This window comes from Vicugna pacos, chromosome 1 (genome assembly GCF_048564905.1).
Source record: "Vicugna pacos chromosome 1, VicPac4, whole genome shotgun sequence".
NCBI classification, from domain to species: domain Eukaryota; kingdom Metazoa; phylum Chordata; class Mammalia; order Artiodactyla; family Camelidae; genus Vicugna; species Vicugna pacos.
The window spans coordinates 29,418,858-29,490,946 of record NC_132987.1 but is presented as its reverse complement, the minus strand read 5'-3'; the positions used below and the strand labels follow the sequence as shown (position 1 = coordinate 29,490,946).

The window sequence follows — 72,089 nt, the reverse complement described above, 5'->3', positions numbered from 1 at the left end:
ATTCTGTTGCCCTCACAACTTGAAAACAACAAACATACAACGGATTCAACAAAAATGATCTATGATCATACAGGATTTGTTTACTTGTTTTTAAAGCCATAAGCTCATGAAAGATTATTTTTATTATGTCATGGCCTATGAGTGATAGTTTCATGAAATTTTGATATAAGACTGAGAAAAAACTGACATGGGCATTGTCCTGGAAAACCTAACAAAAAATTTTCCAGTCCATCTCTTAAGTCAAAACTTTAAGTCAGATACTTCAATTTACTGGTTTAATCGTAGGAGGGACATTCAAAGCATATCATAAGGGAAAGAAAATTGCTGAAATTTGCCTATATACTAAGCAATCTCTGTTATAGTACCTTACAGATTATTTCAACAAATAGAATGGTCCTGAAACTGTCAGCATTACTGAAAAGTGTGGTCATATTTTCAGATAGTAGAATCATTGCCCATTCCTCTCTTATGTATTAATAATTACAGGAGCAGATTTCTAAGGAGATAAAGTTTACTGTTTCTGTACCAGCCTGCCATATAAAAATGTTTCCTTATAATCCTGTCTAGGTGGCTCTTGGTAGCATCCACTTGTTTGTAAGACTGATTTACTGCCGGAAACTCTTTCTCTGTGCCTCACTCCAGTCACTCTTTCTGTAATTTGTTCTTGTTATGTTTTCAGTGAAAGGAGAGGTTAGCAAGTTATTCTTCCTCATATAGAACTCAGCATGAATATGGCTGCTTTTATTTTGAAAGACAAGTAACACTCCCTACCTGCTGTTTTGTTTCTTCCATTGTATGTCCATGGAGAAAAATAGGTTTTTTTTTTAAAGTGTAAGTAAAGTCTTTTTATATTAACTGAAAATGCTATCCAATTTAGTTTGTTGAGAAGGACATAAACAAGACTTTGAAGTCTTTCTGATATGAAGAGATATAAATTTCTATTTTATGATGAGCTATTCAGTCCCTCTTGCTTATGTTTCCTAAGTCATAAAACAAAACAAAACAAAACAAAAAATCCTTGCAAATAGCAGCGTCTAACTTGAACATACATTTTTGCCACCCGTTACTCCAGTGAAGACATTTATCATAATTAAAGATTGAAATTCCAGTGGGGTTTCTTTATGAAAGTGAATTAACTTTACAAAAACATCCTTAAGGAATTGTTCGAGGCTCCCTAGTTGTGTTAATGAGGTCATTTTTTTCTGTTAACATTTGGTGCAAATATGCCTTTATCTTAGTCTTCTCCATTTCCACGTCAGGGACGGAGTTGCCCCAGCCCAAACAGAGCCACAATCCTTCCTGACTACTCTTCTCTCCTCGGGCCTCATATCGAAATCCAAACAACAGGTTCATACTGTATAGCACAGGGAACTCTATTCACTATCTTGTAGTAATTTATGGTGAAAGGAATATGAGAGTGAATGTATGTATTTTCCTATAGGACTGAAACATTGTGCTGTACACCAGAAATTGACACAATGTTGTAAACTGACCATATTTCAATTAAAAAAAAAATCCAGCAGCAAGGCCTGTCCCCAGTACCTCTGATCTCTTTTTACCACCTTCACTCTTCCTGTCTTGGTCCTGGAAGAACATCCCCTCTCTCTCAGCTTTCCTACAGTCTATTCTCCACTCAGCACTCAAAGGGGTCTTTAAAAAATGTCAATCAGATCATGCCCTTTCCTCTGCTTTAAAACAGACCAATGGCTTCCTATCAAGCTTAAAACAGGCTACATATTCTTGACCATGGCCATCACGACCTGGCTGCGCCTACCCCTCCACGCTCACCTCTAACCACAGCCCTCTGTGCTCACTTAAGCTGGGCCACAGTGGATTCTCACTCATCCTCTCCTTGCACACTGAGATCACGGACCCCTGGGCCTTTTTCTCACACTCTTCCTTCTGCCAAGAAGGCTCTTCCCGGACCACTGCTTATTGCCATACTTCACCATGCACAAGATACCACCTCCTCAGAGAGGTTGTTCCTGAACATTTTCTTTATCCTCCCTTGCTTACTGAACTGTTTGTGTAACATTTATTGCCATAGGAACTACGTATTTTTTTTTCCCTCACCTGCTTCTCTTACTAAAATGGAAGTTTCATAAGCGCATAGACTTAGAATATTTTACTTCTGTGTCCTACAACAGTCAAGCAGAATCTGTTACCTAGGAAGCATTCAGTGTTTGTTGACTGAATAAACTGATGAGAATAACTTACCCATTCAAAGATGGGTTCCACTTTTAAAATCCCATTCACTTGTTTACTGTGTCTTTCTTATTTACCTCATGTCTCTAAGAAACAAAAAAATTACTCTGATTTACCCTAAAATATTTCCGTTAGCACCATTAAGAGAAGAGAAATGAGCATTTAGAAAAAGCTACCTAATTTGTAGTGTAAAACTAAGTAATGTACAATCAGAAGTTTTATCTAAAAAACAAATCACGTTTTGAAGTAGGGTTCCTTCTGGAAACAGCCTAAATGTCCATCAACAGATGACTGGATAAAGATGATGTGGTATATTTATACAGTGGAATACTATTCAGCCATAAAAACTGACAACATAACGCCATTTGCAGCAACATGGATGCTCCTGGAGAATGTCATTCTAAGTGAAGTAAGCCAGAAAGAGAAAGAAAAATACCATATGAGATCGCTCATATGTGGAATCTAAAACAAACAAACAAACAAAGCATAAATACAAAACAGAAATAGACTCATAAACATAGAATACAAACCTGTGGTTGCCAAGGGGGCAAAGGGTGGGAAGGGATAGACCGGGATTTCAAAATTGTCAAATAGATAAACAAGATTATACTATATAACACAGGGAAATATATATAAGATCTTATGGTAGCTCACAGAGAAAAAAACATGACAATGAATATATATATGTTCATGTATAACTGAAAAATTATGCTCTACACTGGAATTTGACACAACATTGTAAAATGATTATAAATCAATAAAAAATGTTAAAAAAAAAAGAAAAAAGTCATAGTATTTCTTATGTATTAGGTTAATTTCCATTGTTCAAATAAATCTTAGTCTCAAAATTCCCACTTAAAGGTGTTTAAAAAAATCTCCCTTTGATATTGACTTTAAGGCCATTTCTCTTTGGTAGTTTAAATTCACTAATTATGTCATTTGTCATCACCAAGAATGTTTTAAATTAGATATCCTATTAGTAATATGACAATCTAAAAATTGATGAATGTCAGTCACAAATAATTCTGATGTCATTTTTCTTTAATATACTCATTAGGGACCATCTATAAATCCCACAAAAAGTCTCAGAGAGCCCTAGATAAATAGTGTATTCTCCCCTGATGGCAAAAAGCTGATCAAAATTCTAGGCAGGTTGAGGCTTTTTTCCTTTATCTGAATTGATCCGTCTGTTATTGTGAGCTTAAATCAAGGCACTTTGCCTGAGTTTTCCAGCACAATCATTATTGTAAATTTAATATGCAGAAAATGGCTTGAAGGGACCTAGTGACAAAACAATATAGGATCTTTTTGACCTAAAACTCTGGTTAGTAAGAATTTAAGTTGTGATAATAACAATGAAAATAATAAAAGTAATAATGTTTAGTTTTTGGGTACAATTAGGAAGAAAACATACTAAATTTAGTGGTTGCTCTAGTGCTCTGTCTCTGTGTTATAATTTTCACCCCCTAATAAATTAATGACTTAAAGTATTTTCTTTTCATCAGTGCATCCTGGCCTGATAACTATAAATCAGCCTTCTCCCAAGTGTGCTCTGCAGAATGTTAACCTTAGAATGTTAAAAGATATTTTGCAAATAATGACAACATTAATGATGATGATGATGATTAAGTTCCTTATTGGGAAAGACTGAGCTAATCAAAATTTAGTCTCTTTGCTGCAGGACTTCTCAGAGCCTTGAATATGCTAAAATAAATTGTACATTTCCAAGAGGAATTAGATATCAATCTCCCAAATTATCTGACCACTGAACCGTTATTTTAAGGAATATCTTTTGGATAAATGTTTCAGAAAACTGCTTCTGTAATTCATTATCTGCACACTTTTGCTATTTAGTTGTGACATTTCTTGGATGGCAGAGCTTTCCCATCGACTTTGTGGACAGTGATTTCAGGAGAAATGTGATCATAACTGGTCTCTTCTACCTTCTGCTTGACCTCTGAAATTCCAGTGCTTCATCATCTATTATTCATTGTTAAATATTTACTCATTATTAAACAATAACTCAGTTATGTGGTCCCATGACCTTCTTAGTGACAAATCCAAAGTACTCTTTCCTTCCTTTATCCCATTTAATGTGGGGGTGTTGGGGGTGTGACAAGTATCTGGTGCAATTGATCCCTCACTTATTGCTTAAAATTCTTTAATTCTTGGTTCTTCTACTTGTTTGAGACTTTTCTCTGTTTTCTGTACAATTCCATTTTCTCTGCTCCTTATACATGCATCCAATTGTTGCTAGCCTTTTCTTTGTCTACATTCTCTCCCTGTCTTATTCATATTTATCACTTCAAATGCTGTTATATACTGATGGCTCACAAAGCTAAATCTGAGGTCTCTGATTGCCCACAAAACCTCTCCACTTGAATGCGTAACTTCCAATTAACAGCGCTCTTCACTGTAGTGTCCAAAGAAACTTCAAATTCAGGTTGCAAAAAACTTGATTCATCATTACCCCACCCACCACTTAACAAACTTCCTAATCTTCACTGAGTGTTGAATTCACAAAAATTATCATGGTTGATAGTGCAATATGGGTTGGGGGGGGACATTTAGCTTGGAGACAGATTGCTGGAGTTCCAGTTATATGACTTCATTAATAACTGACATAACCCTGGGTAAATCAGTTCACAATTCTGGATCTCAGTTCTTTCGTGTATAGAACATTAGATAATCCTCTACTTCTTTGTTGTCATCTTTCACTGACTCTGTATTATCTACCTTCATCCTTGGAAGATTTTTAGCTCCTGGCTCAATGGCACTCTATCCAACACTATCCCTTGGTAATTTAATCCATTTGTATTAGCCTTCCAACATCCTTATCAATTAATTCTCAGAATTCCTTTACTCCAATGGTCACATCCTTAAATACCTCAGCCACTTGCTCCCAAGGTTGAATCTTAGACCTTGTCACTACAAATAAACAACCTCTCTAAAGATCTGAATTCCAAGCACTCATTCATGTATCTTACTCCCTCCTCAGTTCTTCAGCTGCACTGAGACCTACAATCCACTGATCCAAATACTTTTCCTCTGGCATTCCTCTCTCTGTCCTCCCCTCAAAAAAAAAAAAAATTACTTATCATCTGAGAAGACTCAATTCCATGGCCTAGTCCAATGGTATTCCCTTGAACCCACCCTGAACTCCCTTATCCTTCTCTTTTTTTGTATTCATTTGGCTACACCCCTACCCTGGATAAATTCAGTTCTTCCCTTGACTCATTAACTGCTTTGATGCAGATAATGTTGCTGGAGGAAAACATACAATTATCTAATATGTTAATTACCTATTTCCCCTTATTGGAATGTAAGCTCTATGTGGGGAGGAATTTTTTTTATCTGTTGTGTTAACTGATATATGCCCGACATCTAGAACAGTGCTTTGCATCCAGTAAGTATTTAATAAATATCTGATGAATGAATAAATAAAGCATATGTGCTCATAATTCACACATTCCATAGATTCAGCCTGTGAATATGTAAAAACCCATTTCTTCCACTGTAAAGAGCCCATATATTTTGGAAGAGGCATGTCTAGCTTTCAAAAGGATTGATTAGTGAATTCTTTGTATTTCTCTTCAAAGCAGCCCTAAGCATATTTGCAAATTATTTAATCTAAAGTTAATATTTTCACTTTGATTTTGGAGCTTTTATATCAAATATGTGATGATTTGCAGGAACCATGGCATTTTCCTGCCTTAAAGCTTTGAAATAATTGTATCTTTAACTAATTCATTATTGTAACAGGGGAAGTGTAGGCTAGAACATTACAATATTCATGTTTTAATGATGAGAGGCGGCCAGCAAGACTCCAGTATCCATAGCAACATGAAGTTCCTCTTTTCATCTCTTAAGTGGCCAAAGGTGATCATTACTTTTCTTTACATTATTATATCAGAGTTTATCACAGAGGTAAAGCACATGTTCTAGCATTCAAGTGAGGTGAAGATATTTAAGGCAGAAATAGACACAGTTACCACTGAACCCCCCCACCCCCAGGGACCTTCCTCCTCCCCCAAATGAAGGAATTTATAGTTCTGTTCAGAAGCAAAGGGATTATAAACAAAAATCGAAATATTACTTGCTAATTAAAACTTACAACTAGTTGGGAGGGAAAACAACTATGATATGCAATCTTAGTCATTAAAATGATGCCATAAAATCTTAGGGAAGTAATTGGAGTATCAGTGAGATCCAGACAAGTCCTAAGACGTTCAGCCTCACTGAAAGAAGACAGAAATTTTTTAGGCAACAGAATTTACAAAAGAGGGATAATGACAGAGATAGAGACCCAAAGACAACACAGCAAAATTTCATGTGAGAGTGCTAGATCTTTTTTAAAAAGGGAAGTTATATTATTTTCACTATTTTTACATAGATTTAAAATATTTCATAATTAGAATAACTAAGGTTAAAAAAGAGAAATCATGAGATGGATTTAAAGAGATGATAAACTGTAGGATTAAAGGGCTTGAAGTCTGTGTTCTGCTTAAAGCTGTTTTGTCGTATGTGACTTGTTAGTTGTGTTAATTAACAGATGACTAGGAAAGGGCTCACCAAACAATCTATCCCCCAAAACTATTTTTATCTACTTATAAAACCTTTTCTGCATGCTTAGCATGCACAAGGTCCTGAGTTCAATACCCAGTACCTCCATCAAAAGTAAATAAGTAAACCTAATTACCCGCCCCCCCCAAAAAAGATCAAAAAAAAAAAAAAAAGAAAAAGAAAGAAAAACCTTTTCACGTATCTGTGACCGAAAACTAATTCTTTGATGTTACTGGGTGCCATGTACTTATGGAAATCTGGCTCTTATTTTGTAGGAACCAGTAGTCCATTGATTTTTATGTTACATCTATGATAAGACTCACCAATCTTATAGTTTCCATTTCCCCTTCCATTCTGCCAAAACAATAACCACAGCAGCAACATAAATAATAATAACAGCAACAACACCTGTCATACCAAGAACTGTCCTAAATACAACATCTTTAATGTATTTAGTCCTCATATCAGTCTTATGAAGTGGATACTGTTAGTATCCTCTTCTTACAGATCAGAAAGCTGAGTTACAGGGAGATAAGAAATTTGCTCAGGATCATAGCTGGTCCCAGGTTTTGTGCTCTTAAATGTTATACTGCCTCTCGATCATGGTTCTAGAAAGTTAAGGAGTTTTTATTTACCATACACTATAATTTATTTATGCTCTAAATAGTTATTCTGTTTCACTCAGGTAGGTGTTAGGGATTTTAGTGAACCCAGGAAGAGAGAATTAAATAAGCAATAACATGAGATAAGAGTTACGGTGCTGGAAGTATCAGGACTTGTCAGGAACAGCAAGAAGAGCTAAGCCAGTGTAAGAAGAATATGATTTCTTGCCAAAGACAGAATTCATCCGAATGACAAAAAAGGCAGAGAGTCCACTATTCCATGCTGGTGACAGTGAGCTCTGAATGAGTGAAGCAAGAGAAAAGGTGGCCAGAGGGTGACTATGGATCAAACTCCAACCAAAGATAAAGAAATCACAAAGTATAAAAGCCAGCTAAGAGCATGCCATTTCCCCAGGGTCCTTGCAGGAAGTCAGGGCAAATTCAGATTTCTTATTGTGGTGGACACAGAGATGCACTGCCCAGAATCCCCTCCACAGAAGGACCTGCTGCCCAGCTGTGTGAGGTCAGCAAAGGTCCAGCCATCAACTCCTTCCAGTCTGCCCCAGCTGCAAAGGATGACCTTCCCTAAATCACCTCCTTCCCAGGGTAACCCACAAATTAACCTCAAGATGAATGAAGAAGTTCAGATAATTATTCCAAGATGAAAATAAGTGTAATTTTATAGTCAAGACATGGAACAACCTAAAAGTCAATTGACAGATGACTAGATAAAGAAGTTGTGGTATATTTATACAATGGAATACTACTTAGACATAAAAAAGAATAAAATAATGCCATTTGCAGCAACACGGATGGACCTAAAGATTGTCATTCTAAGTGAAGCAAGCCAGAAAGAAAGAAAAATATCATATATCACTCATATGCAGAATCTAAAAAAAAAAAAGACAAATGAAATTATTTACAAAACAGAAACAGATTCACAGACATTGAAAAACTTATGGTTACCAAGGGGAAAGGGGATGGGAAAGGGGATGGGAAAGGATAAATGGGGAGTTTGAGATTTGCAGATGCTAACTACTATATATAAAATAGATAAACAAAAACTTTCTATTGTATAGCACAGGGAACTATATTCAATATCTTGTAGTAATGTATAATGAAAAAATATGAAAATGAATATATGTATGACTGAAACATGCTGTGCATCAGAAATTGACACAACATTGTAAACTGACTATACTTCAATAAAAAAAGTGAAAAAGTGTAGTTTTTATTTTATATTAAAAGCAAGTAAACTCAGGTAATTTTCTTCAGTTTCCGGGTTTTGATTTAGACGATCTGTTTGGATCAGATTACATTATGTGTATCTAAATTGCAAATGTATGTGAAATACCTAACAGTCTCGTGTCCTTTAATGATTATTTTGACATTTTTGTAAAAGTAATTTCTTGATATTGAGATTTTCTGTTTCAATGCTTGCCAAAAGGGAGTTGATTTATGAACATCCATGAACACACAGTTTACCTGAGCACAAATCCCCAAGGCTCCCATTGAAAAAACACCCAGATTTGTTTGTCACAGCTATCTTGTCCTGTTTCTTGTTTGGAGGTGACAGAAGTCAAGGCCCCCTGCTTCCTTTTGCCTCATTTCCAGTAGCTTTCCCCATCCCAACTTATCCTCATTCTAAATTGTTCCCTCTGAACTCATCATCATGAAATCAGCACAGTGTCTAAACTTATACACTGAAAACAAAAGTGAGAGAAGACAGAAAATAAATGAATAGAAATCCAGGAAATTATTATCCAAGGAAGGAGTAGAAGGGACTAGTAAAAAGCAAAAGCAGATAGATGTTAAGTGTAGCCGGGTTTTTTGAAAGAGTTCAAGAACAAGTCAAAACTCCCCCAGATCTCCAGAATCTATAATGATTTACCGTAATTATTTTCTGAACGTAAACAAGAAGCGATCACTTATGTTTACAGCCAGACATCTAGTTTCAGTAAATTTGGATTTTCCCCATTTCTCTCTCAGAAATCACCCAAAAACAGCAAGTAGAGCAAGAAACAAAATGCAAACTCCATGTTTAAAAATAAATAAAACCCCAAATCAGTACACAAGTGGAAGGGCTACTAAAAACAGTGAAGATCAAATAGGCATGAAGGAAGATGTGAAAGGAAAATGTCTAATGTTCCATATTCTCAGAAAATAGGGCAGAACTCATTCACTCTTCCCAAAAAAAAAAACCAAAAACAAACAAACAAAAATCCTACATGATTTAGCTACATTTTTCTCTGACTTTCTATTTAGGCTAAATGAGACTTGAGATCTGGATGAAAAATCGAAGTTATTAAAATTTGTTTAGACTTAAAATTAACCATGTCTCTAGCTCAAAACAAAAAATAAGAAGTGGCTAAGTATAGAGAGCTATATTGCAAAATTACTCTGTTTTTTTCTAATCAACTAAATAATGTCCTGTAAAACTATAAGACATATGAAATCCTAGGAAAAATATGAAGAAGTTAGCTTGCTTTTTTATTTTTAATCTTTACCTCTTTCATACAGGAGATGAGAAAAAGGAGGCTTACTATTTTGTAAACATTCTGATAGGTGTCGCATTTTATGTATCCCATTGGTTGGAGAGTCACCTTGATAGGAACTGTTGAACTGAACATTGGCCTCCTCCAGCCACTGTTACCGTGCTGTCGTATTAATACAGTTCAAAGCTTGAGTTCAATGCCTCAGTGTGCCCAGAAACTTTACGGAGAGGAAAACTCTCCTGTTTTCAGACTAAGCTACCAAATCAGCCATTTTATAAACCAACAAATGAAACCGAGCGACCATCTCTGCTGCTGAAGAGTGAATCCATATAACAACAAATAATTAGGTAGATAACACTGATGTGGACAAAGCTTTGGTGTGGTTCCAACTTTGCTGTATGAATGAATCCCCTCAAGAAAGGCTAATAAGGTGACAAGCCAGCCTGCCAGTTCTACCATGACTCACGCCCATACCGCCTTTCTTGGATATATTTAAAATACGGCTAGCTTGTATGTTTATTTCCCCAAAATAGAGTTAGAAAATCAAGGATATTAAATCATTTTTCTAAGCCCTTGAGCAACAATGCTTTTAGGATTTATATTAAATCATATTTCCAACAACCACTTGATAATAACCAGCACTTTAGAAACAAGAGATCAATGTGCCTGTACTCCAAAAGAATCACATTGATAAATGCTTTTTAAATTAACAACCAGAAAAAAAAAAAAGCCCAGCTTGAATATGGTTTCTAATTATTTGGGAACCCAAAGATGATCATATTTTTTTAATAAGTTTTACTGCCTAAAATACCGTGGTTTATTAAACAAATATTTTTGAGCACTCACTTTGTGCCAGACCATTGGAATGCATCAGTGAATTTAACACAAATTCCTACCCCTGATCCTTATGAGGGAGCTACTCCGTACCTTGACTGTGATGATGGTCACACAAATCTCCACACGTGATACAATCCCCTGGAACTGAATACACACACAAAGCATTCGTGGAACGTTAGGGGAATCTGACTAAGGTAGACGAACTCATTCAATGGCAGCTTTCTGGTTATGCTATTGGCTCACTGTTTTGTATGATATCACTGGAGGAAGCTGGGTGACAGTATATAGGATCTCTGCTGATTTTAACATGTAATTGTAAGAAATAATACAATCATTTGAAAATAAAAGTTATTTTTTTAAATTCCTTATCTTCAGAGCTTAAATTCTAGTGTCTGGAGACACAAAAAATAACAAACACAGTAAATGAATAAATTATAAAGTAGTCTAGAAAGTAATTAAGTATTATAGAAGAAAACCAGGGTAAGGGTAACTAGGTCTATTATGAAGATGGTATTTGAGCAAAGACAGCGCGGGGTGGAAACGCTCTGGGGAAAGCACTTAGTGGAGGAAACAGCATGGCAAAGACTCCACAGCAGGCGATGAACTTGAGTGTTTAAAGAGTTACAAGGGGCCAGCTGGAGGAGAGGACAAGCCGCAGGTGATGGCGTCAGGGAATTGTGAAGCACCTAAGTGCAGAGGCTCTTGGAGGCCACTGTAAGGACTTGGGCTTCTTCTCTGAGTTGAAAAGTCTATGGAAGACCAAGGATCTCACTGGCTCCCGTGTTAAAAATAGAGTGTAGGGGAAGGAAGAGTGAAAGCCGAGAGACCTGTCGGGAGGCTAATGCAGGCATCCAGAAGAGAGAACTGATGATTTGGATAGGACACAATGAGAACTATGGCAAAATCTAGCAATTTACTACTTTTGTATGGTGACTTGCACAGCAGTGCTTAATATGACAATCGCAGTTTTCAAAGACTCACAATGTATTTCCAAGGAGAACTAGATCTAAGCAGATTATGCAATGTCTATTTGTATAAATTACAAATTTTGCTTTTTGCAATAAGAAATCATAAAGATCCTATTTGTAAACTGTATGTCTTTATGAAACACCAAAAGCTTAAACAGAAAGTCTTGCCATATGAGAGTCAGAAAACTTCTGCTACCCTCACTTCCCTATTTTTTTCTTTTTTTTCTTTTCCATTGTGCCTATTCTGATTGTTTGGATTACAAAGGATGCTTGCGGGCCACATCCCTTTTGCTCACCTGATTGAAGCAGGCTAGGTCAGGACCGCTGGCTGGGAACTCTGGCGCCCTCTACTGACTCAATCAGAGGGCCAACAAGAAACCAGATTCATCTGTCCCATATAATAAGAAAAATCAAAAGAAGAAAAATTTTCTGTATGTTATCCAAGTGTGGTGTTATCCAAGAAAAACATCTCTAAAGCTTTTGAAAAACACAGATGCCTGCACTGTCTATTGTTTAGAAACTGAACATTCTTATAGGTTGAATACGGTAGAGACTGAGACCATTCTGTTTCTCTACCACTGTGATTTCACTCTGAGTAGATTACAGGTGCTTTATTGACTGTTTATATGGCCCATAAACAATACCTCCTTAAAATCATTAAAATATATGCACTTGCTTGCTAAAATTACAAATGCAATTTTGAAACAATTCAGTCTCTTCAGTATTCAAAAGCAGATGTCCTTTTGAAAATATCATTTATCCTGAAGTTCTCCCAGCCAGGTGGAAAAGTTTTAACACAATTAAATGTGAATAAAATGGAAGCAGAATAAAAATGTATTATGTGATAGAATAAAAAGCAACATTCTCCTTAAAGAACTCTTGAAAGCAACAGAAAAAGCTGCATATTCATACAGTGAAGACTGCTTCTAGTTTCTTTGTAGCAATATGATATTGACAATGAAACTGTTTACTCATATGACCCTAGATATGAAAAGAAAATAATCTCAGCATTATTAATTCTGTGAAAACCTCCACACTTTAACATCTTTCAACCTCAGGCTTCTGTTTTCCTGTTCCCAGACATCACAGCAGGGGGAGTCACCTCCTACGTGAAGCTTTTCTTCAGCCAAGAGGTGTTTTCTATGATAGAATATTTCTTTATGCTTCTCTAGATGTCATAATCCCTAAGAAGTGAAACTAAATGAAGATTTTAAAATTCTCTGTAACTTCCTGTCCTGTTCACAAATCAATCTATAAAAGTAGACATGAATTTGACTTAAAAGAATATACCAAGTAGGAAAAAAACCCACATAACTCAGAGATGCAGATTCCACAAACTCAGTGTTTTTACACATTAACAAATAACTTGGTTATGCATTATTTATTTGCACATTAATTTTGTAAATGAATAATATACATACTGCATCACATTTAGGGTGATATAGGCTGAGGCTTTAAATTTGGAGCAATAAAATATTACACTCTCTGGACACAATCATTGTATTGTCAATATTGACAATAGGTCTTTCTAAACATTTTGGAAATAATGCTTCATTTAAAAACTTGTGAGGGAGGGTATAGCTCAGTGGTAGAGTGCTTAGCATGCACAAGGTCCTGGGTTCAGTCCCCAGTACCTCCATTAAAATAAATAGATAGGTAGATAAATAACCTAATTACCTCCCCACCAAGAAAAATAATTTTTTAACTAATTAATTAAAAAATTGTTATAGAAACTGCTTCCTTTGGTTTATTCAGTACCTGGTATTTATAGCAGAAACAAGCCTTTCTTTTCAATTTTTAAATAATCAAAAAGAGAAGAAAATAATCTCTTTTGCTACCTTCTATTAACTGTATGTCTCCTCAGAGTAGGAAGCAAGCCTTAAATTGTGTCTATATCTGAATAAATCTTTTACAACTAAGTACCTCAAACTATCACTTCACTACTTTGCAAAGAAAAAATGCTTTGATCTGTAGAGTTCAGAATTTATTTCCTCTCCCTCTTTGCTGATCTCCAAGCGAGTTAACACATTACAGTAATATGCTCCTCTTTTCCTGCCGCCAGCTCTATCCAAACAAAACAAATTACTGCACTTTTTGCTGCTGGTCAACCTTCTGTGTAATCATCATCACATGACATTTTTCTGTAGTCTCCCAAGAGACTCAGTTTGAGATTCAACTCCTACATGGTTATCACTCGTGCTCCATCTCCCTGTAATCTCATGACTACTCCCTCTCTGTGACCTTATTCCTATCTTTGCCGCTCTCTCAACTTGCAACCTATTAAATTCGGGTTCCCAATTTGGAAGTCTGTACCCACACACTCACTCTTCTCTCCACCTCTCCTATCATTCATTCTGCCGTCCCCTGCTGCCTACAATATGACTTTGCAAACATTATCTTCACACTCTGCAAATGCAACCTTGTTTTCCTTCAATTTCCTAGTAAATCAAATCCATATGCCTTACTTAACAGCCTGTATCTCCCGTTCACCAGTCGATCCTCTCAAGCTGCTTCTCAGATAGAAGTTTTACTAATTCACATCTCTCAAACACGGAGGCAGGAAGTCAGGAACCCCAAAGATTAGAGTCTGAGATTGACACAGGCAAGAGTGCAGAACTGATCAAGGGCTTGCAAGCTGTCTTATCAGCAAGACTTACTCTCCCCCCAGGTTCTCCACATATTCTCAGATTATAGTAGAAACCAAAGCAGAATATGAAGTACCAGTAGCTGATATGGTGAAATGATACTGACTGCCATAATCTGCCCCACTAACGGAGGAGAAACTAGATGTGGTGGCACTGCCTCTCTGCCATTTAGTCTTAAACTGCTTCTTATTGTCACTCTTTGGAAATACAATATTGACAATGAAAGGACCTACTCATTTGTTTTTCTACCTTTGTCCCTTTACTCTGAGAACACTGCAGGTACTTCAATACTGTATTAAGCACACTGGTCCTGTCATGCTGGAGGTCATGTTGTGTCTGTTGGTATCACGCCAGGAAAGAACTGCTGTTGGCTTTACATCTCCTGAGTCGCCCAACGCAGCATTCTGAACATAATAAACTTACATAGAAGGACAGTGTGGTGTGCACCTGCCAGTTCATGGGATTTTTGTTCTCCAACCCATCAACCCATGTTTTCATGTGATTATCATTAAATCATGATTTTGCATATAACCCTTCCAATCCAAAACACACACATGTGCATGAGTGTGCACACACTTTTTTTTTTTGTAGTTTTTAATCTTACATCCAGGACCTCCACAATCAGTTTCTTGTTGATTTCTCTGCTCTCATTTCCCTTTATATCTCCACAAATCAGCAATCGCAGCACGGAGAGTGGCTTTTCACCTTTGCCAATTTCTGGGTTTGGGGAATTCTAGGACTTCTTTATAAACGTCAAAGCCAGAGCAGACTAGAGAACGTGGATAAAACACTCCACATTTTTTAACCCCACAGTGACACCATCCAAGGTTAATAGCAGAAGCAACAGTGGCTGGAAATTCTCTTTCCTGTCCTCATCTTATTTACTTTATTTGCATTTAATACAATAGCCAGAAGGCAAGAGATGCTGTTGGTGGGGCAAAAAGGGAGAACGTGCAGAGTTTTGACAGGTTTTATCTAGACTTCCTGAAAAGTGCACTGTCTCTAAGCTACACTCACTCTTACAGTTAGAAGGATGCAAGCAGACCAGAGTTCTGCATGTTTGTTTTGTCTCTCCCTTCTCACAAAGTCTGGCTGACCCCTGGGCAGTTTTTTTCTAAATTTATTAGCTTAACTTCTATTTCTAAAAGAGAAGGGGGAAAATACCATATAAGATGATATATGCTAAATTCCAACTGAATATGCATATTAAATTAAATAATTACTATGTGCGTATTCTTCAGAGTAACATCACAGACCTCCATCACAAAAGGTCAGGCCAAAATACATACTTAATTCACAGCTCCCGCAAACTACACTTGTAAATCACTTCCCAGAATCAGATTTTCCTTGAGAGCTACAGACTTTCAATACCACCCAGCTAACTCAATGTCTCTATACTATGACTACGATTTTTTTTCCTTAGTGGAACATACGCCCTTGTATTGAGTGTTTTTTCCTGTGATAATGAAATCAGTTTCAAGCAAAACCTACTGGAATGTACCCTTCAGTCGCTGCTGTGTATACAGCATCTCAAAGGCTCAGAATAACAGGGAGCACTTACTGTGCTCCGAAGCCTGTGAGTCGGCCAGGGCAGCTCTGCTCCGCACGCTCCACATCCCCCTGGGACCAGCTGAGATCTGTTTCTTCCGCGGGCCGTGGCAGAGAGCAAGAGAGCAAAGCCTATCAGGTAAGTTCTATTGAGCCTCTGCTTTGGTTTAAGTCGGCTAACAACCCGCAGCCAAAATAAGTCATGTAGCCAAGTTCAAAGGCAACAGGGGTGGAAGGGACTGGAATATATCCACCTTTAGAGAGACAAATTGCAAAGCTACCGGCAAAGGAAGGGATTTAGACCCAGGGCCAAGAATTCAATCTACCCATTCTCTAACTCAGCGAGTAAACAAAGTGCCACGGATGGTAATAAGGGGAGTTATGCGTTCATATGACTTCGCTCAATTACGTGGAGTATAAAAAACAAACAATAAATACTTTAATAAAAACACGTAGATACAGAACAGAGCAGTGGTTAGCAGAGGGGAAGGGTTGGGTGAGATAAAATTAGATAAAAGGGATCAGCTGAGTGGAGATGGATGGAAACTACAGTTTTGGTGGTGAGCACACCATAGTGTATATGGAAGAAGAAATATAATGTTGTACACGTGAAACCTATATGATGTTATGAAGCAATGTTACCTCAATAAAAATAAATGTTAAAAACAGGTATAGTTTAGAGACTTTACAGAGTTAACATATTTTATATACAGCATCTTATTTAAGCCACATAACCATCCTGTAAGTAAATCATTACGAATAGAAACTATCCTTATGACACGTGACAAACTGAGGTTTAGAGAGTTTCAGTGACTGGCCGAAAGGTATGCAGCTAGCAATCAATAGAACAGGAATCTTGATCAGTATCTACCTCTGTGTTAGAAATAAAATGTGTATGGGACTGAAGACATAATTTTTTAAATCTGAAATTACAAAAATTTAAACCAGCTAAAGCACACACACTTCCTTCTGAGAAGGAGATCTGGCTTCCAGAAGCTCTCGATGTACACTTTACCTACTTGCGTCCAAAGAAGAAACAAAACACCCGTCCACAACCCCAGCTACAGACGCATCATGGGAGGATTTTTGCTGGCTGGACTGAGTCTATCCCTAGACTAATAGCTGTGTTTGGGGGTGCAGGGTGCTGTGACCAGACCAGCCTGAGACAGGGACCTGCCCCACCAATCGCTGTAGCCAAGGAGTTGATTACAATGAGGTTCTCATAACAATTACGTGGTGCTGAGGAGCAGTGAGAGGGAGGAATAATGCTGTTCCCCCAAAGAAGAGACAAACAAAACAGTTCATGATAATGATCACTAAATTGCAATAGCTATTTAGCATATTAATTTCAAAATGTTCTCAAGTGGTCAATTTGTTCCTTCTCCAATGGTCAAAAGTTATTTTTTCCTTCTTCATTAAACCACCGTATTCCAAGTGTTTACTTGATTAAGAGCAATTCTGTCTTTGAGAACTGTCTCAACGTGCATTGTTCCAGAGCGTTCTGACAATCACTGCTGGATTTGTAATGTGAATCAAATCTTCTTATATTCAATTGCAATAGCTATTTAGCATATTAATTTCAAAATGTTCTCAAGTGGTCAATTTGTTCCTTCTCCAATGGTCAAAAGTTATTTTTTCCTTCTTCATTAAACCACCGTATTCCAAGTGTTTACTTGATTAAGAGCAATTCTGTCTTTGAGAACTGTCTCAACGTGCATTGTTCCAGAGCGTTCTGACAATCACTGCTGGATTTGTAATGTGAATCAAATCTTCTTATATTCATCCACAGTACAGACCTGTCATTGAAAAGAGGAATGGTGAAAATAAATTCTTTCAGGAATGAGCTTTATCAGCATGTGGGAAGAGAAATATAAGAAGCAGCAGGAAAGATTACACATTTTTAGAAATCAAATTGTTCTATTTGTTTTAGCAAATCATATATCCTACAAGTCTTTAAGAGCATGACTTCAAAGTTGAAGGAAGAGAATTTTATCTTGAACAAGAAATCCCTTTCAGACAGGATAATTTTTCTGCCGAGAGGAAAGGGTGTTTATTTTGATCCCACCTTCTGACCCTGGTAATATCACCAGCCTAGCACCATGAGCTGTGCCATCAGGCACGTGTGTACATGTGGCTAAAACAATAAATGTGTTGAACGTAGCAGTCTCGTCAGATTAGACATGGGAGACACATTCTCATTTTTACCTTTCCCCTTTACCTAGGAGTCTGGAAGTTTGATCATGTAAAATATGGATATCTTCGCAGGAGAGCAATAATGGAAGGGTTCATAGAAAAATAGTCTGATCAGGTGAAACGGACCCACGGTTCTGGGAGACTGACTTGGACACCCAGGTCACTTCACCTCTCTGAGCTGTAGTTCCTCTTGTTCAAAATAAAGGTGAATTTGAATAATAACCAACTTAGAGGATTGTTGTAAAGAATAAAACACCTATTCTAAAAGTATTTTAAGTTGCAAAGAACCAAATACTTCAAAAGTTATGTAATAAATGTATATTGTCAGATGACACGGCTGGTATTAATCCTAGCCCCATCAGATTTAAGAAATACAGGGTGACATTTTTTCCCATTTATAAGTGATAAGGATGTCCTGAACAAATTAATAAGAACTTAGAAGGCTTGTTTAATCTATTTAAAGAAATGAAGTCATTTTTTTGAATGATGAAACAAATTACCAATTTGAAATGAATCATCCCTTTATGGAAACTGGTCAAAGCAAGATCTACCATTCTAAATGAAAAATTAACTTTGTTAGCAAATTCTAGTTACTGAATATAACTGCAAGTCACAAAAGTAAATTTCAAAAAAAGATAATGATATAATTATTGTCATCATTTTAAAAGTTTACATCCTATACGTAAAAAAAAATATAATGAATGATATGCAGTCTAGTTTTTCTATATTATGAAAATGAATACAAGTTTGTATATGTATGACTGAAGCATAATGCTGTACAACAGAAATTGACACATTGACACTTCAAATTAAAAAAAACATGAGGAAGGGTTGAATGAACGAGGGTATAAATGAAAGAAGATCAGCCATTAGTTGATAATCACTGAAAGACAGGGTTTCATTCTCTGCACTTTCATGTGTGTTTGCAAATTCCTACATTTGAAAAGTGTTGTTAACATTCAAGGTTCACACTTCCTCAAATTTGAAGTGGCTAAATTCATACATGTGTGTATGATTTTGTGCGTGTGAATGCTTTAAGTCAATTTTCACAGGCACTACTTTCCCAGGAAATTGACAGATACTTTAACATAGGCTGGAATATCTAGCAATAATCGTACCATGATAATACATTATACAAATACATATATATAAATTAAAGATATTTTTAAGAGAGAACGAGAAGAGAAATCATTAAACAAACAGCCTTGATGACACACCCCAGACCTTAGTTCCCTCGACAGTTTATAACTCCATGTAACACACTGACTTTGGCCTCTAGAGAGACTAGTACTAGTTAGAGCCCCACTGGGGTAGCTGACTCCTTTCTCCAAGCTGGCCTTCCAAACAGCACACACTGCACATGGGAGAAAAAGTAGGCAGGTGCTTCCAGATCTGTCCAGCAGAACTGCCACCTGTCCTCTCTGCCACCAGGGACATTTTTTCTTACTCTCCTTAGTTTTTTCCTCTCCTTCTACGTCTCCCGCAGCATACAACAAACATCCCTGACTACAGCCTTGCCACGTGAGATGTTCCTACTCTTGAGACAATTCCATACAGCAAAATGTGCGTCGCCCGCAGCAGGTCAGGGCTGAGCCGTAAGCATGGGAAACAATGAAACCCAAGATGGACAGATGCCATCCCTACCCTCAGACAGTGTGTTCTCTCAGGAAATGAGTCACTTTGAATGTACTGAGTTTTAAGCAGGTGAAGAGCAGGGAGCTATGGGAGTGTAGAGCAGAGTCACCGCCCTGCTGTGCGCTGGATTCCCAGGGTTCTGCTGAGCCCCAAGAGCCCCATGACAAATCTCCTGGGTTTTAGACACGTGGTAAACAATTCTGCCTATGATACATCAGACTTTAAGTTGCACAATTTCTGATGAAGAAAACGTTTCAAATTATTCACCAATCAAGGTTTAATTTCTTTAGATAATAATTAAAATAAATGAATGTACTTTTTGAATCTGTAGCAGCATGAACTGATATTTTGGGGGTGTTGGTTCTTCTGGATCTTGCATTCTCACAGCCTGAGATTCTACCAAAGCCTGCTACTTACTTACCCCTTTCAGGAAAACCTCGCTGACTCCATCTGGACTAGCCTTATCCTTCTAGGTTGGCCTCTGCACCTGTGAATGCCTGTTGCCCATGGGTGATCTCTCAGCGCACCTGCTGTATAGTTATGTCAGTCTGAACTCTTGGAGGTTCAAGGAAGCAACGGTAGGAACGGCTGTGAATCGGCAATCAAATGATGTCATGATGACCTGGTCTCTTTTCATCTGTTACTTACAGTTCTCTCTGTCTGCGGTTCTCATTCCCAGGCTAGCCCTTTCTGTGTGGGAGGCTGTAGGTTGTCCCAAATTTGAAATCCAAAAAGAGGAGAGATCTTGTCTCAGTATTCACACGTCAAATTTTATGAAAGGGCTCTGATTGGAATTGTTAGACTTGGGTTCTTATCCTTGAGCCAATTTGTGGGTTCCGTGAAGAAAACACGGAGTGATGGAAGCGTTCTCTCTCAAAGGCACACTTAATGCGCAGACAGAAGTGTAGTGCAAGGATTTTATGAACGTTTGGTTGTGTCCGTCTCCTCTAAGGGACTACATGCTAGCCAAAACACTGTGTCTTACTAATCTTTTTATACTCAGTAAAGGGCCCACCCTTATTAGGCATTCAGCAAATGCTGATTAAATAAATATGTAAAAGAATGTCAATAACCATCTAGGAAGAAAAGAGAGAGGAGGACAGACTGTGCTGAAATAAATCCTGAAGCACATCAGAGTGGATGAGTGCCGGGGTTGCCCATGCCAGACAATGCGCAGAGGATCAGAAGTGTTAAGTGAGAATAAGTAGCTCTTAACCTTTAAATCTCTTGGAAAATGTTTTTAAGAGGATATGCTGCCTTACTACTCAGCTGACATCAAACACAGAGAGGCTTCATTTAAATCTTTCTCTCTTTTTCATAACAGATAAGAATGCTCACGGGATGATTAAAATTGTACCATATCCCTTTAGTTTTGTGCTAACTCTGCCACTGAATCACTGAAAGTTCTACTCTGGGATGCGTTAGAGATCTGGGCCCAAAGTACCAGCTGCAGAACCGGAAGCCTCGCTGACTTCAGCTTAACTTTCAGAAACTTTGACGATGAAAGTATTCAAAGGCAGAAAATCCTATGCCATGTGTGTTATACCCTGATGTTAAGTGTTTACATAATGAGAGAATATATCATATTACATTGGGGGCAGTGGTGACAGTTCAAGGGGCCCAGCAATCATAAACAGGACCACATCATAACAGCCCAAAGCAAACAGAGTTTCAAGGAAGGGAGGGTGTGACTGAATCGTCAGGTGCCCAGAGAGGCTGAGGAGACTGGAGCAGTACATCAGAGAATTGTTTGTTACTGGGGACCTTTAAGACAAGAAGGGCAGTTGAAACAGGAGCAAGTCAGATGGTAAGAGAGACATTGTTGAAGCCAAGTAGCCCAGGGTAATTTTTTCAAGATATTTAGTAGCAAAGACTAAAGGAAGCTGCAGAGAAAGTGGTAGCGTTTTTTCAGTCTGTTTGTTTTCATTTGCTTCTATAAATAAGGAAAGGTTGATGGTGTTTGTAGGTAGAAGGGAAGGGCCAGTCAAGGGAGTGGATTATTTCAGGATAAAGGAACTATTTTGTGGAGGAAAACCCTGGAGAAGGTAAAAGGGGATGTGTTAAATAGCAGAGCTGAACAGATTACTGTAGGTAAGGAAGAAAAGCCAAAGGCCTGAGGAATGCATTTCTTTTATATTAGATCATTGTTATTTTAAAAAGATACATTAGCCAGATAATTTCCATGCCCAAGTAATTCAGACAACAGTAAACAACTATTTTTCACATTTGCATTCCTTTAAAAAAAAGAAACTAAGATTATATTGGAAAAGTTCAATAATAAAAATGGTTTCTTCTATGTAGGCCATTATGAAATAAAAAGGGTAATATAAACATACAATGCACAGTGGGCAGGGTATGGCTCAGTGGCAGAGCACATGCTTAGCATGCACAAAGTCCTGGGTTCAATTCCCCAGTACCTGCATTTAAGTAAACAAACAAACACATAAATAAATAAATCTAACTACTCCCCCCCAAAACAACCCCAAAAATCCAACCAAATAAAGGCATTAAAATCTGAAAAAAAAAAAAAAATATATATATATATATATATATATTCACACAAACACACACAAAGCACAAATATGGGAGAATTAAACATACTAAAACATTGGGAAAACAAAATAATCAGATTATTTAAAAATAGAATTCAGGAATCTCCATACTGTTTTCCATAACAGCTGCACCAAACTGCATTCCCACCAGCAGTGTAGGAGGGTTCCCCTTTCTCCACAGCCTCTCCAGCATTTGTCATTTGTGGACTTTTGAATGATGGCCATTCTGACCGGTGTGAGGTAATACCTCACTGCAGTTTTGATTTGCATTTCTCTGATAATTTGCAATACTGAACATTTTTTCATGTGTCTGTTGGCCATTTGTATATCTTCCTTGGAGAATTACTTGTTTAGGTCTTCTGTCCATTTCTGGGTTGGGTTGTTTTTTTTTTATTATTAAGATATATGAGTATGATCTAGCAATTCCAATCCTGGGCATATATGCAGAGATAACCTTGATTCAAAAAGATACATGCACCCCAATGTTCACAGCAGCACTATTTATAATAGCCAAGATATGGAAACAAACTAAATGTCCATTGACAGATGACTGGATAAAGAATATATATTTATACAATGGAATACTACTCAGACATAAAAAAGAACAAAATAAATACATGGATGGACCTGGAGCTCATCATTCTAAGTGAACTAAGCCAGAAAGAGAAAGAAAAATGCCCTATGATATCACTTATATGTGGAATCTGGAAAAAAAAAAGACAAATGAATTTATCTACAAAACAGAAACAGACTCATAGACATAGAAACACTTAGGTTATCAGAGGAGGAAGCAGGTGGTGTGAAGGGATAAATTGGGAGTTCAAGATTTGCAGATATTAATATATATGAAATAGACAAACAGCAAGTTCATACTGTATAGCAAGGGAACTATATTCAATATCTTGTAGTAACTTACGGTGGAAAAGAATACTAAAGTGAATATATGTATGTCCATGTATGACTGAAGTATTATGCTGTACATGAGAAATTGATACAACATTGTAAACTGACTATACTTCAATAAATATATATATATATATCACAGGAGAATTCATAATATTCAGAGTCAATGCCCCAAGAAACAAAAACACAATATAAAATTAAAGGACATTAATACAAAGGGCATTCACAGATGTCTGTAGCTGTTACTTACTGTGCTATGGGACTAAAACACTTACAAGAACTTAGCATCTTTCTTTAGGAGAGTGAATCCTATGCAGAAGAAACATGTAGAAAAGCAGGGAAAAAAAAAACCTCTTTATTAATGTGTTCTAGGAAACAGCCTATCCACACCAATAGAAAAGCAGCAGTGGCGGGGGAGGGGTGGATTGATTATTCACCCTGGGGAGGTACAGCAGTTCTTTGAGACCAGTTGAGGGGTTTTTGTTTTGTTTTTTTAATTAATGTATTCAGTGCACTAATGCAAATACATTTTTCAATCCAAAGGTTAAGTCACCAAAACACAAAAATGAGGGTAGTAATTTGACTTTAACCCCTATGATGATGAAGGACAAGTGAGTTTAAGGCAGCTCTATGAGAATCAACAAAATATGAAACCACCCCCAAAACAAATAATGCATAACTACTTATGGCAGTCCTCTCTTTTTATTCCTGTGTTGGGAAAGGTTCTGGTTATATCACATAATAAAAATAAATCAGACAAACATGATCGTATTAAAGTGAGGGCATGAGCTCATCAGTCAAAAATGCACTATCGTTGTTTTCCAACTGGCTCCACACCTGGAAGCGAACTTAGTCACCGTCCTCATCTAGTCATCACTGCCAGAAGTTTTGAGTGACTGCCTAAGACAGGAGCCACGGGACTTCAAAAGCCCAGATTCAGACTGATAAGTAGCTGAACTCTACTGTAATTTGCTAAAGGGTTCGGCATTATTTAGATCCTTTTAAGTTGGGGAAACTGCTTAAGATTCACTGTGATTGCATCTTACCCCTTCCAAAATGTTGCTGAGTGCATTAAGCAAACCAATTCGTAGGGATTTCCCGCATGTGATGACTGCCAGTGCCTCTATTAAGCTCCTCCTGCCTCACCAGCCTGGAGATCAAGTGAGGTCATGTAACAAAAATTCCCTCCTGACAAAAGATTCTCTTCAGGATTTCAGGTAGTCCTCAGGACACCCCTCCATGTGTCCCCAGACAGATCAGCTCGTGTGCTTCCAATGCAGCCTCTATGTGAGGCCTGGCACCCATGAAGCCATTCGGGGGGTGCTGGTCACCACAGCGCAGGCCCTACGTGAGATGCCAAAGACATGTGCCCTCCTTTGAGCCTCTGATCTCACCGGTGCATAGTTCCTTCCTTGCTCACCCAGGAGATCTCTTTTCTGCCTCACTCTATGTTGAAGGTGAATATGTTATTTTCTTTTTTTTTCCGCAACTTTTGTTTATTTATAGAAGTAAAATTGATTAAGTGTTTCAGGTGTGCAGCAAAATGGTTCAGTTATACATTTATATATATTCTTTTTCAGATTCTTTTCCATTATAAATTATTACAAGATATTGGAAGCAGTTCCTTGTGCTCCACAGTAAGCCCTTGTTGTTTATTTTATATATAGCAGTGTGCATCTCTTAATCCCAAATTCCTAATTTTTCCTCATCCCCTATAATTTACTTTCTTAGCTTGACCAGTTTCAAGAGTGAAAGGAGGCTGTAATTAATAGTTATTGAAAGACAGAATAAACTTCACCTATCCACAGGCAAACCAGGACTTATAGTCAGCAACGTGATTCCTTTCCCACCCAGGGCGCTCAAGCCATGGGCCTGGCTCCTGGTCCCTTACCAGTGCCTGAGCTAAAACAGCTCTTTCAGCTCCTTCCTTTTCTCCACAGGCCTTGGGCTTAGTCTCTAGGGGTGGGAGGTGGGGGGAGGGCCGGGGAGGAAATGCCCTGTCGTCCTTTCCATTGTCCACGAGTCTCACTCCAGCTGCCCACACGGCAGCCTCCACTTCCTCCCTCCCCCAAGACACACCCACACTAAGATGTCCAAAATAAATCCAAAAATAAGACACCACTGGGTGGCAAGCCCAGTCTAAGCTCAGTAAGCAACACATTGATCCAATGAGGAAAAAAAAAAGGCAGAGAGGATAACCTTTCCTTTGCCAAGGCCAATTAATAAGTTTGCCTATTGTGAATGTATAGAAAGAACTCTGAATTATGGCCCATCTCTTTGTCATTAAATATTCATCATCGCATCTGCCCTGTATCTGGAAAATTTTACAACAAAGTTGGTGAAATAATATCTATATGGCATTATTGAGCCCGGGGAAAAGGGAGTTACACTAATGGTAATAATAATGTTGTCTTCAAAAGAGAAGTTGAGATCAGAAATAACAATTTCCTACCAGGAAAGCATCTATGAAGCTTCTTTAATAATGATTATTTAAAATGAATATATCAACCCCATTTATTAACATTTACTGACTGTGGGTAACCCATAAAAAACTAATGATCACAGTCTAAGAGTTAAGTGTGTATATTCCACAAGAGACTCCCACATCTTTCAATAGAGTTTTTAATAATAGCCTATGTAACAGTTTTCTGAAGCAGAAAGCTTTAGGGACAGATTACGATCCAGTTGTAAGCACAGTGTATATAGAAAACAGTTGTAGTGGAGACCTTAACAAAGGTATTACTTTGCTTTCATTTTGCATTTAAAATAAGACCATGACATTTGGTTAAACATTAAAAATAAACAGACTACTCACTTTAGGTTTGTTTCATTAATCTAGATTGTCCCTAAGGAACAGAGAAAATGACATTAAGCAAACAAAAAGCACAGGATCTTTTCACATGTTGGTTGCTCAATGAATGTGGTTTGATTTGATAACTTTGAAGCGTCCCTCAACCAGACAGGCAATGTCACATCTCTTGAGATAGGATCCTGATTTTTAGGCTCAGAAACTAAGGGCATCATTTCTGAGAGTGGAGGAGGTGTGCAATTTCTCTGGCTGCTCAATGAGAAGTTTCACAGGGATGGAGTCAGCCCTGAAGTGGGGGAGAGAAGGGGCAAATGATAACATGAAGTCTGTGAATAATGGAACAGTTCGGTTTGAATCCAGATCCGGACAGCATGCTGCAAAACTGGAGTTCTTAATAGGAGCTCCCATGAGGTCATTGGAAGGGCAGTGTTATCAGGCAGGATACATCAGACCCGCGCCAAAGGAGTCTCTCCTCCTCTTCATAACTTCCCTGAATTTCTCAATGCCTGAAATTCCACCCTTAAAGCGTCACTGTTTTAGGTCATGAAATCTTTTTGGTCTTCTAGAATTTCCCATCAAAATGAAAATTGCCCCTGGGAAGATTAGATATTTAATCCAGTATTTCCAGAAATATAGAATTCCAGTCTCTCAAAATTCTTCATGAGGGGAAAAAAAGAAAGCTCTATGATCAAAGAAATTTGGTAACTGCTCCATACTTTGTTAACTCTTTAACCTTCACAATGCCAAAAAAAGTATTAAATAAAGGCTTTGATAGTGCAGATAAAAAAAAAATATATATATATGTAATTGTTTTATCCCATATTTGCAAAATTACTTTAACTAGAAAATATTTCAAATATTTTCTGGCATCCAGATTACTGTACTATCAACTCACAGTGAATCAGCAGGGTCTGGAAACACGGACAATGTCATCAGCAGTTAGGGAGCCAGGAATAGTTACTGGGTGACTGGACCCATTGTCACTGCAGGTATCCACTGGATATCATTGAATAATATCAACAGTGTCAGTATTTTTCTAAATTTTTTACCACCATTGAAAAGCATGTATCATGGTGCATACAGTTAAGAATTTGTCATATCCATTATTAGAGAAATAAGATAAGCCCCATGTAAAAGCTGAAGAAGGAAATCCTTGATTGACTAATGATTAGGTTCTACAGTATGCTTTTGAATTCGGGGAAAGAAGTGGAATTAAGCTAAACTTTGAGGTTTGGGTGGCATTTGAATGGGCCAAGGAAGGAGGGTGGAGGGCAGGGGGAACAATGAAAGCAAAGGAGGGGTGGTGGGCACCAGGATCCACTGCCAGAACAAACCATTCCTGAAGCTGGAAGAAAAACTAGAGCCACTACATTCAGTCAGTAACTGCATTCTGCAGCCCAGCATGGGGCTCACCATAGACCTGCTTCCACGAAGTCCTTCTCAATAGGAGATGCCTCGGGCAAGAGCTGCTGCCAAAAAGCACAGCTAGGACCCACTGACAGCAACCTGGAACCACCAGACAAGCCAACAGAAAAACTGCCTCTGACCAGCCACTGCCAAAAGGAACTATCACTTCAGGAAGCAGCAAATAAATTGGGCTGAAGTTGCCTTATTACTCAAGAGTCCCAGCCCTCTTATGATCTCTTGGCAACACCCAAAATACATTCTGGTTTTGAACAGAGTTGTGGTTGTGAAAATGCCCTGTTCAGATCTCATGCTGCCGGGAAGCAGGATTGCTTGGTGTCCGGATGCCACCCCTCTGGATCCGCCAGCACATCTGATCTCAGGCTACAGTTCCCCGTGAGTGCTGCAAGCCAGTGACTGAGCATGCGGAGGGTTTGGGAAGCCCATTCCTGGGATGCAGGACTGTTCTGATGGCCAGTTTGGGTGCAAGATTTCCCACTGACCTGGACATTTCTTGGAACTATGCTGAAGCCTGGGACTCTTCCTGTCCACCCTTCCTTCCTTCTCTGTCTCCTTCATAGGAGTCAGCTCAGCATTGTGATCGGAAGGCTCTCCTGGCCGTCTTCAGATACTTCTCTTTATCCCTCCCCTTATCCTTCTCAGGCATTTCCCCTGATACACTTCCTGCACATCTAATCTCATCTTGGTGTCTGCTTCTTAGGGGACCCCAACTAACACAGATACCCAACTCTGACACAGGCCACTCTGAGGTTTCACTCTCTTGGGGTTTAGGTGAAGTCTTTCTCTCTCACAAGTGTCCTGACCCTTTGCAATCACATAAAGAAAGAAAGGCTCTCCATCTCCCGTTGCCACCTTTCCCCGACAGTGATCGCCAGGCCCACATCTGCCCTTCTTCCTGAAAGAGGTTCGATTTGCAAAGGATCTTGTGATTTTATAATAGCAAAGAAAAGTTAATCAGCACTGGGAAATTGATCACTGAATAAAATGAAAGAGAATGTACTGCGAAATAGAAGAACTTGTCTAAAATTATCTCTTGAAGAGCCTAACAGAAGGCAGTACTAATTTTTCAGTCAGCAAATAGTTACTATTTTTTTCATACTTAGTGTATTAATTAGATTCCAAGGACTGCATGATAGAGTACCACAAACCAAGTGGCTTTGACCAGCAGAAATTTATTCTCTCAGTTTTGGAGGCTGGACATCTGAAATCAAGGGGTCTCTCAGGGCCATTCTCTCTCTGAAGGCTCTTGGGGAGAATCTCTTCTGTTTTTTTTTTTTTTCTTAGCTGCTGGTGTTGCCAATAATCCTTGGTATTTCTTGGCTTATCATGCATGAGTGCAGTCCCTGCCTGGGTAGGCACATGGTTTTCTCCTTAGATGTCTTTATGTCTCCCTCCCTTATAAGGACACCAGTCATAATGGATTAGGGCCCGCCCTTGTGACCTCAGCTTCACTTAATTACATCTGCAAAGACATTATTTCAAAATAAGGTCACAGGTACCTGAGCTAGGACTTCAATGTATCTTCAGGGGAGATGCAATTCAACCTGAACACCTGGGTAGGGGCATGTTTCTTTGAATGGAAAAATGGAAAACTGCATAATTAAATAAAATTTCTCAGTTGCTTGGGAGATAAGGAAACAAACAGTTCTGCTTTGAGCTAGTGATTTGTGCTGCCACTTGCATTGTGTCTTTACAGTATGTCTGATGTGTCCACATCCTCCACATCTTCAGATGCAGCTAGCTGCTGGCGCTTTGGGTCACTGCTGAATACTGCTAGACGGGAAATGAAACCAGTATGGGTCTTCTAAACATTGGCCTGTGGATGATATGAATTGATGGGCATGTTTATTACAATTAGTAAAAGCACTGCTGGTGTGAAGTAGTGACCTTTCTGGCTGAAATTAATTGGGTCCTTTCAACGACACTACTTGTACATGAATACACTTTCCTAATTCAGAGAAAAAAGATCTTAAAAATCACCAAATCAGCTGGAAAGGATTTCATGAAGCACTTTCTAGATAATAAATCACAGCACAGTTAGCCCTCACATATATATGACTAAGCATTTTGAGCAGCTTCCAAATTCCTGCCCATCCCATCTGCCACTGGGAAGTGAGTGCAGTAGGACAGGAAATTTAGCAAACAGTGTGGATGGGCTATTCAAAAATCATTCACAAATACCATTCTCCCTATTACAGAGGCTATTAAAACCAAGAACTTGAACTCCTAGTTTTTTTCATGACTAGAGGTGGCTATGTGATACACTTCTCACCAGTAATATGTAGGAAGAGTCACTGGGGAGGGCATCCCTTCTCATTAAAAAAGATGGCCTCTTTAGGAGGAGTGTTCTTGCCAATTTGTCAATCTCCCATCTTCCTGCCAGGAATGTATATGTGATGTCTGGAGATGCAGCAGCCATCTTACAACCATGAGCTCAAAAGTTTCCACAGAAATAGGAGAACAAGACCATTGAAAGCAGAATAAAAAGCATCAAACTTGGATTTTAAGACTGGATTGTGCAATGATTGAAATTGAACTTAGCTTCTATGACAGTGATTATCAACAGGGGGGCAATTTTGCCTTCCAGGTCACATTTGGCAGTGTCTGGAAACATTTTTGGTTGTCACAACTGTGTGAAAGAGAAGCTACTGGCGTCAAGTGGAATAGAAACCAGGATGCTGCTAAACGTTCTCCAATGCACAAGACAGCCTCTGGTAACAAAGAATTATTGAGGCCAAAATGTCAGTAGTGCTGAGATTAAGAAGCTCTAGTCTGTAGGTCTCAACTTCTTTAATGTTAATTAAATAAGGGAATTTTTAAAAGATGACATCTGTGTTTCCTTAAAAAATAGAAGTTAGTTTGAATATTCCTGACAAGAGAACACTTGAATTACAGCGTACCCACATGCCAGCAATTTAAGATATCTTTTAAAATAATTGTTATGAGACTAAGTAACAACAGCAAAAGATGAATATGTATTAAGTGAAAAAAATCAACATAAAAGTGTAGGCATTGAATGACTACTACTATTTAAAAAAGGAAAGTGAATATAAGTTATTATAACAAAGTGATGATAATAATTGTATTGAGAATTTTTTGTGACTTTGTTCCTGTCTATTTTGCAAAGGTTATTTAATGCGATTATGCTATGTTTATAATTTGGAAAATAATTTTTAAGGTAATTAACAGGAAGATTAAAATACTCAGTGTTTACTTCTTTGACATTTGTTAAGTTTCTTCTTTACAAAAGCAATATACAGGCTAATGAAATCGTTTATGCTACTGGATACCATTTCTACTGATTCATCATGTCTCAGCAACATTCTTTTTCTAGTTCGTTATGGCTCCCTAAAGATAGAATTCTTGTAGTTCAACTCCTAAGACCATTCCTCTCTAAGGTTTTTGTGAAAACATCAGAACTACCTGCGACACTAAGTGACTAGGTGAAAATTTGTCACTGTAAAAGTTTACATTTGTTTTAGATTCCTGTGGCTGCTGTAACCAATCGCCACAACTGGATGGCTTAAAACAGCAGAAATTTATTATCGTACAGTTCTGGAGGACAGACGTCCAAAGCCAACATCACTGGACCAAAATCAAAGTGTCAGCAGGGCTGCACTTCCTCTGGGGGCTCTGGGGGAATTCCTTGCCTCTTGCAGCTGCTGGTGGCTATAGGCACTCTTTGGCTTGTGGCCCCTTCACTCCAGTCTGTGCCTCTGTCTTCATATGTCCTCCTCTGTGTAATTCTCAAGCCTCCTTCATGTCTCTTTTATAAGGAGCCATGGGGTCACACTGAGGGACCACACAGATAACCCAGGATAATCTGCCCATCTCAAAATTCTTAATACAATCTCACGTGCAAAGACACTTTTCCCAAATAAGAAAAGAAATAAAGAAAAAGTTCCAGAGATTAGGATCTGATATCTTTGGGAGCCAGTATTCAATTTACTAGACTATTACATAAAGAAAATACCAATTTAATTACTAATCTCATCGATAATCTGAATTTCCATTCATACTTAGCTAGAAATTAAAATCTGGCAAGATCATCCAGTATCTTAATCCTAGGAAGACAGAGTGAGAGTGAAGGACCTATTATCCTACTAAATGCAAGAAGCATGAAGTGAGAAATTTGGGGGAAACTAATTTTTTTTTGAATACATCAATAGAAAGTGTTTTTTAAATTGTGAATTGACTACTAAAATTTGTTTTTACCTGTATCAACATTTGAATAATGGCCCCTTATATCTAAAAATGGAAAGCTTAATACTGTTTTACCACATTTCAACAACTATGAAGTGCCCTGAAAACTAATTTGAGTTCTAACCTTAACGGTACAGTTCAGTAAACACAGACTGAAATGACTAAAAAGGCAAGGACTGTACTTATTTTGCTTGAGTTGACTAAGAAGCTGAAAAGATATTAATTACCTTTCCAATTAAAAGATACTTTAGCAAAATTATGAGAGAACACAAATAAAGCCCTAGAGCTTTCATTTCTTCTCCCAATTTGGTTAGTTTAATTCTTCAGATTTAATTTCAGAATAACCCCAATGAAGGTTTAAATTTGGGGGTACTTACATGTGATAGCTAATTTTCCACTTCTGTTTTTGGCCAGGAATATTTCTAAATCTAAACATTAATTTTCATAATACTTGGGATATGTTTGCTCTTGAAATTTAAGAGCCTTTAATGCTATTCATTTAGTTACAATTATAGATTTCCCCGATATCCGAACTTTCCTAAGCTTAAGTGGGGGTAAAGTGATGAAGCAATTACCTTAGGACACATCTTGCTAATGGATGCACAGAATAAATCAAGATAAAGCAGAGACGCCCACAGACACCGTTCAAAGCTATGGTGGCTTGCTGCTGAGATGCTGAGTGTAGTTCCCGGGAACAGAGGTTTAGCGGGGCCTCTCACTGCTGCTCGGCTCAAGGTGCGCGCTGCCACTGGTAAGGGCTGCTGGAGAGCAAAGGCTGAGTGCTATTTTCACTTTTTTCCTCTTTTTGTAAAAGAGAGAAGCCTCTTTGGATTTTTTTTTTTCACTTAGCAAAAACAGGTACTAATGTAGGTGTTTTGTAAAAGCAAAGAAAAATCGAAGAATACTTGTAATGAGTAAAACCTACTCAATCCCTTAACAGGGATTTGCAAATATTTTCTCCCATTCCATGGGCTGCCTTTTCGCTCTGTTGCTAGCGTCCTTTGATGCATAAAAATAACACGACACTATTTTAAGCCCAACTCGTTTGATCTTTATATTCACACCCTTGATGAGGTAGGAACTTTTATTATCATCCCCATTTTACAGGTAAGGATAGTGAGACACAGGGTTTAAATAATGTGGCCGTATCCCATGGTAATGACTGAGCTTAGAGCTGGGTCTGTTACGGACTGATTATGTCCCCCCACAAATTCATATGTTGAAACTTTAGCCTTCAATTTAATGGTATTAGGAAGTGGAGCCTTTGGGAACTAATTAGGATTAGATAAGATGAGGGTGGAGTGGGATTAAAGGCTTTACATGAGTCATGAGAGAGCTCACATCTTCTCTCTGCTCTCCTCGCATGAGGATATGATGAGAACTCAGCCATCTGTAACCAGGAAGAGCCTCTCACTAGAACTCCCAGTGCCTGTGAATGTGACCTTATTTGAAGATAGAGTCTTTGCAAATGATCCAGTGAAGATGGGATCATTTGGGCAGGTCCTAATCCAATATGACTGTGTCCTAATAAAAGGGCAAAATTTGGACCTGAACACAGACATGAATAGAGGGAAGACCGTGTGAACACGCATCTCCATCCAAAGAACGCGTGAGCCACCAGAAGCTAGGAGAGAGGAATATAACAGAGTCTCCCCTGAAGTCCTCAGAAGGAACCAGCCCTGCTGAGACCCTGATTTCAGGCTTCTATTCTTGTCAACTGCAAGACAATAAATTTCTGCTGTTTAAGCCACCTAGTTTGTGGTACTTCAAAATGGCAGCCTCAGGAAATGAAACTCTTTCCAAAAACTTGGAGGCAAGTATTTTGTGAACAGTTTCTCAAAGTCACAACTCTTGTCCTAATTTTCATTCTGAGTTCTAGGCATACAATATAAACAGCATCTCATGAATGCCCAACCATGATCCTGACTTTCCAGAATATTACTCTTCTCCCATCTCCCTTCTTTCCCACCTTTGGCCCCCAACTTGCAACCTTGGTAAATGAGATGTCTGTGGCCCCAGCCACTCTGGCTAAAAACCACAAAGTCACCTTTGAGTCCTCATTTTCCACCTCCTGGAAGCTGTCTCCATTTCTGTAATGCAAGAATCATGTGTGGTCCATTAGCTCAGGAGACCAGTATCAGATTCCCCAACTTGGCAGCGGTTGTATCCCATGCTCCGAGCCCTGTCTGCAGACTCAACTCTATTAGTCGAAAGGACTGGTGGCACTTTAGCCCAAACACTGGGATGCAGACTCAAGGAATCCTTGCTGTTCTCACAATAGTATTATGACCCAGTATCTGGGCACTGGCTGTTTTGGTTTTGGGGATTTTTCCCCGTATTTCAATAACCAAAAGTTTTGTGCAGCATCTTAATACACTTAAAACTGGCTTTCTGCCTAAACCCTAGCCCAGAGGCTAGAGTTCTGGTAACTGCTCACAGATGTCCTTGAGATCTAAGATTCCAACTTTTGCTCAGATCTGCATCCGACCCATCATGGCAACTCAGCCACCAGCTAGGACCCCGCTGTTAGGCCACATCGGAGATTCAGACTCAGATTCTTTGTCTAATTCAGTGCTGCTGTCCATTTCCTTTTTTAATTAGCTCCAATGTATTTAACAATTTGTAGTTCAAAGAGCACACTTAATCTGTTTTCTTATTTAATCCTAACAGCCTTTAAAAAAAAATCCAGAATTCTGAAAAGTGAAAACTCACACGAGCTCGTGTAGTTAGCATTTGTTGCATCAACGCTCAGCTTTCCACCTCCTGGCTCTGAATGACACTGTGCTCTCTGCTCTGCGAGACACCGCAGGCTCCCACGTTTCTGGAATCTACTGATCAGACAGAACTTTTCAGCCTGTGTCAGCTCCATGGGGGCCTCAAGTTCCAGGTCCCTATCTCTCCTCATCTGCCCTCCCCTGCCATAGACGACTGACCCGTGTTCTATTATACCCAAAGATTTGACAGATGGCTGCTTTTGAAGTGACCTAAGACTAATGACCCTTCCCCCTTCTCAAAAAGCTGAAAACGACTTAAGAGATTGCAGAACAGCATAGCCCCAGAAACAGGTATGCAAGCTGCCAAGTGTAAGGTAAACACAATCTTCCTATGTAGAAGGCATATTTTCAGAGAAGATTTTAAAGATGATATAATGAGATTCCATGCAGTGCCAGGGTGAGCTGCAATCCTGAGAGGAGAGGGCACAAATGCTGACTCTTGAGTAAGTGACCACCTAGGATGAATTTCTGTCTTCAGTGTTTGTCTACTTTTCCATTTCAAGATGATGAATGTTAATCTTTTATTAATCCTCTCTTTCTTAATACCAACAGGGAGCATGCTATTACAGTTGTTAAGGAAAAGAAAGCCAGGAAGTATATGAAATTATCTGTATTTTTAGATACTGAGGAATCTATAGGTTTCGTTTTTTAATAATACTCCTTATATATTCACTTTTTAAACAAATTATGACTGAAAATGAGTGTGTCACTTTTCAATTTCCTGCCCTGCCCTGTGAGATGCTGGAGGTGGCGGGGGGTGGGGGGGGTGGGAAGGCACAGAGGGGAAGATCATGGGCTCTGGAGCAGGACTGCTTTCCACATGGTGGGAATCTTGCCCCTGCCCCCCATCATTAGCAGTGACCTTGAGCAAGTTACTTAACCTCTCTTATTTTCCTCACTATAAAATGGAGCTATTAATAGTACACTTGCCGCAGTGTTATTGGGAAGATTAAATAATTCATGTAAGTAAAGTGTCTAGGACAGCACTTTGCCTATAGGACAGGCTATTTAACCACTCGCTGTCTCTGCGCAGAGGAATGAGGAAGTGGCACACCCAGGTCCCTGGAGGAATCATTACTGCAGGGTGGTCGGAGGAGAGTTAAAAATGAAGACTCCGGAAAGCTCACGCTATTAGTTGCCATGGAATGTCTCCCTCCTCCCTCCTTTTATACAACACATGTAAATAATTTGTTTTTATAAGAGACCAGCCTTTCAACCTATTAAATAGGTATGACCCTCAGTGTTAGTTAGAAGACGCCAGCCACCTGACTTAGATACAGAGTGAACAAATACTGTTGTAGGAAGAGTAGTCGGTCATTAAGAAGAAAAACTTGGCAGCAGGTGTAGGATCAGAGCAGCTTGCCAAACACAATTTCTTGAAAAAGACGAGATGAAGGCCCATTATTATTTGTCTCCTGTGGTCCACTTATAATGGTTAACAAATTAAAGGTCTGTGATGAGTTATACCTTCCTGGGTTTTCTTTGCATACTCTTAAAACTTACAGTCTGAGTCAACTGGCACAGAAAGTCAAGAAAATGATTAATCAAAACAACAGCATCATTGTACCACATCTTGTGCTTCTGAGTTACTTTTTTACAATGAAAAAACAGTGCTTCCTATGACAGTGTCAGGTTATACAGACTCCTTAATATAATGTATACAGAATTATTCTTATCTACTCACTTATCAATTTTTATAAAAACTGAGCCTTCAATCAGAAACATTTTAACAAATGGTATTATATTATTTCTTTAGATTACAATGTAACTTAAAATTTTAAAAATTAAAATACAAACACTATTTAGAGATATAAACTAATGCTATATAAATAAAAATAAAGCTGACACAATTATATCAATTACCATGTAAAAATTATATAGGTACACTGTTAAGGAAAAGAAAGAGCCAGGAAATACATGAAATTAAATTTTTTGGTATAGTTTTAAATTATTATAATACTCCTTATTTATTCACTTTTTAAACAAATTGACTGAAAATGAGTGTGTCACTTCTCAAAGTCCTATGCAGAGTTACATTACAAGAGAAGCAATCACCATAAAAAATAAAGGCCAGGAATAAGAATTTATTTAAAGAGGGGAAAAAAAGGAGACATTGATTAAGTGGAATTTCACTGTCTTGATGAATCCCCTGTGGTCTTGATATACACAATTTTGTGATACAACATTATCATATGCAGAGCTTTTAACAGACCACAAAATCAGGCTGGGAAAGGCCAATTAAACTGGTTCTTTTTGGATTGTTAAAAGCTAGATTGAATGTCCAGTGGTGAGACTCCTGTTCTGATAAACTCTTCTTTATCTAAATACCTGCCTTTCTCCTAATCTCCTTGCCTCCACCAGCCCTGAAGACAGCAGCTGTGCCATCTGATAGGAGATAAACCCTTGTGCCTGTTTTTCTACCCTTGTTGAAGAAAACCTTTGAATTTGTAACTTGGACCAAAGATACATATCAAGCAATCTTTGGCTGCCAGGAACTTAAAAGTGGGCCATGGCAGCCGCTGCTGGAATCTGGTCTCTCTGCTTCTATTTGTTTAAAAGAAAAAAAAAGTTTCAGCATGGAATACTTCACTAAAGTTTAGTGCACTTAACCAGAAAGATCCTGAAATACCTTCTGCAGAAATTTATTTAAACTATGTGGCAGGTCTGCTGAAGAAAAGCTATTCAAATGTTACAGATAATGCCCAAGATCCCATTACAGTTCTCATATATGTTAACACAGTTTCTAACCTAACACCGCAAAGTGGATTTTGCTTTTGAGAAGTCAACTCAAAGGAGCCCCAAGACCGAATCTCAAGTTAAATTGACATTCTAAAGTTAGACTGATCAAAATTTGCTTTAGGATTTTTTTCCCCTTCAAGTTTTAAAAATGCACCTCATCTCACAAGAAATGTTAAAACATTTATTAACTTACTAGCATTCATTTCCATTAAAAAGCAATTTTAAAAAAAAGTTTAATTTCCACATTCCAAAGACCCAAAGATCAAGGAATTAAATGTTTTTACCTTCAGTTAGGCAAATTTGTCCAGTGGGGAATTGTCTTCAGCAATTTTTCTTCCCCAGATTTGGCTCTTGCCTGCAATTTTTCTCCCTAGGCTGCTGTCCTGCTCTCCCTTCCTTCATCGTCTCCAAGCTCCCTTGACTTGGGACATAGACTAACCTGACTGATGAATAAATCCATGCTGATCTCTGAAAGGACCCCAGGAAATACGGATTCAACCAGGCTCTTTCTAAACTTAATAACTTCTCCCCTGTACTCCTGAATAATGTTGCCCCCATAGTGGCAGTCAGTGGGTCACTGATTGTTAATTCACTGGTGACAAGTACATTTAGCATTTTTCTCCCTGGCATTCAAAACCTCTTGTTCTCATTCCTTTATTAATATTCAGCCAACATTTATTGAGCACCAAACATGATGCAAAGTGTTGAGGGCTGAATACCACAGAAATGATAACCAAAAGGGCCACGGTGCAAATAACGCAGAAGTAAGTGGGAGTGTTTCATGAAAGCAAGGACCACGTCTGGTTGTCTTTTTGGCTTCCTCAAGGGGCCAGTTTCCAGGTAACGAACATCTGTTTCGGACCCATTAAAAATTGGAGTGTAATCCCTGCACTGGAGAGACGAAATGAGTCCACAATGCCCTGTTTAGAAAGTTGAAATAAAACAAGGTTTGGGAAGTTGCTGTAATCCATAAATAATGAACTCTCTACTGCTAACCTTCGAAGATTTCTATCAAAATCAAAATAGTAATCAAGGTGAAAGTACTTTGCTAACGAGGAAAACCGCACAAATTAATGAATCATTATTCACAAGTGAGTAACCACTAAAAATACCTAATGAGATCCTTTTTTCTGTTTAGTTTTACTCTTATTCTTTTCTTTGAAAAATCAGATTGAAAGGGCCTAAAGGGTAAAGAAATTACCAAGGAGAAATCAGAAGATTGTTTAAATTTATCTTCCCAACAGGACCGCCTTTGAAACACTGGCATTTACTTTAGACTAAAAGTTGTTCACTTCTCTCTCTTTTGCGTGTAATGAAATTGTTTAATTCTATGTGGCACATTTCAGAGTCTGTGTCACTGCTGTTTAAACCCTCCTCTGCTCCCCAGATGTGGTAGACAAGGGAACATCGCAGGACCAGGCGCTGCCTTGGTCACTAGCTTTCAAACAATTTACAGCTGCCTGGTAGGTAGTTTGAATGACAGTTTCTCTCATCTACTTCCCTCCTCAGACCTGAAGCCTTATCCATGACGGTCATGGGGACACTGGATGTGATAGTGAGCCTGCGAGACTAGAAAGAAATAGGAGCGGAACCATGGAAACCCCTTGGGGATGCTGGCCCAGAGGACAAATAGCATATCTATTTTTTCTGTCCAAATTTGTCTACTTCATTTTACTATAGCCTGAAACTCTGCCAGTTGGAAAGTCACTTGAGTTAACAAATAGACACTTCTGAAACTGAAGACCGCTCTGGCAGGGCTAAATTGAATACCGTTCAAGAGAATACACTATTTGCCAACTCGGGGCTAGGACCTGCAGGTAGATGAGGAAGGTATCTGTGAAGATGAAGAAAACACAGACCCTGCCCACCTGAAACCACCGTCTGATAGGGAGAAGAGGTGTACACGCCGATAGTTACACAACAATGTGTTATATGTCATAATAAAAATACACTATGATTTTTTTTTCAGAGTGATTTCTCAAGGTGTGAGCAAAGGCTTCACTATGAGTGTGACTTCAGAGCCAGACCTCGGAGGGTCGACAGAAGTTCCCACATCAGAGAGAGGGGTCAAAGCATTCCACGCAGACGGCCTGGTCTGCACAAGGGCAAAAGGGCAGAAAAGGACCCTGCTGCTTGCTTGGTAATAAGGAAACAAATGTCCTGGCCAGAGGGTGTGTAGTGCACGTGAGAATCACAGAGCTGATGAGGAGCAAGATCTGTTGCGGAGATGACAGCCAGGCGGCCAAGGATTTAACAAGTTGAGTTTAAAAGATTAAATGATTTCTCTTCATCAAAGGTAAGACAGGGAAATGTTGGAACTGAGGTGACAGGCCCAGATCTGTATTTTCTAAACAATATTCTGCCAACAGCACTTCTTAGTCAATCACATTTAATTTTTCTTAAGAACTAGCTAGAAAGCTATGCCCTGGAAATGGGAAGGCAGGAAGGAAACGTTAGACACAGCAGAACGTGCGATGCTTTGGCCTAAGGTTGTTCTGCAGATTTTGAACAAAACAGGGGTTCAGCGCACTTGAGAGGGACAGAGTGGGAGGCAGAAAGAGATTTTAGCAAGTGTGAAGTTAGACATAGGTTGTTTTAGGGGGAGGGTAGAGCTCAGTGGCAGAGTGCATCCTTAGCATACACAAGTCCTGAGTTCAATCCCCAGTGCTTCCATAAAAAAAAAATAATAATAATAATAAATAAACTCAATTACCTCCCCTCCACTCCCCCAAAAAACACTTGGGTTGTTTCAAAGCAGGGTTGGCAAAGTGTGGCCTGTGGGCCAAATCCAGCCTTCTGTCTGCTTTGTCCAGTACAGCTAAGAGTGTTTCAACATTTTAAAATGGGTGAGAAAAAAAATCAAAAGATGTACAATATTTGTGACACGTGAACATTATACAGAATTCAAATCTCAGTATCTGTTAGTGAGGTTTTACTCTGACATAGCTGGGCTCATGTTTACACGTCGTCTCTGGCTGTTCTCACACCACAGCAGCAGAGCTGAATGCCTGTGACAGGGACGGTGTAGCCTGAAAAGCCTAAAATATTTACTACCTGGCCCTTTACAGGAAAAGTTGACAGAGATGTCCAAAGAAAGCTGTAAAGTGTAGAACCTGGGAAGCCAGCCCTCTGCCTTCGTCCCATCACTGGGTCCCGGAAGGTATGTGTGACCTGGAAGTAATGGACATGTGTGTGCCCCCTGGGGTGCTGCAGAGGCGCTGCAAAGACTAGGGGGTTTGCTCCACTGGTCTATTCAGGCTCAGGGATATAGTCCCTCTCTGACAAACCCCGTCCCTATGCCCCACTTTCCTACACCAGAGATCCACCACCACCCAGAATCCATAACTTTGAATCTATCTATAAGCATTATGATTCAGCTGTCTTAAAACAGTTTACAAAAGGATTTGATGGGCTAGTTTGGGAATTTATGAAAATGCACTCCAAATTGCAGGCACTGATGTGCAAAAGGACTTCTAAATACAGCCTCTTGGTAAATTGTGGATCCGTACGTAGTGGCTTAGAGGATCGCGGAATTTTCATTCATGTGGTTGAGCCTAAGTCAATGTGACTTAACAGTGTTAAGACTCATAAAAGATGACTAGGGCTTGGAAGCACGCCAGTAAAGATTTCCTGATTACTACGTGCTGGCTAGTTCAGATTATTGTTGGAAAGCTAGTGAATGAAGCAGACAGGATGTAACACTAGAGATTAGTTTTATGAATTGGAATGTATCACTGATTTCAAGTTACATCTGGACGGAAAGATATTGGGGTGGAGACTGCAGAAGGTGCAGATTAGTTCACAGGACTTAAAATTAAAATGCCTTGCTTGATAAAATTCATATGGAGCCACTCTGTAGAAACATTTCTAGTTTTTCACACTTAAAAGCACTAAATTAAATGTTTTAGAATTTTTTTTAGTGCATTGCAGAAACACTTATATAGTGCTTATGAGGTGCCTAAAGCCAAGACTGGTCCTGGTGATACAAAAATAGACGAAATATGGTCTCTTTCCTCAAAAAAAGTACTGTTACAGAGAGAAAACCAGAAGAGAAAAACTAACTAAATAAATAAGGCAAAAAATTTCATGGAGAAAGTCAAAGAATTGTCTAGTTCAGTTTTGAAATAAAGGGAGTAGTCATTTCAAGATAAATAGATGACTGGTATACAATGGAACACTACTCAACAATAAAAAAAAAAAAGAACAAAATAATGCCATTTGCAGCAACATGGATGGACCTAGAGATCATCTTTATAAGTGAAGCAAGCCAGAAAGAAAAATACTGTATGATATCATTCTTATGTGGAATCTAAAAAAAAGGAAAAAGAAAAAAGAGGACACTAATGAATGAACTCATCTACAAAACAGAAACAGACTCATATAGTAAAGAATCTTATGGTTACCAGGGGAAAGGGAGTGAGAAGGGATAAATTTGGGAGTCTGAGATTTGCCAGTGTTAACCACCATATATAAAAATAGATAAGAAACAAATTTCTTCTGTATAGTACATGAAACTATACTCAATATCTTGTAATAGCCTTTAATGAAAATGAATATATGTATATATATGCTTGACTGGGACATTATGCTGTACATCAGAAATTGACATATTGTAACTGACTATACTGCAATAAAAAATAAATAAGTAAAATTGATGGATAAAAAAAGATAAACATGCTAACATCTATAAAGCAGCTGGGGTTTCTTAGCAGAAGGACGCTAAGCCAATACAAGAATTATCAAAACCAAGTCAATCTCTATCTTTAATTCCAGACACAGTAGAGGTGAAAAGACTTAGTACCTTTTGGTCATTGATCCCAAAGTTGGAGAGGGCAATCAGAGTCAAACCTCAGATTCGAGGGCAACTGGACCCACTGCAGATACCAAAATCCACGCATGCTCAAGTCTCTTATTCGCCCCCAGTTTCAGCAGACTCCGCAACTGTGGATTCATTCAATGGCAGATCCAGGTTGTAACTATTACACGATCTGCGGCTGACTGAATCTTTGGATGCAGAACCCCGTGGATACCGAGGGCCTGTATACTTACTAAAAAATATCCGCATACAAGTGGACTCGCCCAGTTCAAACCCACGTAGTTCAAGGTAAGCTACCACCTGACAGTCATCAGAATCCTGACTTAGTTAAATCTGTATCCCTAGAAGTTAATACCATGCAATAGATGCAAAAAGGGCTTAATACATCTGTTGAAAAAGTGATTTTCACTACTTTATTGTGAACCCAAATTTTGAATGTGTTTGGAAAATAAAATTCTGAAACTGGTTTTAGTCCATTCTAGCCTATGGTCAAAACAGTACTATTTTGGCTACATTAAGTTACAAAACAGTATGAGGCCAGAAGCTCGCCCCTTGCAAGTATTAACCCTCTGTATTGAGCAAAGGAAGAAAGTTCCAAAAACTCAACACATCATTTGAATTTATTATTCTGCCCCACCTTGATAAGTATGATGGGAACTTCCAAGACTCTTGTGAAAAGAAACTGCTTTAAAATACCCGGCATGAGCATGATTAACTCTGTTAAATCAAACAATCATAATAATAATAGTCATAATAATAATAAACTAACATAATAGGTGTAATATAATACAATGTGTTATCATAATGATATATACAATGTGAAGAACAGGTATGTCCCAGACACTGTGTGACCACATTAAAAATACTACATAACAATTGCTCACAATGTTTTAGTTTTATTGTTATGGTTGTCCACATTTACTGGGAAGAACAATGGTGCAAATAAACCAAAACTATTTCTTCTGAAACTTGGAATTAATTGCACAAATTTTCATTCAGCAACAGATTTTCTTTCCTTGAATTAAATCTGCCCTTGTTGGTTTTGTTTTTTAACTACTCATTCATTCATAAATGTATTCATTAGAAACATTCATTCAACCAAACATGTAGTGAGCTTAATCAATGAGGTCTTCCCTTGTATTTTTAGGACTGGACTAAACATTTAAATATATCTTGATCCCTGTCCTCAAGGAGATCACAGTCTCCAAGGCAAGCCAGACAAACAAATCAGATTAAGGTGACTGCCACAACACAGGTATGCTTGGGTCCAGTGAGGTAGAGTTTCCAGTCCACAATTCATTATCTGACATACATCTCAAAAATGTTCTCCTAGAACAGTCTACTCAAGCAATAAAAATAAAAGCAAGAATAAACAAATGGGACCTAATGAAACTTAAAAGCTTCTGCACAGCAAAGGAAACCATAAGTAAAACAAAAAGACAACCTACGGAATGGGAGAAAATTTTTGCAAATGAAACCGACAAAGGCTTGATCTCCAGAATATATAAGCAGCTCATACAACTTAATCCAGTCCACAATTCAGTGTTAAGAAAAGCTTCCCTTAAAAGAGGCGGTGCTTAGGCAAAAATTTTAAGAAATTAGAAAAGTTTAGCTAGGTAAGGAAGGTGGGAGCCAGAACCATTCCAAGCAGAGGAAACATGAAAAAACATAACATTTTTTCATGTCAAAAAAAAAAAAAAAGAAAAAACATTTTTGGCTGAAACAAAGGATACATGTTGGGTGTCTTATTTGGCTGCTTCAAAATATGATGCAGAGATAAGGATTCAGTCTATCAGTGAGGGGATCTGGAAACACTGGAAGGTCGCTGGGAAAGGAAAAGCATCCACATAGGTTACTTTATCAAGTCTGTTACCACTGTGGTAAATGTGGATAAATGGAAATCAGCTACCCTGGAGAATTCTGGGAGTTGACATAGGACATAGGCCTCAGAGTTATCTAACCAGAGGACAGGGAAGTTGGAATACTTATTTTCGCATCCATATTTGGTACCTGTTGGTTGAAGACAGCTAGAGAAGGAAGATCTTGGGCAGCTGGAAGTCAGTCTCACTAAAATGGTAAGACCTTGGGATGTGGGGGAGAGGGGCAGAGAGGGGCCTGGGAACACCAATGCCACTTGCTGCGATTGGCAAGCCTAAAAACTAGGTAGGCAGGGGTGGACAAAGAAGCGGTTTTCATATTATGCAAATGAGCTCTGCCCTTAATATCACAGCTTTTGAAATGTTTTAAAAATAGAGGTATGGGAAGTCGGGTAAGGGAAATAGGCTTTGTTTCATAAGGTTGGTTTCTGCTAGCTCTTTGCAGGCTGGGACAGAAGGCACTACACTAATTTAGAAGTTACTGCAGTTCTCACAAAAAGCATGCTGGCCTGGGCTAAGGTAGTGGCAGGGGGGATGTGGAGGAGTGGGAGGAGTAGGGAGAAATTAAGGTGAAGGAATTCTGAATTCCTGTGGAAGGAAGAGATGGAGGACTCAGAGATTCCAGGTTTTTGTCTCAGAAAACTAAGAAGGCAGTACCTTTCACCCAGATTGAGAATTCCAAGAGAAGGAGAAAAGTGAAGGAATGATCAATGAGATCAGATTTGGAAATTCTGTGTGTGCATCAGGCTGGATAAATCCAGAAGTCAGCACACATGTCTGAGCTGGAAACAAAGCTCTGAGCATTCTCAGACTATAAATGGTGGTTGAGCCCATGCGTCAGGCACTATCTAAGGAGGCTCCAGGCTTCTCGAAGACGAAGAAGTAAAGGTCTAATGGGGAGAAGGCAGGAAAGCAATGATGGGACGGAAGCACTGACATAAAATGCTGCAGCAGACTTGAACTTTAGGGGAAATGAGAAAATTCGACCCAGAGAGTCTTTTGATCTCAAACATAAAGGAAGAGTAAGTACTTACTAGTGGATGACTGGGGACTGGAGCATTCCTGGCAGGATGACCTGTTGCAAAGACAAGTTTAAGAGGGCAAATCATGGAACTTGTGATAAGCTAAAGCAGGCTAAAGTTTGCTTTTCCTTTATCCCTAAAGAAGGCACTCCCTGAAAATGAACACGAACTCTCTTGAGTGCAGGAACAATCTTCTAATCCCCAGTAACCAGCACATATTAGGTGCTCAATAAAAGTTGGTCAGCATGATGGGGTCTGTTCAGATCAACTTGATCAACAAGAAACACTTGCCATTAGGTCATTTTATTCACTCAATAATTATTTAATTCAACTACTATACAAATTGCAAGTCCCCATAGCTATTCCTTAAGGCCAGGGGCCCCATCAGAACACCCAGCAGGCAAACAATGTTTACCCTGGTGTCCTTAGTTAAGGGAAACAATAGTCTATTTAAATAAAAAGACATCTGATTCAGACTTTTATTTACATAAACAGGCTCTTCCCTTAGTCCTGATTAGAGAAGTCCTATTATAAACATATTCTGTCTAAACTAGCCCACCTACTGTTTGCCTTAATTTGTTGCTCCTGACCTCTAGTAACTTCTTATTTCCCTAACACCTGACACAGCACCCGACTCAGAGCACTAGTTGTGTAGTATTAGCTGACTAATTCTCAGGAATTTGTTGACTTACGAATACAATGAGGACTTCAGTATTCTAAAGTTTTCTGCATCATGGTGGTGAATCTATTTTTCTTTTTTCTTTTTTTTTGGACTACAGAGAAATCCTCCACTCTTCTTGTAAAAGTACTACTATTTTGCTTTAGAAATCTATCCCACAGCCAAGTCACTGGATACAGTCCTAGAAGGTGTCCCTACGTTACTCTCTCTCCCCCTAGGCCAGGATACGGGAACATGACCATGGCAGGCAAAGCCTGTACATTTTAAATGTAATTTGAAATTTGAATAAAGTAACACAGGAGCTGAAGATGGTAGGTCCTTCCTACTCTGCAACATATCTGGAAGTACTTATCTTTTCTTAACACTGGGTCTTCAGATTTATTTTTGACTTTATTTTATAAATTGCAATAAATTTTGTTGTAGCTTAACTCTGAATTAGATTGTGTTACTTGTAACTAAAGAATTCTAATCACACATAGTTCTAAAATTTGGGGGGGAGGGTATAGCTCAGGGGTAGAGCGTGTGCCTAGCCTACAGGAGGTCCTGGGTTCAATCCCCAGCACCCCTATTAAAGATAAAAAATAAAAAAATTTATTACCTCCTCCCCTCCCCACCCCCCAAGAAAAAGAAAAAAATTCTATGAGATTTAGTAAGAGAGAGGAGGTAAGTAGGAAATACCAAAAGCACACCGCGTGGAGGGGCAGATTAAAATATAAAACCGAAAGATAAGTGTTACCAAATTAATCTTTTTTTTTAAACCAAAAGATGAGTTTTGTAGGGTTTTTTTTGTGTTTTTGTTTTTGTAATTGAAGTACCATCAGTTACAACGTGTCCATGTCTGGTGTACAGCACAGTGCCCTCATCTCTGTCATGCATATATATACATACATTTGTTTTCATACTGAGTCGTGTAGTTTTTGATCATTAAGTGTGAGCCTTCAGTTAGTGGTGTTCAAGTTTGGAGGGCATAATGATCACCTGGGACACTTGTTTTCCCTTGGGTCTCCAGGCCCTGCACCCAGAGGTCCCGATTCTGTTGGTCCACGTGGGGCCTGGGAATATGCACAACCACAAGCTTCTCAGATGCCTCGCAGACCATGCTTTGGAAACCACTGCTTCAGGTTCTGCTGTACATGAAAAATGGCAGCTGGTCAGATCCATGAGCACAGCAAAACAGGCCTCACCCCGCGCAGTTTTGCTCAACAACCCAAACTTCTAGTCACGGCAACTGTCTTACGAAATGTTCTAGCTCTGCCAGTGACAGTGGTGGCAAGTGGATTGTCAGATCTATTAATATATAATAAAACAAAGACTAATTTCAATTTTCATTTTGTTGAACAAGGGCCAATGAAATTATAAGAGGGAGAACTTAGAAAACTAAAACCATCACCTTTATTTTATAATCCAATTTTTGTGACTTAGAGAAAAGCAGTTATCATATGGGTATAATCGTATTTCCTGTTGATCTTTCACACACCTGTGTTTATTCAAAATACCAATATTTGCATGGGAAAAAAAACTCTGTAATAAAGGATGAAAATTCATTATTACAGAGAATCCCACAAAGTGGAGGTGAGGTGGTGCCAAGACATTAGTATGTTACTAGACCAATTCTACAGGTAAAGTTATCTATGGGGCCAAAATATGCGTAAAACGTGTAATTTCATTACACTTATTTGAAAAATGGAGGTTACTTTTTCAAAAGCCAAAGTAACAGAAAAAATGGATCCCACGTGTTTCTACCTTAGCATTCTTACATAGCAAAAAAAATGCCAAATGCTTTTCAAAAAACATGGTTTATGCTTTCACAGATAAATCTTTATATAAAAAAATAATAAAATAAAATAAAAGCTGTAAGACAAATATGTTACAGGAAATAGCCAAGGCCTGTCTGTGTTCATATGCAATGCCTAGTTTTGGTTAAACTGCTGTTTTAAGTATTTTTGTAATATTTTATACTATTTAATTTGTAATCATTATGCAATTATAGTATTCCATAGATAACATGTACAACTTTTAAACTGGAAACAAAGAACAGTATTTTGTTTAAATTTTAAATTCAATTCAATATGATTCAAAAATTGCTTCTTGAAAACCCACAAGATGCTCATTACTCCACTAGACTCGGGGAGGCGGGGGAAGTATAAAGTGAAAGATTTTATCATACAACTCTGAAAAACGAGAGATTCAAAAGTAGATTTTAAAAACCAAGCAAGGCATGGTAAAGAGAAATATGAGGCCATGGTTGTAGACTTTGGAGCCCAGCACACAGTCCTCAGGGAAGCCCATGTGACAGCACTAAAGTTAACAGAATACCTCTGTTCTGCCTCCTGCACATCGCACTCACAGGGCTTACAACAGGGGAGAAAATCTGCAGTAAAAACTAGTGTCTGAGCCCTGAACTGATATTTGGAAATTAGTCATGGGCTTGGAGAAGCACTTTGCATTATTTATAAACGAGCTTACTAATCAAAAAACTCCAAGAAACAATAAACACAGATTTTTTTTTATTAGAACCTCAGGCTTAAAAACAAAAAAGCTGTTTTGGTCTGTGCTGCTGGTTCATGTGACAACCACAATTGACCACATGGGCTGTAACTTTTACCAAACATTTACCAAACATCTCCTTTCTGCAGACAGGACTAGACGAGATTGAAGGGGAACTATCTTTCCTGTAACCCTTCTTTGCACTATTTTGCATTGGTCTTTGGCTTTTCCTTCCCAGTAATCTTCATATATCTGATAATCCTTACTTTTGACAATAGTTCTCAAACTGACCATGGAGAACAAGGGTAGGTTCAGCTGCTTCCTTGATTAGCACCAGGAATATGGGAAATTTTACTTCGATTTCGCGTGACTCAGCAATCATTTATTGGATAGCCACGTGATGCTCAGTACTCCGTTAGATACTAGGAAGGGTGCAAAAGACGAATAACAGGATTCCTGCCCGCTAGGAGCTGGAAATCCTGTTGGAAGATAGATAAGAACTAGATGGAATCTGGGAGATGACAGGCGAAGCTGTGGGGATGGAGGGTGTTAATGGTGGTGTGTCCCTTAGCAAGGAGCTGTCTCTTGTCATTAGACTCGCTTTTGTTTTTACTAATATATGCATTGTATGTCTCTTGGCTTACACTTGTTTTTAATACTCAAGAGAATAGCAGTAGGAATATTCTTATGAAAACCAGGCAAGACAGTCTTCAGCAGAGTAGAAGTGAGCACATTATGAGGAGATGGTTGTCTTGGTGCTGGAAGGAGGCTGGATTACGTAAAGCAGGTGTGGATAATAAAGGAAAGGAATTCCCTATCTGTTGGAATGTACATCTGGATGGTTCTCCTGTCCAAAAAAAAAAAAAAAATGGTGATCTTCAGACTCCTTTAACCCTGAGGCAAATTTAAATGAAAATAATACATGGTTGGCCGTTTCAAAATCTTGCCCAACCAGGGTCAAACATAGAATTATCAGTAATGAGTAATCAACTGAGAAATGAAGTTTGAAGGAGAAGTACAAAACAGAATTGAGCTCCAGGGAAACGAATTTTTTCCCAGTTTGGAGCTAGGGCAACCTCACGTAACCTCTGGCCTTGTCTGTTGTTTTGCAAGGACAGATCACAACATTGTCATCTGCTTTCTCTCTGCTAAAGGTGACTTCCTACTAACTGAAGATATAGATCAGTTTGGTACCACCATCAAAATGATAGGGTTTTAAATGTATTAATTTTATTCATGGCTGTGTGAGCCATTTAGCTCCAACAGAAAATGCTACAGAGCTTTGGCATCGTTTTTCTTGGTGAAGGAGGCAACTGGAGATGGAAAACAGCTCACTCAGAGCTCATGGGTCAGATTAAACGATTTCGTAAGCAATCAATTAGACAATGTTTTAGCAAGCAGAAAGACTGTGGGAATTTACTGTGTAAAAGGAGGATGACAAACATAGAAGACTAATTAGTAATCAAGAGAACAGAATATTGTTTTTCTAAAAACAGTCAGGAATTAGACCTCCTAGAAGACAAGTTGTAACAAGTCAATGAGGCAGGAGAACTGGTTAGAATAATGTTGGATCAAGTTTGTAGAGTAAAATGCTTCATTTTGTTTCATACCATTTCCTTTTTTAGAACTCCTTCTATATGCAGTGTAAATAATATAGGTTCCCAGAGAGGAGAGATTCCTTGGCAAGCCTTTACTAGGCAACTCAAAGCCATGTTTTGAGCACCCATCTGGTTCCAAGCACCATTCTAGTCTCCGAGGCTACAGCGGGCTATATCTAGCTTCTATCCAGAGTTCTATGGGCTTTCCAGTCAAGACCCAGATCTAGGTTGTCAAATTGCCTATGCTTTCAGGAAATAAGAAAGTCCCACCCAAGGACCTCAGCACCATTCTCTCCTTCTCTCCATCCTCAAGTTACAGCCTCGGCACATGTGCACACACATACAGGAGCCTCCACAACTTACCACCCACCACGCTTCAATTCCTTGTTTATGTACCAGGTAAAGCCCAGCCTGCAGCCAGAGATACGGTTAGGCTAGAGAGCTCTTGCCCAGGGGGCTTCAGGAAAATCAAATCATCTGTTCCACACCCCATCAAAGTCCTCTATCAGAGTAAAATGGACCAAAAATGGTGGCAATATTTCAGCTAATGTTTTAAAAAAAATTAGTATACCACAATAAGACTTTTTCAGAGATGCCCTCATTTCTAAATAAATTTGATATGAAGAATGCCAGCTCTACAGGACTGATGAAGAAACAAAGTCATTTTACTTAGCCTAACAGTGCTTCCCAAACCCTGCCATATTATAGTACACAGAAATTTATAGTATTTGAATGGCACACTGGGGTAAAGGAACACTTTTGAAGATGGACTGATCAGAGGCTCTGATGCCTCCGGTCCATTGGAAGCAGTATCTCAGCATCCCTGTAACCTATTCACATGCATCGTTTGGAAAGCTCTGATCTAAGAAATTGATTGTGAAGTATTTTATTCATACCCTGGAAATACCTGAGGTGCTTTTTCTAACCCCTCCTCGACCCACCAGTTTCAGTGTGACTAGGCTCTGTCATCAGAGGCAAGGCTTACAATAGGAGATGGCTGTTGGAACAATTTGTTTTTTTTTACAGACTGGATTGTGTCATAAATTCTCAGGTGACATAGACAGAAAAATCACTGAAATTCTGAGCAGGGGCTTACCAGCTCAGCCCTTTTCGCTTTACCAACCAGAAAACAAAGCACAGAGGTCACACAGTAGTGTTTTTATGGAGGGAAGTTATGAAACTAGATGTAGGTCATGATCTCTTAGCTTTCGGTCTTGGGCTCTTTGCACTGCACTGGTGGTTTCAGACTGGCAGCAACGGCATCACCTGAGAACTTGTCAGAAACACGACTTCTCAGGCACCACCCCAGACCAAATGGACCAGAAGCTCCAGGGCTGATGCCCAGCAAGCTGCGTTTTCACAAGGTCTCCAGGTGGTTCGGATGCACACTGACGTTTGAGAACCACTGCACCCCAGCATGGCTCTGGCTCTAGAAGGCTCGAGACCCTGTGTGGACCAAGACTGTACCTGTGCAGTGGGAAAGCCAAGCACTGAGCTGGAACGTTCTCGTGTGGAGTGAGGGCTCACTGTGACAGGGGAGAGGGACTTTGGGGTTAAACATCAGAAGTAGCAGAAGGTTAATGGTAGAAGGGAGGTTCCAAATTCAGGGTCTAAGTGGGAACTTCAATTCTCTAAGTATCACCAGGTCTTTTATGGCCTAGCCTTTACTTCCATCTTAACCTCTTCAATGAAAGTATCAATTTCTGCAGATTGGGAACTTAAAGGGTGTATTTCTAACTTTATAATGAAAACCAGTAGGAGAAAAAAAAAAGTGTCACTTTTCAAAATTGACCTTTGTTGCTTCTTGTGTTAAACATAATTATTTTGAAAATGACAAACCTCTCTAAGTTTAGTTTGTATAACTTGTGAAAGATTAAGGGGAAGGGAGGGGAAAAAAATCTCAGATGAGGCAAGGTTGAGTTTGCATATTTGACATCATTACTGTTAAATTCCTTTGCCCTGAAAAACACTCAAATTTCTTTTCCATGCGACTCACTAGCAAATTTCTCTTCCTCAGATGTTGGTCCTGCACTGTGTGGATCAGGGATATCAAATAACAAAAAATATGGAAAGAAAAAGCACAGCTTATGTTTTAGTCTAAGAATAAGGAACTAAACAAGCAGAAAATCCCCTTTTCATGATCGAGAAACTCATGTTAAGCTTAGCAATATTAGTAGCATTAAAATACTTTTATATTATGTCCTGAGGATATCCATGAATAATAAAAGCTACAGCCAACACTGTCGCCATTAGTTAAATGTGGTTCATACAAAGATCTCATAAACTGCTTCTAAAAGCTACCCTACATTCCTCTCATTTCCTTTTATCCCTGTCTATCCTTTCTAAAGATGTGGACTCATATTTCTGGATAATGCCTTTTAAACTCTTTGTCAAATATTTACTCTATAACTAGCAACTACCATAGGAAAACACAACCCTCTCAGCCCCTGAAACCATAACGTATGAGATAATTATCAGGGCTATGTACGCAATTTGTCAGAGAGTTTTCTATTTACCACCCCAAACTGAAGCCATTTCAGTAGTTGAGGTTGTCGGTACAGGTAGAGTAAGAATTTGGTAGGTGATACTGTGAAATGAAATGAAGTCCTTGTAGTTAAGAGTTTGTTATTATTTAAGAAAGTTTACTCTGGTCTCTGTGTCTTTCCTTTGCAAAGTATACTTTTTTCTTTTTAGATGTGGAGATATAATTAGAACTCTGTGTTTTAAGCTTCCAAAATTGTGGAAAAGAATGCAATTTATGTGCTTAACTCTTTAGGCCTAACAAGGTTTCTAAAAACCTTGCCTGCACAGAAAGCCATAATGCTTCAGGCTTACACCGGAGTGGTGCCAGTGTGTTTGCTGAGATAGTTCTCAGGACTTATCTTTCGAGCATCAGCAGTCTTTTAAATGCACTAACCAACTCCACATTCATATGATTTTCCACGAGAAGTAGAGGATGTCATGAAGTGTACTGCACGTAATCTGCACTGATATAAAAAAAAAAAGGTGCTGTTATTTTCTGCTCTGAAGGGTAAAGTTAGAGAGAGATGGAGAAAAGGGACATTTTGTTTATTACCATTTTGAGAGCTGATCCAGCTTTTGTGGATAAAAGAAAAATTTAATTGTGTGAACAAAACATTGAAAATCTCTCTCTACTGCACAGCAGTGACCATTACTTAATCTCTCTCCTTTAATGAATACTCTGATGGGAAGCCAGGCTTCTGGCTTTCTAAGGCAGCTACTTAATGACGAGCAATTTAAATTCATTCCTATCACAACTGAATTCATTGCAACTTCCCTACCAAAGCCCTGGTATCAAGTTTTGTTGTTATGATCAGACATGATAAGGAAAACAAAATGCATTTTTAATGACTCTTCTTCCATCACAACTTTATTTTTTTTCAAGTCTCTGATCCGAAGTTACTTTCAAATACACTTTATGAGAATAATCAGACTAATTAATTTTCTTCATGGGCAGCAGACTCTGCATCTTTACTCCTCTTATGCCTGTCCTTCCTCTTCCTCAATATTGCTGAGGCACTCAGAAAAATTATCATATACTTAACGATTCTAAAGATCTTTGTCTCATTTCCGTTACCTCTAGGAAAAATGGAAAAGAAAGGGAAGTCCTATTTGTGGTGAACCTACTGTGTCAAACACAGATGTGGAATTATTACACATAGTCCATGTGAATGCTATAATCCTAAGAGGCAGTTGTTGTTGCACCCATTTTGCAGAGGAGGAAACTGAGGCCCAGAGAGACTTAGCGATAGATATAATGGGGCAAAATGGTGTTTAAACCTGGAGTATGTAACTCCAAAGCTCATGCTTTTTGTAACCTAAGGAAAATATTACCCCTGGGATTTTTATTTATGTTAATTACAATTATACTTTTATATAAAAATACATTTAACGACTAATAGTTTCAAAGCACTATTGCGTACATCATCCCATTTCAAGGCGGCTGGCAGAACAGAGGGCTGGGGGCGGGTGTTGTGAGGATTAGTAATACTGTATACAAAGTATAATATCCAGTGTTAGACAAGCGCTCAGTTGTTGCTATTATTATTACTACTGATCCTCCCAGCAGGCCTAGAAGTCAGGGAGTACAGCTGTTATCATGCCCTCTTGACAGACTTTCTCTACAAAGATTAATCCCACTCACATTTTACTCCACAAGCAAGAATTACTTTAATTTTTATTTACAGGGCATTTACTTACAGGAATCTCAAAACCCCATGTTCAACTTCAGTTTGTCTGCAATGCAGGCAGGCAGGGAATGGAAGGGAGGCAGGTGTGAGATGGGCTTAGGATCTTTCCCAGCCGAGTCAGAAATGGAAATTTTGCCTTCTGTCTCCAAAATGAGCCTCCTTTCCACGGCCCCGAAGGGATGCAGGAGGATTTGCTTTCTCCTAGGTGCCATCATCCTCTTCCTCCCGGGGTAACGTGGGGAGAGCCCTTCCTTTCGTTCCTTGCTCGCGCCGGGAGGGAGCGTGCCCGGAGCCGCGCAGACCACGCGTGTGGACCACGGGCAGCGCCGTTATCACCACGCAGAGCCGCGGTCCTGCCCTCCGGATGGCAGGCAGAGAAGCGCAGGAGAAGTGCTGGGTATCAGTGACTCACAGCAAGACAGGAAGTCTCAAGCAGGCCCACCCTTCCTTCCTGCCCTCCGCACCAGCTGAGCTGCAGAACCACAGGCCACAAGGAGCCTAGAATCCTGGTGAGAAGTGCTGCAGCCACAGACAGAGACCGGGTCGCTGCAGTTTGTAGGCTCGCTAAATGGACTCAAAGTCATGACCCGGCTGCCGGGAAAGCACATTCTCTTCCTCCCAGAGAGCACATGTTTTTCTGTTGAGATTTTTGCTTTTCACCTTTGCCCAGTGTCTTCCCGGTATATTCTGGCCTTTGCATTGTTCTTAAACATGAAAATAACGGACTTGACACAGTTCAGATGAGTGGTCCTTTACACTCTGTTTTTGAAACTTGCAAAAAAATGCTATCGATCGTCATCATCAAGCAATGCCTTGACAATGTAAAATGGCAGAGCGCGTCTCTCCAGCAGAAAATTTGAACACACGTTTACAGTGGATTTTTGAACCCAGTGTAAAATTGCTTCCAAGTTACATCATGTTTCTCTTAATAAGAGCAGCAAATGACTATGACCGTGATAAAGGCTAACGACTATTACCGGCGAGGACTGCTCAAAGCACTTGGTATGTTTTAAGTCATCTAAGTCTTCCAACTAGCCTTTGAGATAAGCATTATTATTTGTCTCCTTTTACAGACGAGGAGGCTGTCAACGTGAATGAAAGCCTCTTCACCGTCTCCCCAAATTGTTTTTAAACCTCACAAATAATCAACAAAACAAAGCTCAAACAAAAATAGAAAATAGAAACGAAGTTGCTGCTTACAGTGATTTGTTGTATGAGTCAAATAAATGACACAAAATGATTATATACATGTTTCCCACATTTGGCCAAGTTCAGTTAGTATGTTTCCAATTCATTCATTAAACTGTAAAAAAAAAAAAAAATACCCCTACAGAAAAGTCAAGTCAAAACTCTGAAATGAGTCATTACAGCAGACCAAATTTGTCAGTATCTTTCATCAAGGCCACTTCCCTTTCTACCTGCAGGGCAGCAACGCCAGAAAGTGACAGAAGTCTGAATTCCTATGTGTCTAGGAAAAAAATAAGCGTTAGGTTGAAAAACCATTTATTGTGTATGTTTTTTACACACACACACACACACGCACACACACGCAGTTCTCATCTTTTATTTTCCTGCTCTCTCCAAGCTCAACTCACACCCCGTGTTCCAGCCATGCCAACTCACTTCTAGTGCACTTGTTCCTTGCTCAGTGTCTTTGAAAGGAGCGCTGTTTGTCTGAAAGCCATCTCCCCCTCTGTGCCACCCAGTGAGTGCCTGCAGGATTCAGAATCCTCTCCATCTGCTCCTACACTGAGAGCATTTATCAAAACCTATTATGAGGTAGATACGAGGAGGTGGGGGAGGGAACACGGTTACTGTCCTGATGAAACTTTCTGCAGAGAGAGAAGGCCAAAGTTCAGAAAGAAAAAAGAATGGAGGAGGGAGGCAAGGAAGGAAAGCAGTAAGAAAGCAAGGGAAGGGAGGGAGGGCGGCACTAACTCATTGTGGCTGGTGTGACGTAGGACCTGCGATGAATCATCAGGTGTGATGAATCCAGCCATCTAAGCTGAGCTCTGAATGAGAAGGAGCCAGTCATGCAGAGACACGAACTACCAGTTCAAAGCGCTAAGCCAGAAAGCAAGCCTGGTTCCCAAGACTGAAAGGAGCCAGTGTAACTGAGGTGCCAGAGGAGGGCAAGGCGGCCACCAGATCCCACTGGCTTTGTAAGGCCTGTAAGAAGTTTAAACGGAACATTTAAAGCAGAGGACTGATGGACTCTAATATATTGCAACAAATCGCTCTGGCTGTTGAGTGCATGTTGGGCTTCAGGGGCTCAGGCATAGAAACAGGAAGACAAGTTAGGACACAGGTAACGGAGGAGTTAAGGCAGATTCTTCATATTCACACAGCATTTTGCAGAGACTGAACATCATTCTTTAAAAACTGCTATTTTTTTTTTTGTCTTCTACTTAGGCGGTAAGATCCTTGAAAGCAGAAATGAAACCTCATTCCCCAATAAACATTCCCCGCATGAATACATTAATGGGATGAATGAATGAGTAAAATAAGGTCCCTGTCCTCAGAAAGCTTAAATTCTCCGAAACAACAGACATCCATCTCCCCAAGTAACCAGACTGCAGAGCGGGTTCCAGACAGAAAGCATCACATGCGAGGGCAGAGGAGGGAGAACGCGGATCATCCAGCCCAGGGTGTTATCCCGAATCAGTGTTTAACACAGCGGGATGTTAACACCAGGTGACAGGAGTTTGACAAATGGAGTCAGCTTCCCCTTCCGATGCCTCCCAGTTTCAGATAAGGGCTGTGTTTAGACTCTGAGTTCTGGGTCAGCATGCAACTCAATGAAGCTATGGAGAAATTATTTATCTCCACTGGACTATTAAATAAAAAGTCAACAAGAGTGTCAGATTACTTTCGGATTATTCACATTACAGCAGACCCTGACATCTGGGTGAAGTGCACATGTTCTAAATGTTTCTTCTTGGAAATTGTAAGGTCAACCCTGAGGATGAGCCACTGTGTTTCTCGTGTCTTGCCTTCCTCCTCTTCTGTAGTTCACTCTCACAGGGGGCTGCCCTGCCTCCACCCTCCTGTTCAGAGCCTTCAAGTTGCACAAATGTAATCAAGGCCTTTTTCCCTGGGTCCCTTTCTCTTTCTGTTTCACTCCCCCTTCCCCAACCTACCTCAACTAACTATGTGTATATGCATGTATCTATCTATCTATCATCTGTTTGGTTTTGCCCCATAACAAAACTCCACAAAATTTGATTTAAAACAACCATTTATAATGTCTCTCAATTCTGTGAGTGATCTGACTAGCTTTTCTGGGGCAGACTGATCTAAAATGGCCTTCCTCTCCTGTCTGGGGCTACAACCAGGGCAGCTGAGATGCTTAAGGCCTTTCTTCATGTGGCCTCATCCTCAAGGACTTTTGTCCACATGGTGACAGAAAGATTCCCAGCAGCAGGAGAGGGAAAACCCTTTTGGAAGCACTTTTCAAGGATCTGTACCACATTTTCTAATAGGCTCAAGGAAGTATAACTGTCCAAGCCCAAGTCCAAGGGATAGGGAAATAAATTCAAGTCCTTAACAGGTGACATGGCAAAAGTTCTGAGGTGGGAAGCCCTATAAAAGACTGGCAGGACCCCCAAGCAGGGCCACTACTCTCGTGCAGGCACCATCCAGTTCCCTGGCCCCAAGGCTCTATCTCACTTTTTGCCTCTGAAACGGATTACTTACCCCTAAAATTCTATTGGTTCCCTGAGCTCACTTCTGATTGGTTATTTCCTTCACTCCTGATTGGTTATTACTCTCACTTCTGATTGGTCCACTTCCCTAACTTCTGATTGGTCCATTTGTAGTACTTCATTTGCATGGAGCTCACTCCTGATTAGGTTATTTCTCTCACTCCTGATTGGTCCATTCCCCTCACTCCTGATTGGTTATTTCTCTCACTCCTGATTGGTCATTTCTACAAAGCTTGTTCCTGGTTGGTCAACTTCTGTTATACTTTATTTGCATATGATGTTGCAAAGTGTGAAACTGGCAGCCTATAAATGCCTGTGTAAACCTACAGACAGGGTCCAGAGCCTGGAGTGTTAACTCCTCTGCGCCCGCTGGCCTAATAAGCCTGAGTTCTCCAACTCTCGGAGTGCTGCTTGGCCTCTTGCCCTGATCCAGGTTGCTGTCACAACTGAGCTGTAACACATTTTTCCGCAACAGTTCCACTGTAAAGGGATATACATACAGGGATCTAAGGAGTCTGTGACCATTTTGTGATCCATTGCACTATCATTTCAGACTAATTCCATACATTTAATTCACACTAAGGTGATAGGGACCCCTGACAAGGGGATTTCCTTCTCGATTTGGCAAAATATCTCACCCCAAGGGAATCAACGTCTGGAGTCAGAACTGCAGGCTCCGTGGCAGAGGAGCAAGAACAGTTCTGCAAAGGCCTCTCCGGCAGCCCTTCCAGGCCTAATCTGCCTGAGCACAGATTCCTCCACCCTTAGAGAGTTACTTCACAGTGTGCTTGACAGGCATGATTTGACACACTGAAGGAAGTATGTCTATCACTTGACCTTATCAAATATCCAGTATATAACTGCTCAGTAAATATTGATTGAACTTGTTAATTTGTGTGTGTGTGTGTGTGTACACGAGTGTATCGAGAGAAGCAGGAAGTGTGAGCATGCACAAACAATAGCTCCATTCCAAATACTCCCCTAGGAAGCCAAGAGACAGTGTGGCAGAGTGGAACTGACCCGGGCTTGAGTCAGGTGAACATACTACCTACGAGCAAATTTCTTAACCTCTCTAAACCTCAGTGTCCTACTCTATAAAATGGGCATAATAATACCTTGGCTACAGAGTCACTGTAAAGATTAAAAAGAATGATATATGTGGAATACCTAGACCAACACATGACACATTAGAGATATTTAGTAATTAGCAGGGAGCAGAAGCCAAGTCTAGCTTCCCACCCAAATTCCATTCCTCACTCCTTCCTTCGGCCCTAGTGCCATTTTCCCTTGGTGGTCTGCCTCCTTCCATCTACCAGCCCTTGCCCAGCCCAGTCAGAGAAATGAGCATGGCAGGGACTGGGGAAATTCACCTGCAACTCTAGGATCTGTCAGCAAGCTGTCCTTCCAGCTGTGGCAGGGGAAGGAAATCAAAGCAACGGGAAAGACTGACCAGTTAGTCTTACCTCTAAAAGTAAGCCTTTGCTATTCACTATCTGCCATTGTAGTGCTGCGGAAACTCACAACAGACGCAACTGCCTGCACCCAGATTTGGCCAGCAGCAGCATTTGTGCATTTGGCATTCAGGAGGTATGGATATGTTTCAGTTAAAGGCTGTAGACAGAACACACGCCTTTCCTTCTCTGCCTTCCCACCTCACCTTCCACTCAAATATTTGTTTTAAAAAATACAAGTGAAATAAATTCATAATCAATCCCAGCACCATGGAATTAAAAATTTCTATTTATTTCTCTAGGATATGGGAGGATGGGATCATAAGACTGGATTAAATGTCAGCTCAGCCAGCGGTAAGCTGTATGGTTTTGAGCAGCTCTGTTTTCTTATGAAATGTGGAAAATGATAGGACCTATCTCATTGGGTTGTTGTGTGGACTGGTCAAGATATATGAAGCACCTAGGATACTTCCTGGAGCACAGCTCAATAAAAGTTAGATTTCATAGTTATAAGCCAGAAGCTAAGGAATTTACAGCTCAGAAATTACATAGAAGATGGATGTACAAAGCTTGGAATTGGCAAGAATTCTAGGAGCACGTGAAGGAGAAATCAAGGGTATGAGTTTAACGTTTACAGAAAAAGTATGAGAATCTATCCTCACCCCATTCCTTACTCCCACATCTGTATGCAGGGGTGATGTGTACTCTCATTAAGCTAAAACCAAAGAAGTTTTCTCTAAAGAAGTTGAATAACTTGCCTATGAAGGGCTAAGGCTTCTGTTGTGGGATACATGGAGGGGAAAAAAAAATGGATCCACACCTAGGCACCTTTCCTGAAACTTCACTATATCAAAGATAAGAGTCTCAACATTTTTGAAAGAAGAAACAGATTATCTATAAAGAAATGAGAATTGACTGGTGTCAATCTCCTCCCCAGCAAAATTGGTTGCTGGAAGATAATGGAAAATGCTTTCAAAGTTCTGAGGGAAAATTGAAACTAGAATTATATACCTATCTAAATTATCTTTTAAGTCCAAAAGACATTTTTAGACATGCAAGAGCTTAGAAAATTTTATCCGTCATGCATTCTTTCTGGAAAAAAAAAATACTGCAGAAGGTACTCGAGCAAAAAGAAAAAGTAATCCAAGAAAAATCAGGTCCTGGCAGCCGAGAAAAAAATGAACATGACAGCCAAGAAAAAGGAAATCTATGAAAAGTGATTATTAGATGGAAGTTGTTCAGCAAGCTTAGAAACTCAACAGTCCAAGAGAAAAAGGTAATCCAAAGGCTCTGAAGAGTAAGTCCTCCAGTTAAAATATTCCTACAGGAGAGATTATTAATAAACCAGATGATCTTTTACAAAATGAAAGCGTACTATAATTCTGTCCACAAGAAAACAATTTAGAAATTTCAAATAAGTAACATGTATAAAGAAATCATGGTGTAAACATAAAACAGGTGCTTCATAGATTTTGACCAGTCCACACAATGTAAAATATATATTATATAAAACAATATAACATCATGTGATATTTAATACATTGAAAAAGAAAAATCAATTTGACCTTAACACTTGCAATATTCTTCTCCAGCTAGTGTAAGTTTATGAACAGAAGGTTATATGTCCTTCTTTATGGGTTAAATCATGCTACTTTGTACCTTAACAATGTTCACAATATTTTGATAGTGAAAAAGCGTTTTACTTAAAAATTATTTTTTGACTCAACCTATTGGCAAAGGGTAGAATAATCTACCATTTAGAACAACCCAAGAGATAGAAACACTGACAGTGTAAAAAGATGGGGCCTGTCAATAGAGGAGAGATGAAGAAAGGATATGGGACATTCATTTTCTCCTTTTATGTGATTGTGAATACAAATTTTTGAAGTTGATGGATCAAGAAAGAAATTAATATTATTTACAGATATCAAGGTCACCTCTCAGGGACTGTTCTGTTTCATGAGAAATTGGATTGATGATGGACACTCTGTGTATCTCACAGCAGCTTTGCCATGAGTGTCAAATACAATTAGATGTGTGGGAGCATTGGGGAAAATGATAGTGTTTTTATCATCAGAGCACGTAGCTTTATGTGGAATCCAAAACAAAGGAAAAAAAGAGGACACTAATGAACTCATCTACAAAAAAGAAACAGACTCACAGACATAGTAAACAACTTTAGGTTACCAGGGAAAGAGGGTAGGAAAAGATAAATTTGGGAGTTTGAGATTTGCAAATGTTAGCCACTATATATAAAAACAGATTTTAAAAGTTTCTTCTGTATAGCACAGGGAACTAATTTACATGCAATATAATGTGTATGTGCAGTTGAACTGTAATAATTCTAATAAAACTGAAAAAGGAAAAAAATCTTGTAATAACCTTTAATGAAAAAGAATATGAAAGTATATGTATTATATGCATGACTGGGACATTGTGCTGTACATGAGAAATCGACACATTGTAACTGACTGTATTTCAATTAAAAAAAAAAGCACGCAGATTTTATAGAAGTTTGGCCATTTGCTCATGCATCCTAACTGCAAATCAAAGCATATTAAATACATCCAGTTACTTTCATCAGCTTTCTGCTCTGTGCAGTTCTCATAATTTCTGTTCCATGTAGAATCATAGGACTTTAAAGTTAAAAAGGATTTCAAAGACTCTTAAGTTTACCTTCTTCATTTCAAAGATGAGGAAACTGAGGCCACATAACGTTAACTGACTTGATAAAGTCAAAGAGCAGTGAAATGACAAATTAGTCCTAAAACAAAGTGTCCTGAGTCCTAATGTTTTTCTGCTACATAGATAAAGCAATGGCCCCAAAGTAATATATAGTTGACCTTTGAACAACACTAGTTTGAACTGCTGGAGTCAACTTATATATGGATTTTTTTTCCCCAGTCAGTCCATACTAAGTACTGCATGATCTGTGGTTGGTTGAATCTATGTATGGAGTGCCGACTATAAAGGCACACTCTGATTTTCAACTGTGTGGGGCCAGCGCCCCTAAACACCCTCGTCCCTGACCAGTTGCTCAAGAGTCAACTGTTTAATAGTTATTAAGTCCAGATAATAAATTGAGTCTGTATGATTTCAGGAAAAAAAGTTAGAACCTTGTAGTTTCATATGATCAAGAAATGTCCATGGTATAAATAAGTGTGCAATTCTAACCTGTAAAAGTTTACTCCATAACTTGTATATAGTTGTAACTATTTTATTATAGAAGATTCACTGATTTAATTGTATATGCAAATGTAGTCTTTTCAAGTAGATTTACAAATTATAATATGGAGTTGTATGTCTCTTACTTCCTCTTTGTCCAGACTCATGGGGCTACAGCAAAGCTTTCTATAAAAGTGAGTTAGCTTATTGCTTCTCTTCTGTATTTTTTCTTTTAAGTTTGTGTTTGAAATGATTTCAAACTTATAGAAAAGTTGTAAGAACAGTATGAAAAACACCTGATTCCCATCTAGTGAGACTTAGCAAATGCTAACATTTCTTTCTCGCGCTCATCTACCGATCCATCTATCCGTCCATCTATTTATCCGCATTCTATATATTACACAGTTTTAAAATATATGTATTTTTTTGATCCATGTGAGAGGTTTCACACATCATGCCCCTTTATCCCTTCACACCTGACTTTATGTTTCCCAAGAACAAGATTTCTCTTTTACCTGGTAACAGTACAGTTAACCAAATTCAGGGCACTTAAACGCTGATGTAACACTTTGAAGGCTACATCAGTTGTACCAATAATATATTCTTTTCAGTTTTTCTTTTCCCCAATTGGATATTGTCTAGGATGACATACCGCAGCTTGCCATCATATCTGTTTAGACACATTTAATTTGGAACTGTTCCTCGGCCTTCCTTTGTCTTTCATGCCATTGGCAGTTCTGATGAACACCGGCCAGTTATTTCATTGATTATCCTGATTAAGGTTGGGGTTTCTGTTGTTTCCTGGTGATTAAGCTCAGACTACCGATTTTTGGTTGGACGGCTACACGGCTGATGCTGTATCTTTCTCACAGTTTCACACTGGGCGGCACCGGATGGAGCTGCCTCTTATTGGTGATTAACGTTAATCCACTCGTTTAAGATCTTATCCCATTTCTCCACCATACAGTATTTTCCCGATTGTAATTAAGTAATTTGTGAAGAGACAGTTTGAAACTATGTAAATACCTTGTTCCTCATCAAATTTTCTGCCCCTAGATTTAGCCTATTGATCATTCCAGCTGGAATCAGTTTCACTGGGATGGTTGCAAAATGGTAATTTACATTTTATTTATCTATTAGCCTTCTCCATCTACCAGGCAGTAAAGAACAGCTTTCTCTTCTTCCTTATTTATTAACAGTTTGGACCCATGGATTCTTGTTTTATGCAATCATATTCCATTAATGCACCTCTCTTTTCTCACTCTCTCTCTTATGCCCAGATTGTCTTATATTTGGCTTCTTGGAACTCATTCAAGCTGGCTTCTGTGTACTTTTGACATGTTCTCATCATTTTTTGAGTACGTCCTTATTTCTGGCATAAAAAAAAAAAATCATAGGCTCATGGTGTACCTTCACTGCTGTTGCCCAGGAATCAGCCATTCTCGAGAAGCCCTCACCCCTTTCAGTGGGAACTGGTATTTAGCCTGATTGATTTTTGAAGTTGACATCACAAGGTCAGTCATGTCCTTCTGAAATAAATCTCCTGGTTTGAGTAGAAAATAATCAGAACTGAAAAGACATTGCTCAGTTCTCATCCAGAATGGAAATACTCTGTGCTTGATTTCTTTTTTTTCCCCCCAGAATTAGGTAGTAGATGTGAGAAATGAATCCATAGCAACAAAGTGTGCTGAAGTGCATATGAAGGAAACATTTTAATTACCACATAAAATCAGTCTACAAAACAAATCAGTTCAATTAAAAATCTAGTATTTTAAGTGAGTTGAAAATCACTATAATTCCAAGTGAAAATATAAGTTGTGTCTTGGCGTACTTCAAAATGGCTCACTTGAAAATAGTTATATAAACACAAACTCAAAATATGTTTTTAAGCACATGATAGGAAATACATAATATGAAAACACCAATTATGAAATATCAGATTTAAAATACTTAGTGTTTGGCATATGGTAGGTGCTAACATTTTTATGAAAGACTTAAGGAGATTTAAGAAAAAAGGTGGCCACTCATAAGAACTCACAAAAATATGTATATGCAACATGTCAAATTGTAAATATGTATGTAACAGAATGCCACATATGCCCTCTCTACCTGAATAGTGTATGGCCAATTTCCAATTTAAACTCCATTTCTTTCAAAATTTGATTTTTTTAAAGAGTCAGCTGAGAAAGCAAAAAATACAGATGAGAGAGCAGGATATCAAACACGATGTTACAAAGACAGGCTGGAGTGCATGTTGTCTTTGCCCAAGAAAAGCAGACCAGTCGAAAGCACAGCGTCTCAGCAGTAGCCTTTCATTGTGAAACCAGCTTGTGGCAATACCTCTTCTCCAGCCGAGAGGCAATTAAATATCTAAGAATGGACAATCCTCCAACTGCTTCACAAGTGTTAAAATCAGCACCAGAACATGGTGTAACTCACCATATGTTGTAATTAAATGTAGGAACTCACACTTCCGTGTAGCCATAAAACCTCTGTTTGGGGAGGGCGGTTGCACCATCAACCCGAGATCAGACAGCGATGTGGGAGACATACCCTCCTTCACACACTTACAAACACAGCCTCAGACAACCCCTTGGTTTGTTTCAGATTCCCCAGGCTTCTCAGCTACATTTGTAATAGCGAGAAAGAAATTTTGATCAAAAGAAACCACAGGGCAAGACAGGAGTCCAGGAGCATGACTAGACTAGAGTTTCCAGGTCCCGCTGTTTTCTTTCAAGTAATGAAATAAGTGAACATAAAAGAGGAGTCCAGATTGAAGACAGAAAGGAGGCTGGGCAAGAAGTGGCAATAAGACACCAGCTCGGAAGGACCAAGGTGAGCTGTGCTGACCTGCCGAGTCTTGCTCATTTAGAGGGAGGCTCCCTCCTATTGGTAAAACTACAGAGATGTTTTTTTAAAAAAAAAAATTTCCCTAGTGCTCTAGAAGATTACAGCATACCACAGTGAAAACATTTTGGGATCCACTTGTAATGGATGGACAAATGGTCTCCGCTGGAGAAGCTATTCATTGACCAGACTCACTGTCAGCAGGACCTCTCACCAGGTGTTCAGCAGGAAGTGCCACCTTCCGGGAAGACTCAGCTCAGCAGGAAGTGGCGGCTGGTGAGGGGAATAACCTGATTTACCTGCTCAGGGAAGGGGTAATGCTGGGAACAGAGTGGATAAACTCTAATTACATTTTGCAACAGAGCGAGGAGGAATTAACCCAGAAGCAAGTGGGGCCAGAAGCTGTGGAGCTGGCTCTCTGCTGTCTACCTGGGGACGTGGAGGAGGGAGGCCTCGTCACACTGGCTCACTGCGGCCACATTCCCAGGGAGGAGAATCAGCCCAGGGGGTGGGGGTAGGGGGAGCCAGGGGTGACTCAGTAGGACAGAGGCCCTGCCCTGGAGCCCTGCAATGTGTCTACCTTACCACAGCCCAGGGCGCATAGAGTTGCAAGGGAGGTGAGGAATCCCTGTGGGGCGGAAGGAAGTGAAGAGAAAGATCCAGTTGACCTGCAAGTCATGACCTGGTGACTCAGCTTGGGAGCCTTCCACTTACTGTTTGACTTGAGCTCCCTAGGAGGGAAGAGGACCAGTCGGCACTGTCCCAGCACTGAAGCCATGTAACTCGTCTCGGGGTCTCCCTCTCTGTCCCTGCCTCTGGTTAATTTATGGTGGGTCCTTGTGGAGGCTGGCTAATGCCACGATTGATTTCTTATGTGCTGTAATTCATTTATGAAATAGAGAACTGTGTTCCCCACACACCCATCGACCGTCCTCTCATAATCTCCCTTTCCCCAGCCCCTTACCCTTTCCCTCTATGAGAAAGTGACAAGTAAGCAAGTGATAGAAAGGGCTCCTTTTAGCAAATTTGCAGAGTATTACAGGAGGAAGGCTGTTTCAGTCCATTTCCTATATTTTTTATAGCGACAGTGTCATTATCATTGATGTTCAGAATGGAGGTCTGCACAATTGCAAATTCCACAGCCTGAAGGACTAAATTATATTCATTATAGATGTATTGCTATTCCTTTTACTGCATTCAGATTTTTGACAATCCATGTGTAACATATTCGGCAGTGGTGATAATCAAGTAGAAAACCCCATTCTTCAAGGAAGCTTCCTGAGTCAGTTACTGACAGGAACAGGGAAGAACAATAACAGTCTGGGGTTCCTCTGGGAAGGCTGTTCTTACAAACAGGATGAGTGCAGAGTAGATGAGCTGAAAAGCAAGGGCAGAATTCTCATCCTGGGTTTGAATCTCTAGTTGTAAAAAGGAAAGGAAAGGATGATTGTTTTAAAAATACCATTACAAGGGTCAATATTCTCTGTAATGATAAACCTCAATCCTTTCTGCCTTTATTCACTTTTGTATACATTCTCATAAGATAGGGACAGGCTGAGGAGCGAATCGTGGCGTTTGAACATAGATGAGTTAACAAAGGGTCACCAAATACTATTTTTTTAAAGGAAGGTGGAGAGAAGGGTAAAGTTGCCTGGTTTGATTGCCTGATCTAGATGATAAGTGAAAACTGGATTTAATTATAAGGATAATGATGACTAATAGCATTGGAAAGCAATGAAATTTTAATGTTAAGCCCAGTGCCCAGAGTTATGGACCCATCGTTTTAAAATAGACTAAGCTACCAATTGCAGGAAAACTTTCAGAGACCCTCCAAGCAAATTTTAAATCACAAGATGATGCAATAAGGGATAATTCAACTTTTACCTCTTCTCTGAATCGTGTGTATCTGTAGGCACTTAATATCAAAAAGCACTCAAGCTGTTCTGGAGTTCAATATGGGAAGAAGTGTAAGTTTTTAGCTGATTCAGCCAAGCAGATCTTACCATAGTAGAAACAAATTTAGAATTTTACAAGTGAATATTTAATTGTTTAAAAGTCAAAGATGGGGGGGTCAGGGGGAGAGGGGGGAGAGGGTATAGCCTAGTGATAGAGCACATGTTTAGCATGCACAAGGTCCTGGGTTCAATCCCCAGTACCTCCATTTAAAAAAATTTTTTTAGTGCTTAAAATTGTAAATTAAAAATTGTTTAAAATGCCAAAGGCAAGAAGTCCCTTCCTCTAATTTACTAGTATGAGAAAAACTATATGTGATATTTAAAATTTGGCAGTAGCATTTAAAAGAATGGTTACAAATGCTAATTGAGGGGACCAGAGTCACAGCTCTTACTGACCTGGGAAATCTTCATAAATTTTCAAAGCACTGTTCTCATATCCAACCTATTATTGGCCACAGAGCTCCTCAGAGCAAAGTTTTTACACGTCCCTGGGACAAGTTGGTGAATCTCAATCACCTGTGAAGTGAGATGCCTGGAGTTAGTGACCAGATTGACCGATCATAGCCCTGCCTCTCTTCACTTTTGCAGACAGGTGAAAGGAAGGGTTGACACCACTTGTGTAGACAGCAGTTTTTGCTCAAGTCACAAGTGAAGGCATGCAGTCCCTTTCTATTATCTTCTGTTTCCTTTCTATGGAGGAGAAAATCTAGGCTTCAACAAAAGCTTAGAAGTAGTTGAAAACTGAATCCATTTCTCAAGATGAATAGTACTAAAGTACTAGGCAGCTTAATAATTCATTAATACAATAGTTCAGTAAACAGTATTAGTATGGATTTGAAAAAATTATAAATAAGATATGGTTAAATGTTACTATTTATAAATTATCAACCTTTTAAAAAGTTTGAATTCTTAGAAACTATACATGCCTTTTAAATATATGTATATATTTTAATTGAAGTATAGTTAGTTTACAATGTGTCAATTTCTGGTGTACAGCATAATGCTTCAGTCATATGTGTACATACATATATTTGTTTTCATATTCTTTTTCACCATAAGTTACTACAAGATATTGAACATCGTTTCCTGCGCTATATATACACGCCTTAAAGTTGCACAGAATTTCATTTTGAGTTTTCTATTAAACTTCATTTTGCCTCATTAATGCTAAAGCCTTAAAAGTGGATTTAAAAGCAGCCAGCCCACACATATTTGTCCTAAAAGGAGTTAGGCAGGAATGTGATGTGACATTTCAGGTCCTATTTGTGTTTAAAAAGTATGTCTGTGTTAAAGTAGTTATGATGCTGAGAACTGTGACAGAAATTTTTTTTTAATTCTGGTTTGTTTTCACTTGTTTTCTAATGGTTATACAATGTTTATAATTTTTACAATCAGATAGGAATATGTGAAAAATATCCAGTGCTGAACCAAACCCTAAAGAGAGGCTTTCACCTGCCCACCAACACCCCCAGATACGCCCATGCAATGAGTAGAAGAGATGAACATACTCACTATTCAGCTAGGATTTAAGAGCCCATGGTACATCAGATGCTGTGTTAAGTCCTGAATAGTTATGGAGCATCCTTCATCCCTTGAGCCTATAACCTCTTTCTGAAAATACTCTTTATCCATAGCTTTTCCCCATCAGAAGAGGAACAACATGAATAATTATTACCCGGACCCAAATTTCAAATCCACAAAAGACAAAATTTAAAATAAGACCTCAAAAGGAACTGGACCCTGAGTCAAAACTAGGGTAAAGTAAAGTGAAATTAATCTAAACTGAGTATATATCTATCATTGTTGGTTTTATTAGTTTTATTATTTTTTTAAGAAAGAACTAAAGAAAGGAGAATCATTTTGATTAAGTGTCAACTTTCTGCCAGGCATTAAGTATCACAATTTACAAGCTGAACATAATTTAATCTGCATGATAATTGTATAGTATATATCATTCCTTATGTTTCAAATGAAGAAACTGAGTCCTAAAGAGTTTAAGAAACTTGACCAAGTCACCCAGCTGATGGAAGCAGAGCTAGAATTATATCTGCTTGTTCTGATTTCAAAGACAAACTGACTATCAATTTCTTACAACTACTAAAAAGGGGAGTAGGAGGGGCATGAGGTGAAGTACCAAATACTATATAATTACAACTGATAATTTATTACATTGAAGTTTCCGGTTTAAAACTTTTTCCCCCTCAATCACTTACTTTACCAAGGCAACCAAAGAAATAGAAAACAAATGAGTAATTAATATTGACTTTGCCTAAGGGTAGAAAATATTAGGAATCTTAAAACAGACAAAATATTGGAGCAGAAAAGACACAGGGGTCAAAACTCCCAGCTAATTTATAAGAAAATAAGCCCATGAAAAATTGAGAATGTTCTATGGTAAAATTGTATTAAAGTATTATCAACATCTCTTGTTTTATTAATAATGCCTTCTGATATTCACTGTAGCTTAAGAAGCTAAGCTTTATAAGACACTAAAACTTAAAAAAATGACTTGAGTTTCACTCACAGAATTTTGCAACAACTAAAAAGTATTGAGTCAAATTTTAAAATTAAAAAAATTCCAAATACCTGGTCCAGCCATAATCATTTAAACTCAGTTATCTCTAATTATCAGGAAGGAGCTTCATTTGGCCACTAAGTATGTATTTTGACTAAATCACAACTTACACTCTGGAGTATAATTTTCCTATTTTAAAACAATAGGGATTAGGTAGCTAAATATTCAGTGACTCTGAAAACAGTGAATCTATCAGTTTTATTCTGATTTTTTTTTATGTAGGTTGTAGGGAAAAGCAAGAATTTTATTTTTGTTTCAGAAATTTTTATTCACAACGCATCCTATTGCATGATAAAGAAAATATGGGGAAAATGATGTTTTTCGGAATAGGCATGCATGCATAATATCACATTATAAGTGAAACGTTTTTAATTGACTTTGTTGTAATGATGCTAACCAGAGCTGTGGGTGTGAGACAGAGAAGGTCAGTGACAAGGAAGGCCTGGTGCTCTCGTATACCCATCAGTCTCTCCTCCCTCCATCCTTAATGGTTCTACCAGCAAGAGCAGATAGCTCAGTTCCTCTCACTTTAGCACATATCCCTCCAGCAGTATGTTTTCATTTTTCCTTCTCCTCTGACACAAACCTTCCTGTTCCCTGAAATGTATTCCTACTGGAGGAACAAAGCATTTGCTATCTGACTACAGAAAGCCATAGTATTTCTTGAAAGTGGTGTTATTGTTATTGGCATTTGAGGTGGGACTTACTGGCTGGCAAGTCATTGAGCAACACTGACCCTGAGTTCTGAATGCCTGCGACCACCCCCTTCCCAACTGCAACAAGCTAAATAAAACAAAACACCACGCTACATGTTTCCATGACCTTCAGGGAGGGCATATTTCCCTGATTGTCAATCACTAGTTTAAGCCACCTGCCACATTTACTATCTAGGAAACTGAGCCACAGAACCATGCACACTTGTTTAAGATCACAGAGTCAGTATTTTTTTTAAATGTACCTTTCTCCATACCAAGAAGAGACTTGTGATGCATAACCAGACACTGTTATTTGAAGTACTTTTTCCAGAGGTACGAATGGTTTTGAATGTAGGTATTAACTTCTGTGATAGTGAGTGGAAGGCAGAGCGGTCACCACTGCTGCAATGTTTACTTAAAGGACTTAATAGCAAATATCTGTAATGGTTACACTATCAACAATTTGTTAGGTCAGTGGTTCTCAAAGTGAGATGTGCAAACCCTTGGAGGTCTCTGAGACCCTTTCAGAACCTCCACTAAGCCAAAACTGTTTTTATAATAATACTAAAAAGTTGTTTGCCTTTTTATTATGTCAGCATTTAAACCCACAATGCAAAAGAAATGTCAGGGAAAAAAACCTGCGCTAGTGCCTTAGCGTAAATCAAGGCAAGGACCCCAAGTTGTACTTACTAGTAGTCATCGTGTTCCACACCACTAGGCACTTGTACTTAGAAAAAAATTGAAGGATATCACACATAAAAATACACTTAAATACTCTGTGTAACAAAAATGGAAATAAGCATAAAGCACTTCTGCATACAGACATACAAACGGTTTTCTCCGGGAGAAGCTCTTGTGTGATTGTTCGGGTTATGAGTTAAACTAGCCTTGTTAGTATAGCACTGTTTTCACTTGAAGGAATGATTGAAAGACTATGGTAATTCAGACTTGGGTATTTAGAAATATTTTCTAAAAAATATAAGCCTGTAACTTAGGGTGGCCAACCACCTTTGTTTGCCTAGGATTAAAGGGTTTGGGGACACAGGTATTTTCAGTGCTAAAATGGCAAAAGTCCTGAGCAAAGTGGGGCACTTTATTGTCACTTCAGGAAAACAACCAGCAGTATGTGTCACCAATGATGGTAAATTCAAACCTTTCAAGCAAAAGCTAGAATTTAGGAAAACTTGTATCTTCTACTCTGAGCTTGTCAGTTTCCTGATAAAGACTTTTTGGATGAGATTGGAAATTCTGCTAGTGGCAAATACTAAGCTAATTTTTTGATAGTGTATAATGAAGTATATTAACATTTGCAAAATTAACATTTTGCAAAATTAGTGAATCAAGATTTTCCAAATAATCAGTGCATGATGTTACAGAATTCATTCAAAGTGCAAGATAGCCAGTGGATTTTAACATACCAGACAAGTTCACTGATATGTTTTCAGATTCACATTGAAACCAAATTTTAAGAAACTACCATTTGAAATGTTTGAGTGTAATATCAAATAAGAATATCCACGATTATTTGAAAAAAAAAGAAAAAGCTATTTCCAACTACATAGCTAAGTGAGACCAAATTTTTTTTGTAATTTGAATCAAAGCAATATTATCAAAATATATTGAATCTAGAAACAAATGGGAATCCAAATTTTTAAAAATTAATCCAGACATTAAGGGGATGTGAAAAAATAAACAGTGTCGTTCTTCTCACTAGTTGTGTTTTAGAAAATAGTTATTTCTTCATTAAAACATATTTTAGGTGTTACTGTGAAATAATTTGTAACTTTTTAATTAGATACTTAAAATTTTGTTTCTAGTATCATGAATATTAATAGATATAACCTACAAGAAAACAAAAACTTTTTTTTGATTCTCAATAATTAGTAAAAGCAAAGAGGTGTTTTAAGACTG

At 38.8% G+C, this 72,089-nt stretch overlaps 2 long non-coding RNA genes across 2 annotated transcripts; both read right to left on the bottom strand.

The window, feature by feature from the left end:
• Positions 1 to 17,163: 17,163 nt before the first annotated feature.
• On the bottom strand, positions 17,164 to 33,787 carry LOC140696023 (uncharacterized). Its single transcript, XR_012071947.1, has 2 exons — positions 33,631 to 33,787; positions 17,164 to 17,659 (listed from the first exon to the last, which is right to left on the bottom strand). It is a non-coding gene; the product is annotated as an uncharacterized lncRNA (long non-coding RNA).
• A 14,188-nt stretch (positions 33,788 to 47,975) lies between these two features.
• Positions 47,976 to 53,993, bottom strand: LOC140696024 (uncharacterized). Its single transcript, XR_012071948.1, has 2 exons — positions 53,797 to 53,993; positions 47,976 to 48,824 (listed from the first exon to the last, which is right to left on the bottom strand). It is a non-coding gene; the product is annotated as an uncharacterized lncRNA (long non-coding RNA).
• Positions 53,994 to 72,089: the final 18,096 nt, after the last annotated feature.